The sequence below is a fragment of the Osmerus eperlanus genome, chromosome 22, assembly GCF_963692335.1.
Source record: "Osmerus eperlanus chromosome 22, fOsmEpe2.1, whole genome shotgun sequence".
NCBI classification, from domain to species: Eukaryota; Metazoa; Chordata; class Actinopteri; order Osmeriformes; family Osmeridae; genus Osmerus; species Osmerus eperlanus.
In genome coordinates this window covers 10,548,118-10,616,398 of record NC_085039.1, presented here as the reverse complement: position 1 = coordinate 10,616,398, position 68,281 = coordinate 10,548,118, and the positions used below count along the sequence as shown (strand labels likewise).

The 68,281-nt window shown below is 49.9% G+C and overlaps 6 protein-coding genes and 1 long non-coding RNA gene across 10 annotated transcripts in view; 2 read left to right on the top strand and 5 right to left on the bottom strand.

Moving 5' to 3' along the window:
- Window positions 1–1,787: 1,787 nt before the first annotated feature.
- zp3c (zona pellucida glycoprotein 3c) lies at window positions 1,788–3,931 on the bottom strand (the record flags this gene model as incomplete). The annotated part of the gene is made up of 8 exons (XM_062448910.1): window positions 3,393–3,931; window positions 3,123–3,235; window positions 2,804–2,907; window positions 2,527–2,707; window positions 2,320–2,443; window positions 2,161–2,249; window positions 2,021–2,091; window positions 1,788–1,924 (listed from the first exon to the last, which is right to left on the bottom strand). Coding segments are annotated over exons 1-8 (1,347 nt in total), but the record flags the coding sequence as incomplete, so codon positions are not given.
- Window positions 3,932–8,968: 5,037 nt separating this feature from the next.
- Window positions 8,969–9,310, bottom strand: LOC134008465 (uncharacterized). The gene is made up of 2 exons (XR_009928126.1): window positions 9,118–9,310; window positions 8,969–9,035 (listed from the first exon to the last, which is right to left on the bottom strand). It is a non-coding gene; the product is annotated as an uncharacterized LOC134008465 (long non-coding RNA).
- Window positions 9,311–16,115: 6,805 nt separating this feature from the next.
- Window positions 16,116–20,381, top strand: LOC134008460 (ras-related protein Rab-40C-like). Its single transcript, XM_062447848.1, has 6 exons — window positions 16,116–16,888; window positions 17,168–17,228; window positions 17,337–17,397; window positions 17,683–17,760; window positions 18,089–18,311; window positions 18,631–20,381. Exons 1-6 carry the CDS (start codon window positions 16,735–16,737, stop codon window positions 18,936–18,938), a joined length of 885 nt encoding a protein of 294 aa, XP_062303832.1. The 5' UTR covers window positions 16,116–16,734; the 3' UTR covers window positions 18,939–20,381.
- Window positions 20,382–21,310: 929 nt separating this feature from the next.
- wfikkn1 (WAP, follistatin/kazal, immunoglobulin, kunitz and netrin domain containing 1) lies at window positions 21,311–24,050 on the top strand. Its single transcript, XM_062447841.1, has 2 exons — window positions 21,311–22,049; window positions 22,174–24,050. The coding sequence occupies exons 1-2, from the start codon at window positions 21,777–21,779 to the stop codon at window positions 23,710–23,712; spliced, it is 1,812 nt and encodes a 603-aa protein (XP_062303825.1). The 5' UTR covers window positions 21,311–21,776; the 3' UTR covers window positions 23,713–24,050.
- A 48-nt stretch (window positions 24,051–24,098) lies between these two features.
- On the bottom strand, window positions 24,099–25,918 carry mettl26 (methyltransferase like 26). Its single transcript, XM_062447849.1, has 6 exons — window positions 25,512–25,918; window positions 25,116–25,278; window positions 24,937–24,996; window positions 24,760–24,827; window positions 24,556–24,634; window positions 24,099–24,458 (listed from the first exon to the last, which is right to left on the bottom strand). The coding sequence occupies exons 1-6, from the start codon at window positions 25,703–25,705 to the stop codon at window positions 24,402–24,404; spliced, it is 621 nt and encodes a 206-aa protein (XP_062303833.1). The 5' UTR covers window positions 25,706–25,918; the 3' UTR covers window positions 24,099–24,401.
- Window positions 25,919–26,013: 95 nt separating this feature from the next.
- On the bottom strand, window positions 26,014–48,171 carry LOC134008450 (girdin-like). 2 transcript variants are annotated; one of them, XM_062447832.1, is made up of 28 exons: window positions 47,679–48,171; window positions 47,483–47,574; window positions 45,571–45,676; window positions 43,701–43,770; window positions 43,204–43,262; window positions 42,897–42,980; window positions 41,971–42,111; window positions 41,429–41,598; window positions 40,204–40,285; window positions 39,367–39,525; window positions 37,353–37,499; window positions 37,052–37,196; window positions 36,274–36,876; window positions 35,875–36,080; window positions 35,380–35,574; window positions 34,851–34,978; window positions 34,481–34,622; window positions 34,161–34,334; window positions 33,433–33,594; window positions 33,000–33,277; window positions 32,605–32,748; window positions 31,987–32,173; window positions 31,673–31,818; window positions 30,828–30,920; window positions 30,435–30,667; window positions 29,723–29,806; window positions 28,357–28,422; window positions 26,014–27,893 (listed from the first exon to the last, which is right to left on the bottom strand). In XM_062447832.1, exons 1-28 carry the CDS (start codon window positions 47,739–47,741, stop codon window positions 26,788–26,790), a joined length of 5,265 nt encoding a protein of 1,754 aa, XP_062303816.1. In that variant the 5' UTR covers window positions 47,742–48,171; the 3' UTR covers window positions 26,014–26,787. The 2 variants fall into 2 exon arrangements, with proteins under 2 accessions (XP_062303816.1, XP_062303817.1); XM_062447833.1 differs by lacking the exon at window positions 29,723–29,806.
- A 3,459-nt stretch (window positions 48,172–51,630) lies between these two features.
- Window positions 51,631–68,281, bottom strand: part of pld5 (phospholipase D family member 5) — a 21,081-nt gene continuing 4,430 nt past the window's right edge. Inside the window, exons 1-10 of one of the 3 annotated variants that reach the window (XM_062447844.1) lie at window positions 66,732–67,000; window positions 63,140–63,276; window positions 62,693–62,876; window positions 62,373–62,481; window positions 61,780–61,907; window positions 60,572–60,769; window positions 59,647–59,798; window positions 59,305–59,470; window positions 52,292–52,382; window positions 51,631–52,158 (exon numbers count right to left, since the gene is read on the bottom strand). In XM_062447844.1, the coding sequence (XP_062303828.1) occupies window positions 51,884–52,158; window positions 52,292–52,382; window positions 59,305–59,470; window positions 59,647–59,798; window positions 60,572–60,769; window positions 61,780–61,907; window positions 62,373–62,481; window positions 62,693–62,876; window positions 63,140–63,276; window positions 66,732–66,764 (1,473 nt within the window). In that variant the 5' untranslated portion in view covers window positions 66,765–67,000 and the 3' untranslated portion in view covers window positions 51,631–51,883. Of the gene's footprint in view, window positions 52,159–52,291; window positions 52,383–58,233; window positions 58,771–58,903; window positions 58,995–59,304; window positions 59,471–59,646; window positions 59,799–60,571; window positions 60,770–61,779; window positions 61,908–62,372; window positions 62,482–62,692; window positions 62,877–63,139; window positions 63,277–66,731; window positions 67,001–68,281 lie in introns of those variants that run through there. The other 2 variants (XM_062447843.1, XM_062447842.1) reach the window with 2 other exon arrangements.

Here is a 68,281-nt window from a genome sequence, read left to right as displayed (position 1 = left end):
ATACCAACTGGACCGGACTTAGGACGAGAAGGTGGGTTCTTACTAGGAGGGCTCTGAGGATGGGGAAGAGAGGGGCGCTGGGGCTGGGGAAGGGGAAGAGAGGGGCGCTGGGGCTGGGGATGGGAAGGGCGCTGGGGCTGGGAAGGGCGCTGGGGATGGGGAAGAGAGGGGCGCTGGGGATGGGGATGAGAATGAGAAGGGTGCTGGGGATGGGGATGAGGATGAGAAGGGTGCTGGGGATGGGGATGAGGATGAGAAGGGTGCTGGGGATGGGGATGAGGATGAGAAGGGTGCTGGGGATGGGGATGAGGATGAGAAGGGTGCTGGGGATGGGGATGAGGATGAGAAGGGTGCTGGGGATGGGGATGAGGAGGAGAAGGGTGCTGGGGATGGGGATGAGGAGGAGAAGGGTGCTGGGGATGGGGATGAGGATGAGAAGGGTGCTGGGGATGGGGATGAGAAGGGTGCTGGGGATGGGGATGAGAAGGGTGCTGGGGATGGGGATGAGAAGGGTGCTGGGGATGGGGATGAGAAGGGTGCTGGGGATGGGGATGAGAAGGGTGCTGGGGATGGGGATGAGAAGGGTGCTGGGGATGGGGATGAGAAGGGTGCTGGGGATGGGGATGAGAAGGGTGCTGGGGATGGGGATGAGAAGGGTGCTGGGGATGGGGATGAGAAGGGTGCTGGGGATGGGGATGAGAAGGGTGCTGGGGATGGGGATGAGAAGGGTGCTGGGGATGGGGATGAGAAGGGTGCTGGGGATGGGGATGAGAAGGGTGCTGGGGATGGGGATGAGAAGGGTGCTGGGGATGGGGATGAGAAGGGTGCTGGGGATGGGGATGAGAAGGGTGCTGGGGATGGGGATGAGAAGGGTGCTGGGGATGGGGATGAGAAGGGTGCTGGGGATGGGGATGAGAAGGGTGCTGGGGATGGGGATGAGAAGGGTGCTGGGGATGGGGATGAGAAGGGTGCTGGGGATGGGGATGAGAAGGGTGCTGGGGATGGGGATGAGAAGGGTGCTGGGGATGGGGATGAGAAGGGTGCTGGGGATGAGAAGGGTGCTGGGGATGAGAAGGGTGCTGGGGATGAGAAGGGTGCTGGGGATGAGAAGGGTGCTGGGGATGAGAAGGGTGCTGGGGATGGGGATGAGAAGGGTGCTGGGGATGAGAAGGGTGCTGGGGATGAGAAGGGTGCTGGGGATGAGAAGGGTGCTGGGGATGAGAAGGGTGCTGGGGATGGGGATGAGAAGGGTGCTGGGGATGAGAAGGGTGCTGGGGATGAGAAGGGTGCTGGGGATGAGAAGGGTGCTGGGGATGAGAAGGGTGCTGGGGATGAGAAGGGTGCTGGGGATGAGAAGGGTGCTGGGGATGAGAAGGGTGCTGGGGATGGGGGTGGGAAGGGCTCTGAGGGTGGGACGGGCTCGGAGGGTGCTGATGGTGGGACGGGCTCTGAGGGTGGGAGGGGCTCTGAGGGTGGGACGGGCGCTGGGGGTGGGACGGGCGCTGGGGGTGGGACGGGCTCTGAGGGTGGGACGGGCTCTGAGGGTGGGACGGGCTCTGAGGGTGGGACGGGCTCTGAGGGTGGGACGGGCTCTGAGGGTGGGACGGGCGCTGAGGGTGGGACGGGCTCTGAGGGTGGGACGGGCGCTGAGGGTGGTACGGGCGCTGAGGGTGGGAAGGGTGCTGAGGGTGGGAAGGGTGCTGGGGATGAGGGTGGGAAGGGTGCTGGGGATGAGGAAGAGAAGGGCTTTGAGGGTGCTGGGGATGAGGAAGAGAAGGGCTTTGAGGGTTCTGGGGATGAGGAAGAGAAGGGCTCTGCGGGTGCTGGGGATGAGGAAGAGAAGGGTTTTGAGGGTGCGTGCACGAAGGGAGAGTGCACCGAGGGTCATCCACATTCCAGGAGTGACTGGTTATCATCTGTGAAGCTTTAGAGAGAGTTTACAAGAGTTAGTGCCAACAAAGCCAGCATTTGGTTTGTCAATGAATGTACACAGCACACAGCACAAGTATGCAAAACCCACCTGGTTGTGGTGGGGGACAGACAGAGTCACAGCAAAAGCAGACCGCATTGTCACCATACAACTCAGTCCACCTGCAAGAATGGATAAGATGAAGCACCTGGGGACCTTCAACTTTGACCATAGCAGGTTTCAACACTCACGTTTTGCTTCCGGGATTGTAGTTGCAGGACTTTGCACTTTCAGTTGGGGTAACATCTCCCACTGAGATATCACAATGCATGTAGAGTTCCTATGTAACAATTCAAATTAGTACAACATCATTGAATACATTGATTTATTAAAAAACAGGAGATCCATACCTTCAGGGTAGACGTTTTGGCCATCCCTTCAAAGATGAAGCTACCAATCGTAAACTTTAAAACGGTCTTTGTGGCGTGACTGATGAATTGTGACTGCTCGGAGTACCGGCCATCAACCATACAACTACCCAGGGATAGAAAACCCAAATTTAGACTGACAATTTATAAAATGACCAATATTGTATACGCAGCAAATGAGGGAATTACCCAGTGTTCTCAATCACTGTATATTGTGGCACAGAGGTGAGCAACGGAGAGATGGTTATAAAGCACTTGTTGACGTACACCCTCACAGGTTTTTGAGCCAGCACAGAGTCAAGCGTAGCCTCAAAGAACATGGGCTGTCCAAGCGTGTAGCCGATACCTGGAGTCAACTCGGTCCCATGGACTGAAACAGAATCATGTCATCCTCCAAGAATGTTTTAGTCATAGTTTGTTAAATTGCAATCCATCCCTGTACTTGTGGCCTTGTTTCTCCACTTACCATCATAGGGAGTGAGGGTGACCCAGGTCCTTGAAGTGAGGGGTCTGAATACGGTTCCTCCCCTCACTGTGGGCCAGAAGCCGACCTTGTAAGAGAGATGGAACCTGCAAGGAAAGCAGTATCAGGCAAGGTTTAAGGATGGGCTTCCCCATGGAGATCATTTCCCTTGGGTTGCCCTTAGGAAGTGTTAGGAGTCCAGTCAGAACTGGAGATCTTATGCCAACTCCAGTGCTTGTGGATGACAGTGCAATGATGTATGCATGTTGTTTTAAGCAATAATTGATGTGGAGAAAGGCAAGCGGGTGGGCTCGGGTCTTACCGATTATAACTACACTCGAGGGGAACATCAAAGTTGAAGTCCCTTACAATGGGTCCTGTAGACTCCCGTTTATAAGAGATCCTGTTGGTGAAGGTCACCCGGTCAGCATGACTCTACAAAAAAAAGAACAATTAGGCTGCTGCTGGGGCTCCAGCCCAAAAGGAGGATTTTAACCTGCCATGGATCAGATCTGATGTGAAACCTAATCTTGTGAGCTCAGGTTAGACTGAAGATCAGTGAAAATGAATGCATCAGTTAAAAATCACCCACCGTAATCACAGTACCACAAGCCATCAGGGGGTAGAGCAGGTAGAAGTGACTATCGGTGGCTTGATTGACAGGGCAGGACCCAAACTTCAGGTAACTGTAGGCATCAAGGCTGGAAAATAATTCTCTCTGAACTCTAACATAGATCCTATTAATATGGCACAATATGTCAATAGGGTTGTTGCAGGGAGGCCTTTGGGTAGGTGGACCTCTTGTGGCCAATAGAATGTCCTTTACTGAGTCAGGCAGTGGTTCGGCATCCTTCCCAGGGACAACAAGAGACATCCGGTCCGAAGAGGCTGCGATAGGCACAAATTCTGGAACTTTCCTGGCTTCTGGGTGGCTGCCCGGCTGTTTTTGGGTGCCTTGTTTCCATTGCCTAGGTACTAACCTTGCCGCTTCATCTTGCTCGATTTCTCTCTCCATCTCTGACCAGAGGGCCTCAGGTGACTGCCCAAAAACATTTTCAAATTTAAGGCAGTAGGCAGAGGTTATCATAAACATAAGCAGCAAGAATCCTTTCACCCCCATTTTGAGACCAACCGCTACAATAATCAAGAAGCAAGGCTCTGTGTGCGTTTATACTTTAACACAGTGATGGTAATTGATTTCACCTGCAGATGATACCAATTATGCAAAACCAATAAGTCCATTCCGAGACGTATTATCAATTTTACAATCAAATATATTTATGGGTTGCTTTCGTGTAAGCCAAATCACAAAGCAACGACTCAAAGTCTAGCTGCACACTATTCCAGATAGTTTTTTACTATACATTTTTTTCTGAACCCTTTTTGAGCGAATGCCAGAAGTCGTGATAGACAGTCGGCATTCTAAAGTTAAGTATAGGGGGCTAAAATTGGGGGATAATAACCATAGGGGTAGGCCGACAAAGTTTGACAGTGAGACCACAAAACAAGGCTTTTAACATCCGTGGACCAGAACTAGTAGTGTGCAGTATTGAAACATGTCAAGCCTACTTCCTTTTATAAGTGTACTTCTTATTACGCGGGGGGTATCTGGAGCTGCCTCCGCCACTCTTTTAAATCGACTCTCCGCCAAGAGACCCGCCCTTCTCTGACTCTGATTGGCCGTGAACCTCTTGTGCTGCCTTTGGGTCACATGACCCAAAGGTTCATAACAAACCATCGTTGTGTTTACCCAATTTTACCCAATACAAAAACAAATAAAAATAATTTTATTTTAACCTTTGCAATGTGGGGGGTCTGAGACAGCCCAACGGTTAAAAGAAAATGCTTCACTTTGTTTTTGTATGCTGTAAAGATGTCGCAATACGACGGTGTGTCACAATGACTGATGGGTCAGAATGACCCGAAGATAACACAAGGGTTTTAAGGGACGGGTGGCACCCTATCATCAGGTCGTCCCTTTAGATTTGATCTGAAAACTATGGCTCACCTTCCAGCACTTTAAATATGTGGATGAACACCAGGCAGGGGCGTCTTAATAGCACTTGAGGCCCCTGGGCTATGGACTTTTTTTTCATTTTTGAGGCCCCTCACACGCTAATCGCACAATCGCACGAGTTGCTTGTATTGTTATTTACATTCCGTTGCATGGTTTAGGCTGAAATTCAGTTTTTGTGGTAAAAAGTGCCTTGTGTCAACGAAGGGAACTCAGTACTAGTTTACGTCACAACGTCAGCACACGTTAGCAACGACGCATGGATACAACGTGCATTGCTGTTGCACAGCAAGTATCGTATCGTGCCGTGGTGTACTAGCAGCATTATACATTTAAGCAATTCAAGACTTGCATGTACAGTAAGTAATGTCACAATAAATTATGTATTTAAACTCAAGCTTGTGTGGTGTCGCTGTATTCAATGCCACAGCCTAAACTTTATGTCAAAAGAAACGTTAATTTCTGGCGCATTCAAACAATCCCCTCAGTGAAGTTTGGCTAGCAACAGCAGCTAGGCTAGCTTGCTCGTAGCACAATTCAGCTTCTCCACGCAGGGCTCTAGACTGAGACCAAAAAGTCGCGTTTGAGGGCATATTTTCAGTTAGCAGATGGTACCGTTTGAATCGCGATTCCATCTGAAAAATACTGCCGGTGACAACGTTAGAATAGCTTGTCTCAAAGGGGGTTCAGCTTGTTTCATATTAAATGGACCCATCTGCAACCGACACAATCAAGCACACCCTACAGATTGTACCCTCTAGTTTTTGTTACATTTTGTTACGATAAGGGGGAGGGGGGGGCCTCCCCTGCCTCCACATACAACACCAGATAAATGGTAAATGGACTGCATTTATATAGCGATTTCTACCTTAGCGGCACTCAAAGCGCTTTACAATGTTTGCCTCTCATTCACCCATTCATACTCTCACTCACACATACCGACGGCAGCGAGCTACCATGCAAGGCGCCGGCCTGCCCATCGGTAGCATCTTGGGGTTCAGAGTCTTGCTCAAGGATACTTCGGCACATGGGCTGGGAGGAGTCGGGGGTCGAACCGCCAACCTTGCGATTAACAGACAACCCTCTCTACCCCCTGAGCCACAGCCGCCCCAGATGCCACTGTAGAGCAGAGTAATGACATCGCGAATACGGACGTTAATCATCATTATTATTTTGTATTATTATTAAGAGGCCCCTCATTGGTCGAGGCCCCGGGCTTAAGCCCAGGTAAGCCCGTGCATTAAGGCGCCACTGACACCAGGTAACATCTATGTTTCTGTCAATTAAATAATAATACCATGATTTACTTGAGTTGTGAATTGTATTGTGGTATTCAGCATTGGACAAACTTAAATGTAAGAAATAATATTACCATAGAAACTCAACTCGGCAAGTGTTACGTTTTGTAACGTGTTGTTGGCTGAATAGTCAAGTAGGCTAATGCCAGGTGGTCATAACTTCAAACTGACACACACACAATGACATATGAGTAAAGTATTCATACTGAAGATATTTGAATTAGCTATGGAGTCAACATAGATATGACAAAGATGCCTGTGAAAGCTGTTGTGAAGTCAAGCATCCCGACGTGTTCCACCAAGTCATCCCGTAGCCTACCTCCTCTCACGCTTCTCTCTCCCTCGCCAGCATCTGGCGGAGTGGGTGGCGGTGCAGAGCGTGTACGCCTGACCGGAGAAGCGGGGAGAGATCAAGAAGATGATGGGGGTAAGATGGCTGAGCGGTTAGGGAATCAGGCTTTTAATCAAAAGGTTGCCGGTTCGATTCTTGCCATGCAAAATGACGTTGTGTCCCTGAGCAAGGCACTTCACCCTACTTGCCTCGGGGGAAATGTACTGTAAGTCGCTCTGGATAAGAGCGTCTGCTAAATGTAAAATGTAATGTAAATGATGGAGATGGCGGCCAAGGACATGGAGAGGCTGGGGGGGCAGCGTGGAGATGGTGGACATTGGGAAGCAGAGGCTGCCCTCCGGAGAGGAGATCCCCCTGCCCCCCATCGTGCTGGGCCGCCTGGGCTCAGACCCAGGAAGAGGACCGTGTGCATCTACGGGCACCTGGACGCCTAGCCGGCCAACTTGGACGACGGCTGGGACACGGAGTCCTTCACCCTGGTGGAGAGAGACGGTGAGGGGTTTGTCTTTTGAGAAGTTGGGGGAAAGTTGCGGTTAGCTCATCTTACATGCGCACACACACACACGTGTACGTGAGGGACAACCTCGCAAACATCTTTCACCCAATAATCCCACAGCTGGATGCATGCCCAGTTGAACGCCTGTAACGCAAGCGGAGGACTTTGAAAGCGTCTGTGATCTTGTGTTGTGAGAGAAGAGACACCATTTTGTATGACGCAATGTTTATTCCTTCTCTGCTCCATGATTGAGCAATGTGCCGTGTAGAGGAAAAATCACCTTGTGATTTCAGATGCTCTTTTAACCCTTGTGCTGATGTCTCTGCGATGATGTAGGTTTTGAGGGAGGGTTGAAGTTGGCTCTGAGAGGTTCATGTTTGAAAGGTTTCGTCTCTGTCCAGCTACACGGCAGATCCAGGGAGCAGCGCTATACCAAGATGGCTGACTGGGACTACATCAACATCTTCTCCAAGCTCGCCAGCCCTATCCCACAGTTTGGTACGCTGGCCTAATAGTACTGCAGTTTTATTATGTTCAATCCACATTGAAATGAATGAGTACATCTGTTCTCACGTGTGTGTGGAGACCAGTACATTATTGTTGCCGGGTGTTTGAAGTAAGTCTAGCCGGCTGTTTTCTTGTGGTTCTTTTTGAAGAAGGAAATGGAGACGGCCATGTTGGGTTCCATCCCATCTATCCTTCCTCTCTGCAGGTAACGGAGACATTTTGTCTTATGAGAACGCCATGAAGGCCAGAGAGACTGGAGTGTCTGGTATTATATTGGCGAGGTGAGCAAGCGTATCTTTTTTTATTGATTTTTTTTTTTACTTTGTATTTATTTTACAAACGATATTACACTAAACAAACTTCATATCAGAGCGAAAAAAAAAAAAAAAAACTACTACGCTCTCTTTAAAATCTTTGATCCATTCTTATCTGACCAACTAAGAGCTCGAAAACAAGCATATCTTTTAACTGTTACCTTTAAACGGTCCTTGGTTTATCTGAATGAGGAAGAGAAATTCAATTGAACAACTTCATTTCAGACAAAAAAAAAGTGAAATCCAGCCAATGTCCCGCAGGGGCGCCCTCATCAAACCCCTGGATCTTCACGGAGCTCAAGGAGCGTCGCGACTGGGACATCTCGTCGGCCGAGTGTCTGGACGTGCTGAGATACTTCAGCAACTACGGTCTGGAGCACTGGGGCTCTGACACACAGGGCCTGGAGAAGACTAGGAACTTCCTGCTGGAGTGGCTGTCCTTGATGTGCAGGGGGGGGGGGGGTGTTAGTGTTGGCTGACAGGTGGGATTGTTTTAACCCTTGTGCTGCCTTCGGGTCATATGACCCAAAGGTTCATAACAAACCATCGTTGTGTCTACCCAATACAAAAAAAAAAAAAAACCTTTGCAATGTGGGGGGTCTGAGACAGCCCAACGGTTAAAAGAAAATGCTTCACTGTTTTTGTATGCGGTAAATTTGTCGCAATACGACGGTGGGTCACAATGACTGATGGGTCAGAATGACCCGAAGATAACACAAGGGTTAAGAGAGAGAATGGATGTTTGTTTCTTTGTTATTGGTTCAGCTGACCGAGAAGTGTGTAGATTTCTAATCAATCCAGACATAAGGAGCCCCCAAAAATACAAGATTCAGATATCTTACTTATGAGACATGAAAAACGCCTCTAAGCAACAACTGTCCTATGGGCCTTCTGGGAACTTTTATTTGCACCTTGTGAGGACCACTTTCTGAAACAGCTCTTTATAAATCTGCCCAAGAACTCCTGTCACATCAAGTGTCTTGAAATTGCAGTCTTCCTTCACAGGAAGCAAACAGGTTTGACAGGTAAAAGTGGCCTTACAGATTACCACCTCAACTGCATTATCCTTGCGTTGCTGACACATGAATACGCACCAAAAGAATTAAATCTTGAATGGCTATGTAAGATTTAAGTTACTCGTCATTCTGAAAGTAAGCTAGGTCAAAACACCAAATAAATTTGACAAATTAAGACATGATCAATGTTTTATTTTAAAACAATTCCACTTCACTGGTCATTTCTTCCTGACAGCATCTACAAAAACAAAGATTTTTTTGGAAAATGTCAACACATGCTAATGCTCTTTGTAATAATAATAATTCCCTTACAATCTTACCATACATAGTCATCCTCATCCCAGAACTCAATGGAGCCAACAAGTTCCTCAGATGGAGTCTCTGGAACTAATCCTTTATAGTCACTCTTCCCAAAAGGTGGTACGATTGGAACCATACCAACTGGACCGGACTTAGGACGAGAAGGTGGGTTCTTACTAGGAAGCATCTGAGGATGAGAAGGCGGGCGCTGAGGATGAGACGGGGGGCTCTGAGGATGAGACAGGGGGCTCTGAGGGTGGGAAGGGCTCTGAGGATGAGACGGGGGGCTCTGAGGGGGATGAGACGGGGGGCTCTGAGGGTGCGGAGGGCTCTGAGGGTGCTGGGGGTGCGAAGGGCTCTGAGGGTGGGAGGGGCTCTGAGGGTGCGAAGGGCTCTGAGGGTGGGAGGGGCTCTGAGGGTGCGAAGGGCTCTGAGGGTGCGAAGGGCTCTGAGGGTGCGAAGGGCTCTGAGGGTGCGAAGGGCTCTGAGGGTGCGAAGGGCTCTGAGGGTGCGAAGGGCTCTGAGGGTGGGACGGGCTCTGAGGGTGGGACGGGCTCTGAGGGTGGGACGGGCTCTGAGGGCGCGGAGGGCTCTGAGGGCGCGGAGGGCTCTGAGGGCGCGGAGGGCTCTGAGGGCGCGGAGGGCTCTGAGGGCGCGGAGGGCTCTGAGGGCGCGGAGGGCTCTGAGGGCGCGGAGGGCTCTGAGGGCGCTGGGGGTGGGAAGGGCTCTGAGGGCGGGAAGGGCTCTGAGGGCGGGAAGGGCTCTGAGGGTGCGAAGGGCTCTGAGGGCGCTGGGGGTGGGAAGGGCTCTGAGGGTGCTGGGGGTGGGGAGGGCTCTGAGGGTGCGAAGGGCTCTGAGGGTGCGAAGGGCTCTGAGGGTGCTGGGGGTGGGAAGGGCTCTGAGGGTGCTGGGGGTGGGAAGGGCTCTGAGGGTGCTGGGGGTGGGAAGGGCTCTGAGGGTGCTGGGGGTGGGAAGGGCTCTGAGGGTGCTGGGGGTGGGACGGGCTCTGAGGGTGGGACGGGCTCTGAGGGTGGGACGGGCTCTGAGGGTGGGACGGGCTCTGAGGGTGGGACGGGCTCTGAGGGTGGGAAGGGCTCTGAGGGTGCGGAGGGCTCTGAGGGTGCGGAGGGCTCTGAGGGTGCGGAGGGCTCTGAGGGTGCGGAGGGCTCTGAGGGTGCGGAGGGCTCTGAGGGTGCGGAGGGCTCTGAGGGTGCGGAGGGCTCTGAGGGTGCGGAGGGCTCTGAGGGTGCGGAGGGCTCTGAGGGTGCTGAGGGTGGGACGGGCTCTGAGGGTGGGACGGGCTCTGAGGGTGGGACGGGCTCTGAGGGTGGGACGGGCTCTGAGGGTGCTGGGGGTGGGAAGGGCTCTGAGGGTGCGGAGGGCTCTGAGGGTGCGGAGGGCTCTGAGGGCTCTGAGGGTGCGGAGGGCTCTGAGGGTGCTGGGGGTGGGAAGGGCTCTGAGGGTGCTGGGGGTGGGAAGGGCTCTGAGGGTGCGGAGGGCTCTGAGGGTGCTGGGGGTGGGACGGGCTCTGAGGGTGCGGAGGGCTCTGAGGGTGCTGGGGGTGGGACGGGCTCTGAGGGTGCGGAGGGCTCTGAGGGTGCTGGGGGTGGGAAGGGCTCTGAGGGTGCTGGGGGTGGGAAGGGCTCTGAGGGTGCTGGGGGTGGGAAGGGCTCTGAGGGTGCTGGGGGTGGGAAGGGCTCTGAGGGTGCTGGGGGTGGGAAGGGCTCTGAGGGTGCTGGGGGTGGGAAGGGCTCTGAGGGTGCTGGGGGTGGGAAGGGCTCTGAGGGTGCTGGGGGTGGGAAGGGCTCTGAGGGTGCTGGGGGTGGGAAGGGCTCTGAGGGTGCTGGGGGTGGGAAGGGCTCTGAGGGTGCTGGGGGTGGGAAGGGCTCTGAGGGTGCTGGGGGTGGGAAGGGCTCTGAGGGTGCTGGGGGTGGGAAGGGCTCTGAGGGTGCTGGGGGTGGGAAGGGCTCTGAGGGTGCTGGGGGTGGGAAGGGCTCTGAGGGTGCTGGGGGTGGGAAGGGCTCTGAGGGTGCTGGGGGTGGGAAGGGCTCTGAGGGTGCTGGGGGTGGGAAGGGCTCTGAGGGTGCTGGGGGTGGGAAGGGCTCTGAGGGTGCTGGGGGTGGGAAGGGCTCTGAGGGTGCTGGGGGTGGGAAGGGCTCTGAGGGTGCTGGGGGTGGGAAGGGCTCTGAGGGTGCTGGGGGTGGGAAGGGCTCTGAGGGTGCTGGGGGTGGGAAGGGCTCTGAGGGTGCTGGGGGTGGGAAGGGCTCTGAGGGTGCTGGGGGTGGGAAGGGCTCTGAGGGTGCTGGGGGTGGGAAGGGCTCTGAGGGTGCTGGGGGTGGGAAGGGCTCTGAGGGTGCTGGGGGTGGGAAGGGCTCTGAGGGTGCTGGGGGTGGGAAGGGCTCTGAGGGTGCTGGGGGTGGGAAGGGCTCTGAGGGTGCTGGCGGTGGGAAGGGCTCTGAGGGTGCTGGGGGTGGGAAGGGCTCTGAGGGTGCTGGGGGTGGGAAGGGCTCTGAGGGTGCTGGGGGTGGGAAGGGCTCTGAGGGTGCTGGGGGTGGGAAGGGCTCTGAGGGCGCTGGGGGTGGGAAGGGCTCTGAGGGTGCTGGGGGTGGGAAGGGCTCTGAGGGCGCTGGGGGTGGGAAGGGCTCTGAGGGCGCTGGGGGTGGGAAGGGCTCTGAGGGCGCTGGGGGTGGGAAGGGCTCTGAGGGCGCTGGGGGTGGGAAGGGCTCTGAGGGCGCTGGGGGTGGGAAGGGCTCTGAGGGCGCTGGGGGTGGGAAGGGCTCTGAGGGTGCTGGGGGTGGGAAGGGCTCTGAGGGTGCTGGGGGTGGGAAGGGCTCTGAGGGTGGGAAGGGCTCTGAGGGTGCTGGGGGTGGGAAGGGCTCTGAGGGTGCTGGGGGTGGGAAGGGCTCTGAGGGTGCTGGGGGTGGGAAGGGCTCTGAGGGCGCTGGGGGTGGGAAGGGCTCTGAGGGCGCTGGGGGTGGGAAGGGCTCTGAGGGCGCTGGGGGTGGGAAGGGCTCTGAGGGCGCTGGGGGTGGGAAGGGCTCTGAGGGCGCTGGGGGTGGGAAGGGCTCTGAGGATGCTGGGGGTGGGAAGGGCTCTGAGGGTGGGAAGGGCTCTGGGGGTGGGAAGGGCTCTGAGGGTGCTGGGGGTGGGAAGGGCTCTGAGGGTGCTGGGGGTGGGAAGGGCTCTGAGGGTGCTGGGGGTGGGAAGGGCTCTGAGGGCGCTGGGGGTGGGAAGGGCTCTGGGGGCGGGAAGGGCTCTGGGGGCGCGAAGGGCTCTGAGGGTGGGAAGGGCTCTGGGGGTGGGAAGGGCTCTGGGGGTGGGAAGGGCTCTGGGGGTGCTGGGGGTGGGAAGGGCTCTGAGGGCTCTGAGGGTGCGAAGGGCTCTGAGGGTGCGAGGGGTGCTGGGGGTGGGAAGGGCTCTGAGGATGCTGGGGGTGGGACGGGCTCTGAGGGTGCTGGGGGTGGGAAGGGCTCTGAGGGTGCTGGGGGTGGGACGGGCTGTGAGGGTGGGAAGGGCTCTGAGGGTGCTGGGGGTGGGAAGGGCTGTGAGGGTGGGAAGGGCTCTGAGGGTGCTGGGGGTGGGAAGGGCTCTGCGGGTGGGAAGGGTGCTGCGGGTGGGAAGGGCGCTGCGGGTGGGAAGGGCGCTGCGGGTGGGAAGGGCGCTGCGGGTGGGAAGGGCGCTGCGGGTGGGAAGGGCGCTGCGGGTGGGAAGGGCGCTGCGGGTGGGAAGGGCGCTGCGGGTGGGAAGGGCGCTGAGGGTGTGAAGGGCGCTGCGGGTGGGAAGGGCTCTGAGGGTGCTGGGGGTGGGAAGGGCTCTGAGGGTGCTGGGGGTGGGAAGGGCTCTGAGGGTGCTGGGGGTGGGAAGGGCTCTGAGGGTGCTGGGGGTGGGAAGGGCTCTGAGGGTGCTGGGGGTGGGAAGGGCTCTGAGGGTGCTGGGGGTGGGAAGGGCTCTGAGGGTGGGAAGGGCTCTGAGGGTGCTGGGGGTGGGAAGGGCTCTGAGGGTGCTGGGGGTGGGAAGGGCTCTGAGGGTGCTGGGGGTGGGAAGGGCTCTGAGGGTGCTGGGGGTGGGAAGGGCTCTGAGGGTGCTGGGGGTGGGAAGGGCTCTGAGGGTGCTGGGGGTGGGAAGGGCTCTGAGGGTGCTGGGGGTGGGAAGGGCTCTGAGGGTGCTGGGGGTGGGAAGGGCTCTGAGGATGCTGGGGGTGGGAAGGGCTCTGAGGATGCTGGGGGTGGGAAGGGCTCTGAGGGTGCTGAGGGTGGGAAGGGCTCTGAGGGTGGGAAGGGCTCTGAGGGTGCTGGGGGTGGGAAGGGCTCTGAGGGTGCTGGGGGTGGGAAGGGCTCTGAGGGTGCTGGGGGTGGGAAGGGCTCTGAGGGTGCTGGGGGTGGGAAGGGCTCTGAGGGTGCTGGGGGTGGGAAGGGCTCTGAGGGTGCTGGGGGTGGGAAGGGCTCTGAGGGTGCTGGGGGTGGGAAGGGCTCTGAGGGTGCTGGGGGTGGGAAGGGCTCTGAGGGTGCTGGGGGTGGGAAGGGCTCTGAGGGTGCTGGGGGTGGGAAGGGCTCTGAGGGTGCGAAGGGTGCTGGGGATGAGGAAGAGAAGGGCTCTGAGGGTGCTGGGGATGAGGAAGAGAAGGGCTCTGAGGGTGCTGGGGATGAGGAAGAGAAGGGCTTTGAGGGTGCTGGGGATGAGGAAGAGAAGGGCTTTGAGGATGCGTGCACGAAGGGAGAGTGCACCGAGGGTCATCCACATTCCAGGAGTGACTGGTTATCATCTGTGAAGCTTTAGAGAGAGTTTACAAGAGTTAGTGCCAACAAAGCCAGCATTTGGTTGGTCAATGAATGTACACAGCACAAGTATGCAAAACCCACCTGGTTGTGGTGGGGGACAGACAGAGTCACAGCAAAAGCAGACCGCATTGTCACCATACAACTCAGTCCACCTGCAAGAATGGATACGATGAAGCACCTGGGGACCTTCAACTTTGACCATAGCAGGTTTCACCACTCACGTTTTGCTTCCGGGATTGTAGTTGCAGGACTTTGCACTTTCAGTTGGGGTAACATCCCCCACTGAGATATCACAATGCATGTAGAGTTCCTATGTAACAATTCCAATTAGTAAAATAACAATTGAATACATCATTAAAAAAAAAACAAAAAAAAAAACAGGAGATCCATACCTTCAGGGTAGACGTTTTGGCCATCCCTTCAAAGATGAAGCTACCAATCGTAAACTTTAAAACGGTCTTTGTGGCGTGACTGATGAATTGTGACTGCTCGGAGTACCGGCCATCAACCATACAACTACCCAGGGATAGAAAACCCAAACTTAGACTTGACAATTTATAAAATGACCAATATTGTATACGCAGACAAATGAGGGCCTTACCCAGTGTTCTCAATCACTGTATATTGTGGCACAGAGGTGAGCAACGGAGAGATGGTTATAAAGCACTTGTTGACGTACACCCTCACAGGTTTTTGAGCCAGCACAGAGTCAAGCGTAGCCTCAAAGAACATGGGCTGTCCAAGCGTGTAGCCGATACCTGGAGTCAACTCGGTCCCATGGACTGAAACAGAATCATGTCTCATCCGCCAAGAATATTAAAAACACCCAAGTCAGTTGGTCTTGTTTCCCCACTTACCATCATAGGCAGCGAGGGTGACCCAGGTCCTTGAAGTGAGGGGTCTGAATACGGTTCCTCCCCTCACTGTGGGCCAGAAGCCGACCTTGTAAGAGAGATGGAACCTGCAAGGAAAGCAGTATCAGGCAAGGTTTAAGGATGGGCTTCCCCATGGAGATCATTTCCCTTGGGTTGCCCTTAGGAAGTGTTAGGAGTCCAGTCAGAACTGGAGATCTTATGCCAACTCCAGTGCTTGTGGATGACAGTGCAATGATGTATGCATGTTGTTTTAAGCAATAATTGATGTGGAGAAAGGCAAGCGGGTGGGCTCGGGTCTTACCGATTATAACTACACTCGAGGGGAACATCAAAGTTGAAGTCCCTCACAATGGGTCCTGTAGACTCCCGTTTATAAGAGATCCTGTTGGTGAAGGTCACCCGGTCAGCATGACTCTACAAAAAAAAAAGAACAATTAGGCTGCTGCTGGGGCTCCAGTCCAAAAGGAGGATTTTAACCTGCCATGGATCAGATCTGATGTGAAACCTAATCTTGTGAGCTCAGGTTAGACTGAAGATCAGTGAAAATGAATGCATCAGTTAAAAATCACCCACCGTAATCACAGTACCACAAGCCATCAGGGGGTAGAGCAGGTAGAAGTGACTATCGGTGGCTTGATTGACAGGGCAGGACCCAAACTTCAGGTAACTGTAGGCATCAAGGCTGGAAAATAATTCTCTCTGAACTCTAACATAGATCCTATTAATATGGCACAATATGTCAATAGGGTTGTTGCAGGTAGGCCTTTGGGTAGGTGGACCTCTTGTGGCCAATAGAATGTCCTTTACTGAGTCAGGCAGTGGTTCGGCATCCTTCCCAGGGACAACAAGAGACATCCGGTCCGAAGAGGCTGCGATAGGCACAAATTCTGGAACTTTCCTGGCTTCTGGGCGGCTGCCCGGCTGTTTTTGGGTGCCTTGTTTCCATTGCCTAGGTACTAACCTTGCCGCTTCATCTTGCTCGATTTCTCTCTCCATCTCTGACCAGAGCGCCTCAGGTGACTGCCCAAAAACATTTTTAAATTTAAGGCAGTAGGCAGAGGTTATCATAAACATAAGCAGCAAGAATCCTTTCACCCCCATTTTGAGACCAACCAATAGCTTGCTACGATAAATAAGAAGCAAGGCTCTGTGTGCGTTTATACTGCAACACAGTGATGCTAATTGATTTCACCTGCAGATGATGTTATGCAAAACCAGTAAGTCCACTCCGAGATGTATTATCATGACTTTTACCATTAAAAACTAATATATTTATGGGTTGCGTTCATGTCAGGAAAATCACAAATCAAGGACTCAAAGTCTAGCTGCACACTATTCCAGATAGTTTTTTACTATGTAATTTTTTTCTGAACCCTTTTTTTCGAAGGGAACGTCTGCCGGAAGTCGGACAGTAAACTCAGGAAGTTCCTACGCAACCAAGAGGTTATGCTAGTTAGCTCGCTAACATTATGTTTGTTTTACGACTATATGCGAACATTTTGGGCATGTAGTTTTATAACGTTATTAACTTGCTAAAGAAACAAAGCGCAATATTCTTAAAATCCATCTTATTCAACCATGTTGTGGACACGCTTATTGATGACAGAATGGCTCTCACAACTGTAGCCCTGCGCGTACCAGCCACATACGACATTGTTTTGACAGCTAGGCTAGTAGTAGCAAGAACATGGACAACTAACGTTAACAACTAGCGTTTGCAAATTTTACTGCTATTGGAATTGTGTTAGATGTAAAAACTCAAACCTTTGTAGCTTTTTCTCCAAATGCTGTCTTTCTAGATATATTTCTAAATGTATATCTTATTTGAATAGTATAGCTAGCTAGCTATCATAGCTCATGTCTTTCTAAGCTACAAAGCTAGCTATCTCCAACTAGTAGCTAGCCATTTGGGCCATTCATATTTCAAATCAAGTGATCCCAGGACAGGAATCGGAGCGACAAGCTCAACTCTTAATCCGACCCAATGCGTGGCATCATGGGCGCTCAGGGCAGTCCTGTCAAAAGTTACGACTATCTCCTCAAGTTCTTACTGGTGGGGGACAGTGATGTTGGGAAGGGAGAGATTCTGGAAAGCTTGCAGGATGGGTCGGTGGAATCGCCCTACGCCTACAGCAGTGGTGAGTGCTGGACAGCACTGGAGTACTGTAGGTCGGGTGGGGAATCAGAGTGGTGAATTGCGGTTGGATCTATGAATCTGCATAAATGCAATCATTAGTATTGTCATGGGGATGTGCTTCATGTTTGTCGTGCGTCATTATCTCGGTGCTCCAAAAATGTTTTTTGTTGTAGATCAGTTTGAGTTTTCTTTTTAAATAAAATGGGATTGACCGATTATTTCTGGTTACAAAGTGCTAATTAAAAAAAAATCTTTGTTCTAATTCTTGTATTGCACTCAGGGATTGACTATAAAACCACAACAATCCTACTGGATGGAAGGAGAGTCAAGTTAGAATTGTGGTAAGTAATGAAACACTACACACAGGAGAGATTAGAGTTGCCTGGCATTCTGGGTTGAATCTCAGCGTTGAATCTTAACTTCAATCTCACAAATTCTGTGTTGAACAGGGATACCTCTGGCCAAGGCAGATTCTGCACCATCTTCAGATCCTATTCTCGTGGGGCCCAGGTGAGAGGACTGTTGTTCTGTCCAAGCTGATGTTTAGGGAGTCAGGTGGCTGAGCGGTTAGGGAATCGGGCTAGTAATCTAAAGGTTGCCAGTTCGATTCCCGGCCGTGCAAAATGACGTTGTGTCCTTGGGCAAGGCACTTAACCCTACTTGCCTCGGGGTAATGTCCCTGTACTTACTGTAAGTCGCTCTGGATAAGAGCGTCTGCTAAATGACTGAATGAATGTAAATGTTTGTCTGTCCTGTACATATCGTGGTATTATCTCATGTTTGTTCCTTCCACAGGGAATCCTGTTGGTGTATGACATCACAAACGGCTGGTCATTCGATGGCATCGACCGCTGGATCCGAGAGATTGACGAGGTAAACTCTTTTTATCACGTTGGTTGGGTGACACTACGCAAAAACAAGTATCCTCTTACAGTAGTCCAATTTCTGAATCACATTCAGTCACTGAGAGGTCGGGAGGGGTCACTATTTTCCATTTCCATGGCTAATCCATTTCCTGTGCCTAAAGAGAGACTGACAATGTACTCGTATTACGAAAACCGGACCGTCGATATTGAGCTCTGGGAGTCAGTGAGATGTTAACCAGAGCGTGGTGCCAAAAAAAAACGTGAAAAAAAAACGCGAAACGGCTAAACTCCAACCATCCCCGGTTCTTTCTCTCCCCCCCCCCCCTCCTCTCCAGCATGCCCCTGGCGTTCCCCGCATCCTTGTGGGCAATCGTCTCCATCTGGCGTTCAAGCGGCAGGTGCCCACGGAGCAAGCGCGGGCGTACGCCGAGAAGAACGGCATGACCTTCTTTGAGGTCAGCCCCTTGTGCAACTTCAACGTCATCGAGTCGTTCACGGAGCTGTCGCGCATCGTGCTGATGAGGCACGGCATGGAGAAGTTCTGGAAGCCCAACCGAGGTGAGGAGGACCGGGGGGCGAGGAGGGGGGGACGGGGAGGTTGGTCTGGGACGTGGGTGGATGGAGAGGGGCAAGACGGTGGGTTTGGGATTAGTAGGACATCACCTGGCTATCAGGGGGCCAGGGTGTGTTACTGGGATATGAGGGTCAGGTACTCGTCGCTTTGTTTAACCAAGTACCAGCTTGGTTATACAGTATGTATGTAAGTACTGTGAAGTCTTTAAAGCAAAAAAAAAAAAAGGCAATATTCACAGTCTCTGCCCATCCTGTGGTGTGGCCTCTTAACCCCTTCCCCCCCCCCCCTCCTCCTTACCTGCAGTGTTCAGCCTGCAGGACCTCTGCTGCCGCTCCATCGTGTCCTGCACCCCCGTCCACCTCATCGACAAGCTGCCCCTCCCCGTCGCCATCAAGTCCCACCTCAAGTCCTTCTCCATGGCCAACGGCATGAACGCCGTCATGATGCACGGACGCTCCTACTCTGTGGCCAACCACCCGGCCGGGGGCGGCGGCGGAGGCGCGGGCTCCAACAGCGGCAAGGGCAACAGCCTCAAGAGGTCCAAGTCCTTCCGCCCCCCGCAGAGCCCCCCGAAGAGCTCCTCCGGCAAAATCAACTGTAAGATATCGTAGGGGATGGGGGAAGAAACGAGGGCGCGAGTAACCCACCCTCGCTCGCCTGCTCCTCCTATCCCCTTCCCTCAAGGGTGGGGGGGCCTGTGGGTGAGCGGACTCACATGGGGCACCGTGTAAGGGGGGGGGGGGCTGCTACGGAGAACGTGGTCTGCCTGAGGATGCAGCTGTTTGAGGTGGGGTTAGTCAGCGGCGTTAAAGCCGACTCGGTGTGTGCTCGTTTTCAACCCCATCCACACACGCGCGCGCACCTTTTTGTGGGTGACCCTTGCACCCACAGCCTTTCACTGTGACCCGTCGAATCCTGAAGCTCAAATCAAGTGGTCTGCGCTCATCTGTCAACACTACACGAGGCGGAGGACCCCCGAACAGCCTTTTTAATGGACTCGATCACATGGGTCAAAGTAATACTTTGTTGTAAATACATGATACACTGTTGGCTTGTTTTCCAGTTTGTTTTCACACCAACTTCTTGGGTCTTTTAACATGACTAGGAAGGGGAAGCTCTGTGTAATTGGCATTGTAACAAGCCTCATGCATGTTCTCCTCGTTCTCCTTAATCACAGTTCTCACACACTCGGTTGATATTTGAAAGAGTTTGATTGCGTGCAGGGCCTCTGAAGTATCTAGGTCCACCGCTGGGCCTGGTCACATGCCATTTACCGTTCTACTCCCTCCATCATCCATCACCATCAATCATTCAACTGCTGTTGTCATGGTCATTCCTGCTCTCTGGAACCCAACACCAGAGACGCCAGTCTGCAGGCTCATGCTGCAATAAAATGTACTTGGGTTCATTTTAATTGGTTGTGATGTACAACATGCCTCTAGTCCTCTTCTGCGGTCAATTATATGCTGGAAGATTTGGCAGTTCGTTTTTCTCATGAAATCATGTACAACTCTTAGGACAAGCATTGTTTGATCAGTGCTTTGACTTCTGGTTAAGGTCTTGACCTATCTGGCTTTACTGGTGTGTTTTTTAGGGCATGTGTAAAATTACTTAAAAATGGGAATGGATTAAATTGTAACATACTACCATCGGACTTCAGTAAACTTTTTTAGTTTATTTTCTCATTTCTTTGTTTTACTGATTATTTATTCTCTTTTTCATGAATGTATATTCCAGTGTTCGTTATGTTGTGGTAAAGTGTAAGGTGTTTAAAGGGACAAATATTTAGAATGTTAGGATATTCACAGGAACATTCCTCTAAAGGCCACGCAGAACAACAATTTTACGCATGATGTTTTCCATCTGTATTTTGTTAGAGGAAAAGAACAATTAATGAAGGATCAAAACACTATCTGGTTTTGTTAATATGTTAATACAACATGGCTGACGGAAATAATAAACAACTTTCAATTTCTATTTTGACTGCATAAAAGTAAGCTGCCATTAAAAGCAGGTGATTTCTTCAACAATAAAGCAAAATGTGTTTGACCGTTTTTACTTCTGCGGAATTTTCATTCAGTGCAGTCTTGAATATAAATGATGGGTTGCCCCATATTGTCGCTCTGGGCCTATATGATCTTGTTCTTCCATTCTTCAAGGTCAGAGCGTGAGCGGTGGGAATTTTTGGTTTCCCATTGTCTTGGGTTTCTAAGCAAAGCGGGGAAGCCGGCATCATGCTCAAGTGCAATTAAACCGTGGGGGGTGCTGAATTGATTAGCTGGCCTCGCGGTATTGGCCGGGCTGAGGCTAACCGGTACATCTCTACGACATTTGAATGCCGAGCGGTCAAAAGTCACGCTAAGGTTGATAGGTCACTTTAAGTGAAAAGAAGAGTGGAGCTGCTTCTCAGAGGCCTCGCGGCCGTGCTTGGACAAAGATGAGTCGCACACCATTGAAAATGTGTGTGTTTACGTCTTCCCACCTGACCGCGGCATCTCAGAGCTTTGTGTGAATGAGTGATGGTGCTAAACTGACCGACGTCTAGACACCGACGAACGTAAACAAGATGTTTTCTTCAGGCTATTTGTGTCATGTCCTGCGTTCAGTTTAAATTGGAGTGCAGCTATTAGGACAGAAAGCCAATTCGGTTTATAGAATTGTATTTTCCCCAAATCAACATCCCTAACCAAAAGCAATTTGGGCATGCGGCTCAAAAAGTGGATGCGTTGTGTCAATAATCTAGAAGCAAATTAAATGCCCTTCCTTATAGCCTTCAGTCATTACCATGTTTATGAGCATCACCTCTATAAATTGTGTCTGGGCGCATGAAACATTGGATTTCTCACCGGAATGTTTGGCCCCGTGCGCACGGTTGTTGGGACAGCTTGCCTACATGGCCCCACGATTCCTTTGATGTATTTACAATGTTTGTCCAGTTGCCTAGCGCATGGTGTTCCTTCGTAAAAGTTTCAGACGCTGGATGACCACGGGGGCGGTCAGAGGGGCTGCCCTTTCCACCTCCATTCACACTCACCGATGTTGCGTTTCTCTTTCTTTGTGCACGTCTGCTTTCGCACGTATGCAGAGACACGTTTTTGTTTTGGAGCGAATTAAAGCTTCGACATTGAGTTTTAAGTCATTTTTTAAGAAATATAGAGCCACAATTCTATCCTGTGTTTTTTTTTTTACTTTGTGTTTTGTTACTTTGAAGTAGGCTACTTCTTTAGTCGATGGAGTCGAGTAGGTAGATGTTGCTGGATAATGGTTTATTCATCTGCAATTTGAGAAGAAGAGATTCTTTTCAGCTTGCAACAAATTGCCACTTGTTCCCAGATTGGTTACGCACAAACGGAACAATTGCGGTTTGAAATAATGAGTTTGCTTTCATGAGAAACTGACGGAGATATGGAAATAATAGGTGGCTGGTGTTTTATGGCAAATAAGTAATAATGCATACAACTTGTGTCGGACATTGGGAGGTTGGAGTGAAGATTGATGCGCCTCGGCAAAAAGTACTTAGTTCAGAGGGACTTTTATTAAGAATAATCAGATGGATTATTCTCGTTTTCATGATTTTGGTTTGCGCATTGCCCCAGGACGCTTCGAGTGCAAGTTTAACAGGAGTCCAAATTAAGCATCAAGGAGTTTGTCCGAACACGCTGAATGCCAACCTCTGGGTCGATGCACAAAGCACCTGCGAGAGGGAATGCAACGTCGACGAGGTTAGACGTTGCTATTCGTTAAATTATCTGTGAAAATTCCATTAAAGAAATGTACATATCTTGTCATTTAGGAGATGCTTTAATCCAGTAAAAAAAAAAAAAATCCATCTTCTTTGCTCCTCAGGACTGCGCAGACTTTGAGAAGTGCTGCACCAACGTGTGTGGGCTCAATAGCTGTGTGGCTGCCCGGTTCTCTGATGGCACACCAGCCCAGCCGGACGGCCTGGATCGTGGAGCAGGCAGGGACCAGGTCTCAGTTGCCACCTGCCAGGGCTTCATCTGCAGCCAGCAGGGGGCCACCTGTGACATCTGGGAGGGCCAGCCCATCTGCAAGTGTCAGGACCGCTGCGAGAAGGAGCCCAGCTTTACCTGCGCCTCCGACGGCCTCACCTACTTCAACCGCTGCTATATGGACGCCGAGGCCTGCGTACGAGGGGTAACCATCACGGTGGTCACCTGCCGCTTCTACCTGGCTGGGCCCCAAGCCAGCCCTCTACCCCAGGACACCACAGCCAACCCCACCCCAAGCTCCTCCCGGGAGGACACCATGCCCCCTACGCTCTTCTCCAACCCCAGCCACCAGTCCATCTATGTGGGGGGCACCGTGAGTTTCCACTGCGACGTCATTGGGGCACCGCGGCCCGACGTCACCTGGGAGAAGCAGAGCGATCGCAAGGAGCGCCTGGTGATGCGTCCCGACCAGATGTACGGCAACGTGGTCATCACCAACATCGGTCAGCTGGTTATCTACAACGCCCAGGTGTGGGACACGGGCGTCTACAGTTGCATCGCCCGCAACAGCGGCGGGGCCCTGCGCGCCGACTACCCCCTGTCGGTCGTCCGGCGCGCCGCCGACGACTTCTCCGAGGACCCGGAGTTGGGGATGTCCATGGGGCGTCCGTTCTCGCCCGCCGACTGCCTGGCGGAGGTGGAGCGGCGAGACTGCGGCGGCGAGCGCCAGGTGGACTGGTACTACGACAGCAAGCAGGCCACCTGCGTGGCGTTCGGCAACAACGGCTGTGAGGATGGCCGCAACCGCTTCCAGACGTACGAAGAGTGCCGGGCGTCGTGCCAGCGGGAGGGCGCGGGCACCTGCTCCCTGCCCGCCGTCCAGGGCCCCTGCAAGTCGTGGCAGGGCCGCTGGGCCTGGAACTCCCTCTCCAAACAATGCCAGGCCTTCGCGTACGGCGGCTGCCACGGCAACGCCAACAGCTTCCGCAGCAAGAAGGAGTGCGAGGCCAGCTGCCCCCGCGCCAAGAGCCGGCCCTGCAAGACATGCCGCGTCAAGGGCAAGATGGTGCCCAGCCTCTGCCGAAGCGACTTCGCCATCGTGGGCCGACTGACGGAGCTGATCGAGGACCTGGACTCGGGGATCGCCCGCTTCAGCCTGGACGAGGTCCTGCGCGACGAGAAGATGGGCCTGGCCTTCTTCAACACCAGGCACCTGGAGGTGACGCTGGCTAAGATCGACTGGGGCTGCCCCTGCCCCAACATCACCATGGAGGAGGGCCCCCTGCTGGTGGTGATGGGGGAAGTGCAGGACGGCATGGCTGTGATCCAGCCAGACAGCTACGTCAGACCCATCACAGACCGGAGGCTGAAGAAGATCCGCGAGGTGATAGGGAAGAAGACCTGCCAGATGCTCCACAGGTTTCAGGACTGATGCTGGTCACCTTGACTACAGGGGGGTTATCGTAACTGTTGACGTCATCATTGTAAATGATGTTATTAGACACGCCGGTTGCATCATATGTAACGTTGTGGATCATCTCATACTGACGTAGCCATGTACTGACCTTCCAGTACTGCCAATAGGGTAATATTATGGTGAGTCATGGTGAGTGTCTTTTTGTTGGCGTGTTAAGTGTTTGTATTACATTTCACTAAAAGTCATGTTTATGTATAACCAACTGTGAAGAATCTCAACAAAGCATTTGGTAAATCACTCCCTTTCATTGTAAATATCCCTGTTCTTTAAACCATTAAGTTGTATTACAAAAATAAAACCCTTTTTTTTACTCTTGTATGAAGTAGAAAATATTGTGAATGCTTGTTTGTGTTCATTTTTATTCAAGCACAAGAGTGAGCCATACAGTTTGAAGTTATACAAAGTATAAAATCTGTGCACAAGTGTATTCTGTGAAATGTGAATACTACGGAATGGAGGATATTGGGACCAAACTGAACTAGAGTGGATAGGGATAAAGTCATAGGTCAAGTTAGTTTAAAGAACTGGTCAAATGTTCATTCTTGGTCATCCTGATCAGGAAGTGACATAGTAATGCATGGTGATTAGCTGGAATAGAATCTCAGATTGAGGTGGCATCAACAGAAGGAATAATAGCAGATTCTTCACACCAAGCTTTCCTTCCGGAACAGAAGACACTTGTTGTTGGCAGGCATGTCGACCTAAACAGGTAGAAACCGGTCACAATCTGGCACCTTGGAAGTACAAAACACACACATTCGCACTTTCTTGCGCCGCACTTGTTTAGAAAGGCCTTACCACTTTCTCCAGGAACAGGCCACTCTTCTGTGCCAAGGAACTGAGCAGGGAGACATCTCTGAGACCCCAGTCAGGGCACCTTGAACCAACATAAAGAGACAAATAGAAGGAGGGAGGGAAACATATAAGTAGCTATTCTCAACTGAAGTCAAGATGTCTCTCTCTCTCTTTCACACTTTTGCCGCCTATGGAATCCTGCCTCACCGTTGCCTGAGACTGCAGTCAAAGTCGATGTTGCTCTGAGGGGTGATCCGCCCGTTCACCGCATAGGGCTGCGAACACAGCAGTAGCGTCGTTTCAACCTCAAGCTGGGTATTATCACACGGTGTTGTAACATAAATATAACACTGCACGCCTTCATCAATATTAGGCTATATTCACCCCATATGTCAGCAGGACCCCTTGTGGTTTTAGGATGGCGCCCGTTCCTTTAAACAGCCCCTGTGTGTAACAAGGGTATCAACAGAAGACTAGTAGCACTCGGCAAAAGCGACACAAATAATTATAATCTGAAATGCATGGAAACGATGGTCTCAATTCATAGGACTGGGCCCTCTCACCTCTGTGCAGGCCATAGGAGATATGTGGATCATGTTGATGTTAAGGACTAGATCCAGAGACTCGGGCTGGATCCCAGCCCAGTGTTCACTGGGCTGCGAGGCATCGAGGTGGATGGCGGGCTTCACATTGTCCAGGTTATAGTGTGCTCTGTACGCTTCTATACTGCAGGGGACAAAAGAGACGGTTCTCAATGCGTACGTGCACCAGAAAACAATTGCACTGTTTTCCATCTAATGAAAGGGTATAGCCCTTCATTAAATTGCAATCTTACTGATATTCGTTATTCTGTCATCGCGCCAACTCTGTCGCTAAACCTTGTGCATTTGAGAGAAGCGTCTAATTCCAATCTGAATATATAAAATACGTACGTGGTAGTGCATGCATTCTGAAATTACCTGGCGATGGACTGCCGATCAAATTCTGACGGCTGCCATAGAATATTGCGTAGGGATTGTGCGAAGTGAGTGACATGTTGACCAGTACCCGAGGAAATCTCAAGAGCGTTCAATGGTCTATTCGTGTCCACACACTCCCGCAGCACCGCTAAAATGGGCTCCTTGTTCCTCTCAGCAGCAGCGGCATTGAGCATCTTGTCAAACCCCGGGTACACTCGCCGCGCTGAAAGATATAATCGTTGCAACCACTCCAGCCGAACTGCAGGTATCTTACACAGCACGTACAGTAACAACAGCAATCGTTCGTTGTTTGCTATTGAAACACTGGGGTTATACGTTTCATATTCAGAAGTAGTCCGAATGCGTTGTGTTTTCCAGTTTCTAGTGCTATGCTGGCTATTAATCGAACACTCCACCCATCCGGGACAAAAAAATATACACCACAAGCGTACCCATGGAACTTCCTCGTTTTGTCACATGGTCGCTATGTAACAAAATCGGGTCCAATCAAAATCGCGTTATTATTACAACGTTTTAACATTATAAACTTACCTAATTTATTATTCATTCCTTAAATCTATACTGGACAATCACTTTAAAATTGATCAATTTAAGCGAAATAACACATTCAGATACATGTTTTATTTTACAACATATACACTATGTTTTTAATGAGCAAGTTTTGATAAAGTTTTCCCAGGCCTAAATAACACAATGGCAAAAAACAAAACAAAAAAACAACTGTATTAAAACAGAGCAGGTTACTCACAAGTGCATTTGAGTATTGAGGACGCACTCAAAAAGAGCTTATAAATACAAGTAAAATACATAAAAATACTTTTCCACAACACTGAAAAGGGTTTTGGCAAACAAACTTAAAATACACAAAGTGGGATTGTCAATGTGCTTAAGCCAGGTAATAGCAACAGAGGAATGATCTACTAACAATGTATTACTATTAAGGTAAGGTAAACCCATATCAAGTATATTTCATTTAAACTTGTGATTCAAGCCCATAACAATAGGATGGTGTAGTGTTTGATGTGTACAAAACTGTATCTAAAAGTTGAGGGATCTTAAAGACAGACAGTGTTGTGAATACATACTGCAAAAGGAGTTCTACTTTCATCTACTCCTAAAAGGAACCTAGTCAGTACTGCCATTCCCTCCAAACAAAATAAAACATTTAAATGTAGCTTTTCCTTCACTCAGAGTAGATTCAAATGATGCATAGCAACTGTATTTTTATTTGCATAACTCAAAATCAGGATCGTATTCATGCAATAACAAAATGCTTGTCATCGCTAACCTCCCTCTCGTTTTCACAGTCGTGGCGGCCATTTTGGTTTTGAGCAGTTTGGCTCTGGTCCTCTGGCTGAGCTGTGTCGTCGGTGGACTCCTGCCTCAGGGGCGGGCAGCTGATGTTCCGGACAAGGGAAGGGTTCAGAGAAAGGAACGTCTGGTTCTTCTCGTTCTCGGCGTGAGTGGCGGCCGCAGCCTCTCTGAAGATGGTGTCGGAGAAAACCGCGGTGAAATCGAAGGGGGAGCCAAACAGAGACTCCACACAGGAAGCCTTGAGTTCAGATTCTGCCGCGGCCACAGCTGGGTCTCTGGGAGGCTTGACTGGCGGCACGGGCTCTTTCAAACCCGTGTGCCGTCGCTCGTCCCGATTGGCTGAATCCTCGCCGCAATCCTCGATCTCTTGAATACCGTTGGCCGGCGAGATCGCGAGGTCGACCTTGGCCCCCGCCACCCTGCAGTCGCTGTTGACGCTGGAGCGCCGCGAGGACCCCTCGGCTGTGGAGATGACGCTGCTGGCCCGGGGCAGCGTGGACGGGGGGCGCAGCCCCCTCAGGCGGACGTCTTTCCCCAGCGGGGCGGAGAAGCAGTTGAGGCAGCCCGACGTGGAGGACGACTTACCCTGGACGTAGAGGACCGTGATCGCGGAGCAGGCGGAGGCTCGGGGGGGGGTCTGCTCCGGTTTGCCCGGAGGTCCTTTGACCGGTTTCCCGCCGACCGTCTCGACGGCGGACGAGCGCCGGGCGATTTTCCCGCCCGAGCCCCGGCGGATGACGCTCCTCCGGCACGGCCACACGTCCCCGTTTCCCGCCTCTGTCGGTTTGTGCGCGGAGTGGCTCACGCCAGGCGTGCTCGCGGTGGGGATGGGCATGGGCAAGGAGGAGCCCTTGGACGCCTTGTCCCTGTGCGCGGGGCGGCCGTTTCGGGGGGTGGAGGCGTCGCTGGGGGGCTGGCAGGAGGAGGAGCGGCGGGAGGGAGGGTGCTGGATGGGGCTGCTGCCGTTGGACCAGGGCTCGTTGTCCAGGCTGAGGCTGAACTCGCCGCTGCTCTCGCTCTGGGCACGACTCCCCACGCCATTCAGACCTGGAGAAACCAGGGGGAAATGTTGTTATGTTGGTATCCCCAATTTTGAAATATCCTAATTGTGTCTGATTTCAGACCTGGATGACGAGTGAGGCAAGAAAGAGAAAAAGCTATTCAGTTATTTATTCAGGGATTGAACATCCCAATCATGACTGAGTTTTATTGTCTGTCAACTGCATGTGAGATTATATCCTTGACATGCCATTTTGTAATGCCATATTTAACAGAAAACCTTTGTGCCATTGTAAAACCAGTGTAATGACATGTCACTGCCAACAGGTGGCAACATTGCAAAGCCGTTCATATCGCCGGTGACTACTCTGGAAAAACAGAGATTAATCTGAATCAAGGCCATGTTTATGCTGGACGGATGGATTTACATCCTAATTCCCGTACTCCTGCTTTATTCATCTGTATCGCCATGGCGAATCCCCCATAATAATCACTCAGTCTAATTGCTCACCGTGGTTCTGTAAGTCATCGTTGTCATCGAAGCCAGATGGGACGGCACTGTCGTTAGAATCCTTGTCTGTGGAGCAGAATGGGGTCAGAGGTCAGAGATTGACACCCCGACAGATGGGTGTTAAGGAATGCAGAGGTGTAGCTATTTCATGATTCTGGTTAAAAGCAAGGGGAAAAGCCGCACCAATAGAACAACTGAGATGTTATCATTCCCGCCTCAAAAAAACAATCCCTGCTGCAAAAAAATCTAATAAAATACTCAACAGATAAAAAGGAATAACTGCGGAATGTAACAATACAATGACGAAACGGAATATGAAAAGGTTAGCCAATGGAACGGTATTCAGAACACTGTATGTACCTGACACCCAGAACTCAGAACATTCCGGCACAGCTGATGTGTTGTTGGTGGTGAGATGGCAGGGTGTGGTGGTGACGGAGTGATGAGGATGGATGATGGACAAGATGGAGGAGGTGAGTGAGGAAGAGGTCAACGTCTCCTTCCCGTCCTCCTCACCCTCTGACCCCTCCCCTTCCAGCTGCTCTGAGCTGGCACCCCATTGGTCTACGGCCAGGGCCGAAGTGTCCATCAGGTCATTAAGGGCTTGGAGGAGGGGGGGGGGGGGTGAGGAGGGAGGAGTGAAGTAGTGAGAAATGAGTTGAATTTGAGTATGCAGAGTGGCTTCCTTAAAAACGTCCTCAATCCCCCCCACCCCTGGCCCTTTTCAGGCTATCCCATTGACACAAACACAGTATTAAATAAATAAACAAACACTCTATCCATCTGTAAGGCTTGCCCCTCTGGTTCCCCTGGCTAGCTGCTCCCAGGGAAACAGAAGCACGTGCAGTTCCGAGGCACTCCTGCAATGCAGTATTCCCCTGACCTCTGAGTGGACTGTGCTGTGCTGCAACCTTGAAACCAACTGCTCTCCATATGCCGTTAGTCTATAGTTATGCAGAGGGCAGATACAGTCAAATATTTCCGAAGACACAGACATTTAGACATAGCTTCTGTATAGATGATAATATAATGGGCATTGGATGGTGGATGGTCTGGTTGTGTGATTTTCATGTCAGAAGGGAATGGCCATGACAGTTGACCTTCATACAGTAGCTGCATTTTAGCACTGATAATGATATATGCAAGAATGCCGCCATGAAAGATCGCTAGCGAAAAGTGATTAAAAGAGCTGTGGTCTAAATCACTGCAAACTATGCCGAGCTCGTCTGTGAATAGCAACCATGGCACGACGAAAGGAAGAAATCACTGCGCGCTAATGAGGTTAAAGCACAAAAAAACAAAACAAACGACAGCCCAGATGAGGTTCGGCAGGCGCCGATTGGTCAACTGTGTCGCGTTTTCTTACACATGGAGGAACGGAAGACAGACTTGACTTTGTCCCTGTCCTTCAGTCTGTTCCTCATGAGGGGAAAGATTTTCAGGGCGGACACTTTGCCAACGCGTGAACACGAGGGAGGCAGAGGTGGAGGAATCGGAGCGAGGGACGAGGGAGGGAGAAAGGGAGGAAGGGGTGGAGTAAGGGAGGGAGAGAGAGAGAGAGAGAGTGGAATGAAGAGAACACACGTGAACGCACAACACTGACACAGGAAATGCAAGAAAGCACACTTCTTCTTCGAGAGAGAGCAGGGTAGACATGCCAGGTTTTTGGGTGTTCACAAACATGGTCGGTTTATGCATGCCATGTCATCCAATCCTGTATACATATGTGTACTGCATGTACTGTATGTATGCATGTATGGGCAGAAGAAGACTATTCAGTAAGACAGAAAGGGATAAGCAATGATTTCGTTCGATTATCTGAAAGATCATTTATTTTTATGATGTTTATTTTCCCTCTGGGGGGGAGGGGCATCTATAAAAATAGGAGAGTTCGTGCTGAAACGTCCTCAAATGATGACGTAATGGCTGATGTCAAAAGCCTCCTATCTCCCTGTCCAATGGGAGGCGGCGGTGGGACGGCCCTGTCGAAAACAGCTCCGCCCACAGCTGCCGTAGATTTCTGCCCGGCCAATTGTGGCCCGACCTGGGCCTGGTGTGGTCGGAGAGGTTATACTCACTGCTGCTGCGGCGGCGCGGCGAGAGCGCGTCCGTCACCGAGGTGGAGGCGGAGCCGCCGGAGCCGACGAAGGAGCCGTCGTCCCGGCAGGAGGAGGGGACGGGGCCCCCGGGGGGGCCCTCCCTGGAGGCGGAGCGCGTGGGGGGCGGGGAGCCGGGCGTGCGCTCGGACCCTCGCTCTCGGCTGCGAGGCTTCATCAGCTTCCTCATCTTAAGGGTGATCCAGTTTCCTCGCCTGGAGGGTTTGAAGGGAGAGACCGTTTGAACTTGTCCTTCTCGAGGCCCCATTCTCTCTCAAAGAGTCCGTGTGAATTTGGCTGTCGGACATGGCGGTAACGCGCAGTCGGTGTGATTGTGTGATGTACGACGGTGGTTAGGGAACACGTTTCAGGTACCTGCGTGGAGGTGACGGGTCGTAGAACTTGTACTGGTCCATGATCTTCTCCTCTAGCTTCTCCTTCTGCCTCCTCAGCTCGTTCAGTTTGTCTCTTTGAGGAGGAAACAGAAGCAAATGAGAGATACACACAGTACTTGTCTCACAGTAAAAATAACACCCAGGCTAGCATTAGCCAGAGGTTAGAGGAGGAGGGGCGATCTGGACGTGTTTACATTCAGGAGTAAACACCCACCGGTCTGATTTAGCTCAACTGTCTCAAGTGTCTGAAAGACTGCTCCTTTAACATCTCAAAACAATAAAGTTGTGGTTTTTGGAGAAACAATGAAGCTATAAAAGTTGTCATGTTTTACACGCTGGCTTCATATTTGATCTGCTAACAGCAGATAACTATCTGAGTGAGATTCATCTGGTCCAAGCCAATGTGTTGAGAGAGATGGAGGGAGGGAGAGAGAGAGAACGAGAGAATTTTAGGTCAGTCAATTTTGTTTTGAAACCTGGCACATCACTTATGTCAGACAGCATCAATAATCCACGACTGGGCTAACCCGGGAGCTCCACTGGGTATGCTCAGAGAGTAGCAGAATATTTTGGGTCCCCTAAATAGAATGATGAGGATGCACTGTCTGTGTTGTTGGTGCAGAGGGGGCAACATAACTCCCCAAGCAACACACTCTCCTAAAAAGTGTTATGCTTCCAGATGTCTTAAGAGATAGTTATGAGATAGTTACATGCACACAGCCAAACTTCTAGATATGTCAACATGCATACTGTTGTATATAGAACACTGTGAAGTAGAACTTGAGTGCTGAAGTGTGACACTGATGCCTTGTAAGGGTTCCATACATGTACTGTCTCTGTTCTACGTGGAACAGGTCTTTGCTCTCCATGGTCTGTTCCAGCAGGGTCCGGTTCTGCAGCATCAGGGTCTGGATCTGGTCCAGAAGATGCCGGTTCTCCTCCTCGAGGTTCCCCTTCACCTGTCTCAGAAGCTGCACGCGGAACACGGAAACTCAGCTCGAGAGCGCACGGCTCATTTGACGACAATCGAAAATCCACATAAACAGATTTTACTCGGCCTACAAATGACTACAAAAACAGTGAAGAAGAAACTATTCGGTATCCAAATCTTGGAATTTCCAATCAAAGCCAATCTGTACCTCACACTGGTTGGTGAGCTTGGTGGAGGTGATGTCCAGCTGTTGGTACTGATCCTTAAGCTTGGAGAAGTCCGACTCCAGCCTGGTCTGGTCCAGCTTGGTGCTGTTCAGCAGGGTCTTCAGGTTCTTATGGTCGGCTTGGAGCTCCTCATTGTCCTTCACCAGCTGGCGGTAGGTTTGGTTCAGCCTGAAGTATTATTAGACAGTATCTACGTATGAGAGGTGGGGAAGGTCTACGTGCTTGTGTCAAGAGTGAGCTGCATGTGTGTGTAGGGACAGTGTGTATGGTGTGTATGGTGTGTGTGTGTATATGGTGTGTGTGTGTATATGGTGTGTGTGTGTGTGTGTATATGGGGTGTGTGTGTGTGTGTATATGGTGTGTGTGTGTGTGTATATGGTGTGTGTGTGTGTATATGGTGTGTGTGTGTGTGTATATGGTGTGTGTGTGTATATGGTGTATGTGTGTGTGTATATGGTGTGTGTGTCTATATGGTGTGTGTGTGTGTGTATATGGTGTGTGTGTGTGTGTGTGTATATGGTGTGTGTGTGTGTGTGTATATGGTGTGTGTGTGTGTATATGGTGTGTGTGTGTGTATATGGTGTGTGTGTCCTCCTCACCAGTCCTTCTCGTCCCGGAGCCTGCGGCACTCGGAGGCGGTGGTCCTGTGCTGCTCCTTCTCCAGGGCCATCTTCTCCTGCTCCTCCCTCAGGGCCTTCTCCAAGCCCTCCAGCCTGGCTCTCTGCTGCAGCAGAGTGTTGTACCTGCAGCACACACACACACACACACACACACACACACACACACACACAAGGACACACAAGGACACGAATGTAGGCCCACAGACTTTTTCCAGGACTACTCATTTTTCAGGGCTAGCCATTTTTCAGGACTAGTCTTTTTCCAGTACTAGTCTTTTTCCAGTACTAGTCTTTTTCCAGGACTAGTCATTTTCCAGGACTAGTCTTTTCCCAGGACTAATTCCCCTGACGTGAGGTGTCCCAGGAGGGCGTACCTGTCCTGCAGGGTGCGGTGCTCCAGCTCCAGGCTGCGGTGAGCGTGCTTCAGCCCGCCGTGCTTCCCCATCAGCGCCTCGCACTCCTGCGCCTGCCGCTCGTGCAGCGCCGCCAGGCGCTCGTGGTCGCGCAGCAGCTGCTCGTGGACGCCGCGCGCCTCCTCGCGCTCCCGCGCCGCGCCCTCGCGCTCGCCCTCCGCCGCCGACTGCTGCCTCTGCAGCTGGGCGTTCTGGGCCAGCAGGGAGGCGCTCTGGGAGTTCAGCGTGGACTTCTCCACCTGGGCCGCGGAGGGAGGGGAGGGGAGGGGAGGGAGGGAGGGAGGGAGGGAGGAAGGAAGGGGACAGCAGGGGGTCATGTTTAGTTGTTCAGAGTGCTCTGCGATGCGGCAGGTCCCGGTAGGAGCGTGGCGGGAGTGCGTGAGGAGGGCCCCACCTGCAGGTTGGCGTTGTGCGTCTGCAGCGCCGTGTTGTTCTCCTGCAGCGAGGCGGTCTGCCTCTGCAGGGCCAGGATCTGGGCCTGCAGCCCCTCGGACTGGGCCTCCTGCTGAGTCCGCTGGGCCTGCTGAGCCTGGCGCTCCGCCTGCAGGGTGGCATTCTGGGGGAGGGGGGAGGGAGGGAGATAGAGAGAGAGAGAGAGAGAGAGAGAGAGAGAGAGAGAGCGAGAGAGAAGAATGGTTAAGAGAGAGAGAGAGAGAGAGAAGAATGGTTAAGAGAGAGAGACAGAGAGACAGAGAGAGAGAGAGAGACAGAGAGACAGAGAGAGAGAGAGAGAGAGAGAGAGAGAGAGAGAGAGAGAGAGAGAGAGAGAGAGAGAGAGAGAGAGAGAGAGAGAGAGAGAGAGAGAGAGAGAGAGAGAGAAGGGAAGTGGGGTGGGTGACAAGAGAGGGCCAGGATCAATATATGATTACTCAGTATGTTGACCCACATTGGGATCATGAACTGGTTGTAGTTCACTGTGAACTGGTTTATAGACTGATTCAGGTTCTGGTTCACTCTCACTGTCTTGCGTAACGCAAAAGGCAATCATACCAACACTACAAGAACATGAAAAAGTAGTAGAATGGATGGAAGGACGAGAAAAGTTAACCGGCGTAGCTAAACTGTGTGTTTACACTGCCGACTGGCCTTCTAGCTGATCCATCATAAATCTCGTCCACTCACGTTCCTCTCCACCTCGATGAGGCGGTCCTTCACCCGCAGCAGCTCCCTGGTGGCCTCCTGGCTCTCCCGCTGCCATTCGCTGGCAGCCCTGCCACTCTCCCTCTGGGGGGCGGAGCCAGCGTCCGCCCGCTCCTCCTCGTTTCTCTGCTGCAGTGCCTCGTAGTTCAACCTCACCTTTGGAAGAGAGACAGAGAGGGGTCAAAGGTCAGACAATGTTTCATTGTTCTTTTTTTCTTGGGGGAGGGACAGACATCTTCACTTCTTTAATGTTAAGAGCCTCTTTAAAACATTTCTGGAGGTTGAGACTGAAAAGCCCTCACAGTCTTGAGTTCCTGGCGGAGCTGCTGGTTGAGGGTGGAGGACTCCTGCAGACGAGCCTCAAGGGCGGCCATCTTGTCTTCCTTGATCTGCAGGGACCTCTTCAGGGAAGACTCCAGCTCCGATTCCAGCATCTTGAACCTACTGGGGGGTGGAAGAGCACAATTGTATTGGCAGATTCAAGAATCCTGTAACATTTACTGAAGAATTTGTTTAGCTTAATAGCTCAGAAGTATATATGGAGAATGTTTCAAAATATTATAACATATCAATATTTTTCTGTTATATTATTCAGTGTCCACATCTCACAGCCATAGTTGTAAAGCTATGTACCAGTTGGAGGGAGTCTGTCTGTGCAGCCTGTATCTCTACCTGCTCTCTGGGGTCTCCTCATCGCTGGCTGGAGAGTCCAGGTTGAACACCTTCAGCTCCAGCTGGTGGGCCAGCCTCTCCAGCTCATTCTCTCTCTGCTGGCTCTTCAGCTTCTCACTCACCAACTCCTACAACACACACACACACACACACACACACACACACACACACACACACACACACACACACACACACACATGCCCGTGCGCACACGCACACGCACACGCACACGCACACACACACACACACACACACACACACACACAACCCTAACAATCAGTTGGAGCATCTGAGGTAACTTTTCAGAAGGAAAATGTTTTATTCATGTTTATCCACTTTGTTCTTTCAGCGCAATGAGTCATCAGGAAATGTTACTGTAGCTGACTTTAACGATGCACAAATCTCAGAGAAGAAACAAAAGACAACAATTTTCATCCCAATGTTATATCTCCGACCCTCACATCTCGTCAAGACACCCCTGACGTGACACAGCATAGCCAGGCCTCTCATTCAAGCAAACTACCCTGACCTCTCTGAGCGTGGCCAGGGTCCGGTGGTCGATGGCTGTCTGCTTGGCCAGCTCCCTGTTGTCCCTCTCCAGGGCCTTCACCCTCTCGGATGTCTCCCTCAGGCCCTCCGCCTCCTTCCCCAGGGCGCGGGCGTCCCGCTCCAGGCTGGCCACGCGCACGTTGGCCGCGTCCAGGGTGGCGTCCTGGATCTCGGCCTGGGAGGGGCGGAACGGGACACAGTCAGACTGTTGTTCTGGTGATCTGCTTGAAGCGGGGGACCGGGAGTAAAGCCTTTCGGAACACCCAAGACGTCTCCCAAACACCCAGTGTGGATGAGAGGACCTGAGTTCATCTGTGGATTCGCACCCCGAAGACAAATCCATCTGCAGAAGACTCTGACCCAACCACCCCCACTTCCTCCACCACCACTTCCTCCCCCTCCACTTCCTCCTCCTCCACCACCTTCCACCCCACCACTTCCTCCACCTCCACCCCCCCCCCCCCCCCCCACTGACTTGCTGCTTGAGCCTGCGGTTGTCCTTCTCCAGCCTCCTCTTGTCCCTCTCCAGGCCCGAGGCCTCCTGCTCCAGGGTGCGGCTCTCCACCTCCAGCTGCTCCAGCCTCCGGGAGGAGATCCGGAGCTCCTCCAGCCCCGCCTGCAGGGCCTGGTTCTCCGCCTCCAGCTCCTGCACCTCCGCCTCCACGCGCTGGAGCTTACGACCTGGCCCAGAGGAAGGGAACAAGGAGACAGATGAATGGGGGCTTCATCAATCTCAAAATGAGATCGATCATCAACACATCCACAGATATCACGTTCATCCCTATTTATACATTGATTAGGATATGAGTGTCCACTAAATTAATAAATGTAAACGTGAGTAGTGTTATACTTCGTCCATCCTCTAGAAACCCACCAGTGTTATCCAGGGCTGCCTGCAAGCGCTGGTTCTCCGTGTCCAGCACACCGCACTTGGCCTGCAGACGCTCCGTGTGCTTGGAGGAGTAGGGCGAGCGGTTCGCCAAGCTGCCCCAGAGAGGGCTGCTGTTCTTGGAACAGGGCGAGCAGTGAGGAGAGCCTTTCTCCGGCGCTTCCAGGTCGGGGGTCAGGTCTTTCAGGTCCCCTTCCTCCTCCAGCTGACCTTTCTCCTGATCCCGAGGGTCCATCTTCTCCTCCAGGGTCTCGCTCTCTCTCTCCAGCCGGGCGATCTCTGCCTCGGACTCGTCGTCGTCGTGGGCGCGTTGAAGCGCCAACGTGTTGGAAAGCGACGAGTCGCCCTCGTCCATCGCGGCGAAGTCCCTTGTCTCGTTTCGGGCCAGCAGGGGATGCTCAAAGGAGGATGTGCTCTGCGTGGAGCCGTAGATGTCCGCTGCGGGGTGGTTGCGGTCGTGGTGCGGTCGGAGGCCACAGACGGTCTTCAGGTCCTCGATGGTCCTGAGCAGACTGCGGTTCTCTTTCTCCAGCTTCAGCAGACGACTCCTGGTCTTCTCGCTCACCTCCTCGCTCAGGGACTTCTGACCTGCGCACACACACACACACACACAAACACATCACACTTATGTTCGTCTTTCAAAATGATTGAATTCTAACTGGATTTTTAAGTAGTCGGTAAACGATACAGTTTAACGTCTCGATGTCGTGTGTTGACAGGTTTAGACTGAACCAGACCGGATCAGACCGGATCAGAGCCTTACTCTCTGTGTTGTCAGGGCTCTTGGACAGCTGTTCCAGCTCCCAGCCCAGGTGCTGGGACTCCTCCATGCTCCTCCTCTGGGCCAGACACAGAGCCAGGTTCTCCTCCTGCAGCTCCTCTACACGCCTCCTGTCCACCTCCTTCTCCTGGGGGAGAGGAGAGGGTGAGAGAGGAAGAAACTCCCAAAGCTGAAAACATCTCAAAACTGGAATGGAGGGCTGAGGTGGGACACTGATGGTCTTGATATTTGAACCCCAAAACTCTTTGTTTACTCTTGGTTGTTAGACGGTCAGAAAGCCTACCTGTTCCATGTCGTGGACCCGGGCCTTCAGCAGCAGACTGTGTTTCTCCAGCTGGTGCAGCTTGTCTGAGCGTGTTCGCCAGCCCTCCACCTGCTCCTCCAACACCGCCTTGGTCTCCAGGAGAACCTGGTTGTCCTCCTTCAGCTCCTGGTAGATGCAAACACACACACACACACACATCCGGTTACAACACACACACACACACACATCCGGTTACAACACACACACACACACACATCCGGTTACAACACACACACACACACACATCCGGTTACAACACACACACACACACACATCCGGTTACAACCACTGGCATTTATGAGGCGCTTAAGGAAACACAGCATCCTCCTCCAGCATTCGATGACGTTTGGATAATGACGACCGACTTGATTTGAAAACATTCAAACGCAGACGTCCCACTGAGTCAGCGCTGCCCAGCATGCCTTCCTCCACACCTCCATGAGCATAACCTGCCTCCAGACTGCCTCCCTCCACACCCCCATGAGCATAGCCTGCCTCCAGACTGCCTCCCTCCACACCCCCATGAGCATAGCCTGCCTCCAGACTGCCTCCCTCCACACCCCCATGAGCATAGCCTGCCTCCAGACTGCCTCCCTCCACACCCCCATGAGCATAGCCTGCCTCCAGACTGCCTCCCTCCACACCCCCATGAGCATAGCCTGCCTCCAGACTGCCTCCCTCCACACCCCCATGAGCATACCCTGCCTCCAGACTGCCTCCCTCCACACCCCCATGAGCATACCCTGCCTCCGGACTGCCTCCCTCCACACCCCCATGAGCATAACCTGCCTCCAGACTGCCTCCCTCCACACCCCCATGAGCATAACCTGCCTCCAGACTGCCTCCCTCCACACCCCCATGAGCATACCCTGCCTCCAGACTGCCTCCCTCCACACCCCCATGAGCATAGCCTGCCTCCAGACTGCCTCCCTCCACACCCCCATGAGCATACCCTGCCTCCAGACTGCCTCCCTCCACACCCCCATGAGCATAGCCTGCCTCCAGACTGCCTCCCTCCACACCCCCATGAGCATAGCCTGCCTCCAGACTGCCTCCCTCCACACCCCCATGAGCATACCCTGCCTCCAGACTGCCTTCCTCCACACCTCCATGAGCATACCCTGCCTCCAGACTGCCTCCCTCCACACCTCCATGAGCATAACCTGCCTCCAGACTGCCTTCCTCCACACCTCCATGAGCATACCCTGCCTCCAGACTGCCTCCCTCCACACCCCCATGAGCATACCCTGCCTCCGGACTGCCTCCCTCCACACCTCCATGAGCATAGCCTGCCTCCAGACTGCCTTCCTCCACACCCCCATGAGCATACCCTGCCTCCAGACTGCCTCCCTCCACACCTCCATGAGCATAACCTGCCTCCAGACTGCCTTCCTCCACACCTCCATGAGCATAGCCTGCCTCCAGACTGCCTTCCTCCACACCCCCATGAGCATACCCTGCCTCCAGACTGCCTCCCTCCACACCTCCATGAGCATACCCTGCCTCCAGACTGCCTCCCTCCACACCTCCATGAGCATAGCCTGCCTCCAGACTGCCTTCCTCCACACCCCCATGAGCATAGCCTGCCTCCAGACTGCCTCCCTCCACACCTCCATGAGCATAACCTGCCTCCAGACTGCCTTCCTCCACACCTCCATGAGCATAGCCTGCCTCCAGACTGCCTTCCTCCACACCCCCATGAGCATACCCTGCCTCCAGACTGCCTCCCTCCACACCTCCATGAGCATAACCTGCCTCCAGACTGCCTTCCTCCACACCCCCATGAGCATACCCTGCCTCCAGACTGCCTTCCTCCACACCCCCATGAGCATACCCTGCCTCCAGACTGCCTCCCTCCACACCTCCATGAGCATAACCTGCCTCCAGACTGCCTTCCTCCACACCTCCATGAGCATACCCTGCCTCCAGACTGCCTCCCTCCACACCCCCATGAGCATACCCTGCCTCCGGACTGCCTCCCTCCATGCCGTACCTCCACTTTAGTCTTGTAGAACTCCATGTTGTGCAGTTTCTCCCGGGTGCGGCCCAGCTCGCTCTCCAGCTTGTCCGCCCTGATGGCCCTCTCCCTCAGGGCGTCCAGCTCGTCGCGGTAGGCGCGCGCCGCCCGCGCGTCTGCCAGCAACGACGCATTCTGGAAAAAAACACCCGCAGGGGGCAGGTGAGGGCGTATAGGCATGACAGCCAAATAGTGTTTCTTGGTGTTTCTCAAAAGGAAAAAAAAACGATTGGGAAAAAACGAAACATACCTATGAAATGTGTACCATACAGGCCAGGGTTCGAATTACGGGGGGGTTTGACCCCCCTAATTAAGACTTGGACCCCCCCAAAAGAGGTAAAAACAACAGGTCGGGGGGGGTCGATACATTTATATATCGTTCTTACCTGTAATTGTAAATATTACTTTACACCCTGGAGAAGACCCCCCCCCCCCCCCCCCCCCCGATTGTCATTGTATCATTCGCTCTCTGATACAGGCTAAATGCTGAACTAAACATTGTACTTTCACATGAAAGTCCCACAACACAAGAGTATGGCCACTGTCACTAAGCCCACGTCTAAACTAAACTACAATGTACATTAATCTCTGTGTTAATCTCAATGGTACAGATAAGGGGGTCAATGTGTGTCAGTAAGAGTTAAGGTTACAAGGTCACCTCCAGGGAGGGAGAGGGGCCGTGTTTAGTGAGCCTCCCAGCGGGGGCGTGGCACTGGACGGGCGACGTACTGGGACCAGCCTGGGTCCACCTACTAGTATGGATGCCGTTACTACTGCTAGAAGATGCTAGATAAAGCTAGCCCCCTGGTCTACCTCATGTTGAAGCCTCTTTAGATCAGCCTCGGTGTTCTCCAGCTCCTGTCTGCCGTCCAGCACCTGCTCGCTCTTCTCCTCTCTGGAACGGGGGATGGAGGGATGGAGATGGAAGGAGAGAGAGTTATGTGGTATGCGTGGTTTGAACACGCTAGTTATATAGTTATACACACACACACTGTTTATTCTCACACAGCTAGGCATGCTGCCAATGGACACACATGCAAAAGCACACACACACACACACACACATAATCCCACAACCCTATCCTATTCCTTTAACAAAGTGAGTTGTTTCGTGTTTTCCAGTGGATGACTGATATTGGATGACAAGCACTTGATAGCTAAGCTGGACAGATTTCACCCACCCAGCCACAAACACACACACACACACAAGCACACACACACACACACACACACCATTCCACCCTGTCTTAACCCTCATCTGCTCTGAGAAGCATGTTTCTCCCGCTTCATCATGCTATGCGTGACCGGCCCTCATCTCTCACAGCCGAGAGCTTCCATTATCCGCGTTGTTTTTGCCAGATCTATCATTTGGTTGACAAGAATGTACTTCTTCCTAGAGCTATTGCATTTCCCATACAAAGCACTAGCACTGTGCTGCGCTGTTGCTATTGAAAAGCGCAAAGTCATGCCGTGTTGAGTTGCTTTATGATATTGCACAGCCCCCGGACAGAGTCAGCACATCCATGCTCAGACAACAAGAGAGATGGAGGGATAGATGGATGCAGGGATGGGTGAGTTCAACGGGGGATTGTGGTGCTTGTGGTAGTGGTGGTATGTGAGTGTGTGAGTGTGTGTGTGTGTGTGTGTGTGTGTGTGTGTGTGTGTGTGAGAGTGTGTGGGTGTGTGTTTAGCGTACAGTGGATGGCCGATGTGGGTCAATAATGCTGCAAGTCCATGGATCTTGCCAAGGCTTGTAGTAATCTGGGCCAAACTCCCCCGAGGCATCTTATCCTGTGTGTGTGTATGGGTTTGTATGGGTGTGCTTGTGTGTGTGACAATCCGTATCTCTCTCTCCTCCACCCCGTATTGGCACCAGGTCACGGTTGGCTAACACTTGAACCATGCTCACAGGAAAAAAAACTGTGTGTAAACCAAGTATGTGTAAAGTAAATCTGGACCAAAGATGAGCGTCTGTGTGTATGTAAATGAGTATGCATGTGTGTGTACAAGCGTGCGCACGTGCGTGTCTTCCACTCACAGCTCCTGCCGCAGGCGTCTGATCTTGGCCTTGGCGTCGGCTAGCTCCACAGCCAGGTGCTGATGGGCGCCTGGCTGCTGCTGGTGCACGCTGGGGCCCTCGCTGGGGGACTGGGCGCCTGGAGGGGAGGGCGGGGGGCTCTCCCTGTCCAGCATGAGCTCCACTATGGACTGGGGTGGGAGGGTAGGGGGGTGGGGGGTGGGGTGGGGTGGAGCGAGACACAAACACCTGACGTCTCTTCTACTGCATCCCCAACGTTTCATAGGTCGGGCTAGGACAGTGGAGCTAATTTACTTCTACAGCTCCGTCAAACGTCTGACACGCCAATGCTATCTTTAGAGTTGCGACACACTCTCAAGGTCTTTCAATCGCCGTCTCAACCGCTGACCACAGCGCAGGACACCTTTTGATGTCCTGGCGGGACTAAATTTCACACAGATTCCATGTCAAGGCATCCGAACGATCCCCTGCAGTTCCGGGGGTTGCATCTCTTTACTAACACGCTCCTTTCTCTGCGTGGGCGGCTGTGTCGGGGTCAGTACCTCCAGCTGTGAGTCCCTCTGCTCCACCAGCCGTCTGAGGTGGAGAGCCATGTTCCTGGACACCGTCTCCAGGTCGTCTGGGTGAAGGCCGCTGGACTCCAGCCAGTGGAGGTCCAGAACGCTGTCCTCACAGTGGGTCACCTGGTTGGACAAGATTGGAGGGTGGGGAGGGGAAGGTGTCAAAGTACTAAAGAGTGACTCCATATACAGTGTTTGATAAGCGTTGGGATTACCTAATCAAACGATATCGGTTGCGTATGTAATGTGATGATATAATTGGATTGAACGGCCACGGTCGAAGAAAGACCGAATCTCACAGTCTTTCTAGACAACCTAGACCTTCAAAAACAGCATGTCAAGGTACAACGTTTGGAACACTGTTTGTTTACGCTGTTGTGACCACGACAACAGTGCGGGAGTGTCTCTTTTAACACACTTGATAGATCCAAACTTGGCAGTCTGCACACTGCCCTCTGCCCCTTCAGACCTGAGGATTGCACTGGAGGGTTGAAGTACTACAGATCTCCATGCTCTGTGAGCATGTATTGTTTCATACACACTGTTCGTTTCAGAGCATTCTAATGATTTCTAAGGGGATGTTTGTAATTCAGTTGAATTTATGGTACCATCCCCTTTCAGTCCGTATGACTTTAACTCCATGTGATCTTGTTTACCTCAGGGAAATTGTTTGGTTATTCTTATGTGCAACTGAAGAAATATCTGTTTAGAAATGTATTTATGACCCTGCACAAAGGACATGAAACTGAGGGTGAAACTGAAACATGAAATGTAAATGATTGCTGTGAGCATAGGTCACCCTCCAGCATGTTCCACCACCGAGGAGAAGGATTTCAAAATAGAAAAACTAAGGAACACACACACACACACAGACACACACAGACAGAAAGAGCGACTGTATTAGATACCTCTTGGATGTGAACTGCTATGGCAGCTTTCGTGTCGAAGTCGAGTGTCTGGATCCGTTCAATGTACTCCTCTTTCTTCTCACACTAAAGAAGACGGGGCGCGAGAGAGAAGGAGAGATTCGAGTGGAAATGAGTCTGGATAGCCTGAGGAGCGGACATCCTGTTAGTAGGGTGAAACCAAGGTCTCCCCAATCGTAATATCGGAATTAAAAACACAAACAAACACACACTCACAATGACACACTGCGTCCCCTCCCCGCCCCACCCACATCCCCCCCGAAACACACACACACACACACACACTTACCTGGACAGCACATCCCAACAGCAACAGCAACACCTTCTTCATCTCCTCCAGGCCTTGCTCTGACAAAAAAAAAAAAAGAATTTTATATTGGAAGTGAGAGATAAAAGGGCAGAGAGAGGTTGGAACTGGAAAGGCGGTGTTGTGAATTAGTGTCAGGCCACGCCCGAGCCCTCCCAGCCCTCAATGCCACCCAGGCACATCACCCTGATGGGAAGTGAGATGCAATGATACATGTCCCAAGGGAAAAGGGTGAGTAGGTACTGGGGAAGCACATCCTAGTGCGAAGACTGATTTGAGTCGAGAGAATCTACAAGCACAAACCAATCTTAATCACACACCTCTCATTACCAAGGGCGCTGAAGGGAAACCATCCCCCTTCAAGGCAAACACATCACAGTGGAATCATACGGTAGTTCTGATTCTTCCTCGACACGGACGACCAGCAGTGAAATGAAGAGGCCAGAGAAGAGGAGGGCTTCGTCAGAGAACAGACCTACCAGAGTGAGGTGACTTCCCAAGCAGCAGCACGTTAGGAGGGGGGATCACGATCAATTGCCTCAGATTCTCCTACAGAGGGAAAGAAAGAGCGATGAGAAGAAGGGAGGGGGGGGGGGTGGTGAGGAGGAGGAGGAGGAGCAGAGCAGGCAGATAAAGGGAGTTTCCATCGGGAGACGGGAGCACAAAGACGGCTGTTTGGGGTCCAGCCAGAGCTAGCTCAGGAAGAAAGGTTATGTATGTATAGCTGGCTAGCGCTCCCCTTAGACAAATGTAGCATGGATGCCTGCGGATGGAAAGGGGACATAATGACTCAAGGGCTTTTTCTTTTTTTTTTTCACTGCTGTCGCCTTCTCGTTTTCGTGTGGGGACTGTTGAGGAGGTTACAGTGGGTGTATATTGTGTGTGTGTGTGTGTTGTGTGGCATGGTAATAATGATGTTTAAATGCTCCTCAGGAGAAATGGAGTGACCCCCTGAAGTTGAGGAAACTATTACAAAATCCCCAGTGAGAGAGCTCCAGTCTGGGGAAACTAGCCCAGCTTTAGGGAGGTGAAGTCGACCAGCAGTCACATTTTCCACAGAACGCCACCCATTACCTAGGAGGAATGTTTAGCATACTAGACTGGATGCTGTGCCACCTTCTCTCTTCCTTCTAAAAGTCTACAAGCCTAGGTCAGAAAGATTACCAATCCTATTTTCTTTATAGTGTATTGTTACCGAAAGATTTAGATTTGATTTGGAGTGGGCTGCAGCTTCACTTGCCACCTGAGTCTGTAAGTAATTAGTGATTTTGCTTCAACTCTGTGTTTTCTTTTCCCTTGTTTTGCTGAGTAAGAGCTCGGCGTGATCGGAGTCCCCAGACTCTCGTCCTGCCTCTGGGGAGGGCACATCACTTGGATGAGAGGCAGGGCTCCTCAAAGATATATATATATCAGAGTCTCAGGGACGGTCTGTCTCACTGTTTCAAAACAGAGCCAGCCAATCCGTTTGTGGCGAGATAGGCGAGCGATGCTGAAGTCTATCTCATTGCAAATGGATATACGCCCAGTGCTTTTGCTACAATCAATCCCTGTCAATGATGCAGCGTTAGCTATAAAAACCCCAATCCTGTTTTGTTGTCTCTAATGTCACACATCTTTTTCATTTACCACAGAAGCTAGCTCTATCCTACAGAACATGCTAGTGGACTAGATGATACGGCCTGGTGGTTTCAAATGGGGTCATTTCAAAGCTGTGTGTCCTGGGTCACTGCAGTGCTGCAGTCTATAACCCCCACACACACACAGCCTAACTGTAACTCTGCAACTGGCCACACTGGTGGATGCACAGATGTTTACTGGGTGGATGATGATATTTAGGCCAGGCGTCTTAAGAACAGCCTGACTGACAGGCTGATGTACCGGGCCATGCCATGCCAGGCTAGTCCAGGCTGAGGGGAGGAGGGGGACAGAGGGACAGATGTGCACAGAGCTACTCCCTGTAGAGAGAATTAAACCTTGCTTTGGTAAAAAAAAAAAGCTCTTGCCTGGGTGTGTTTCTGGATGTGCATCTCTGTGTGTGTGTGTGTGTGTGTGTGTGTGTGTGTGTGTGAGAAAGAGAGAGAGAGACAGAAAGAAATGAAGAAAAGGAAGATTGCATGCGTGTTTTTAAGCCTGTGTGTGGGTCAGTGAAAGTGTGCGTCTTCGTGTGTGTGTGTGTGTTCGTGTCCCAGCCAGTGAATGTGTGTGATAACACTGAGTGACCATTCGGACCAGCTGTTGAAATATATTTCAATGTTCCATACAGTATAAGACAGAGGAATGTCTGGTAGACAGAGTTTATGAGCTGAAAGTTTTAGGATGGAAAAACAGGGACAGAAAGATTGAACTCACCAGGTAATACATTTTGATTTGACGGATCAAAACAGCCAGGTTCTGGATTCTCTGAACCGAGTCCATGTTCACTTTGTTTACACACTCAAGAGAAGATTTGGGATTTCTGAAATCAATATACAAATAATTTACTGAATGCAGTCACAGTACACAAAAGCAAAATAAACAGTTGTCAAGGGGTTTGTGATGAGAATTCTTGTATCTGTCTCGGTATCTGTTAGCCTTGGCTTCAAAAACCCCATTAAACCCAACATTAGCTTTTCATCTCATTCCTGTTTTAGACTCATGACTTGCGTCCTTCCTCCTGGACTGAGGAGAATTCACAGCCAAAGGGGGCTGGCATCGGCCTGCTCCACCCAAACAACTACCGTACAGCAGAAACAAGTCTTTCATTCAAACACAAACATTCCATGGTCCCTCCATTAGCTATAGTACTGGACCTCGGATTGAGAACCACACAAGACATATAAAGATGTTCTCCCATTGGCACCTACAGTAAATCCACAATTTATACTGAGGAATTCACACAATGTACTGTATATGGTGAGGAACTGTGAACGATATTAGGATTGAGCTCATGTGGCCTAATCTCAGGTTAGTCACTGCGGCTGTCATGTTTGACATGACCTGTTTGGCACACAGATTCAGGACCAGCCAGCCAGCCAAGTCACCCAGGCCACAGATAGACACAGTGACCTAAAACAGCTTGGCTTCTGTATAGGCAGTTCTGCCAGAAAGTCAGTCAGCCAGTCAGCCAGTCAGCCAGTCAGTCAGTCAGTCAGTCAGTCAGTCAGTCAGTCAGTCAGTCAGTCGGCCAGTCAGTCAGTCAGTCAGTCCCATCTCCATCACAACCATCTGCCCCCCCCCCCCCTCTCTCTCTGCCTGAGAGCACCAGCAACAAGGTTCTATAATCCCAGAGAGTCTCCCAATCCAAGGGATTATCCCTAACCCAGCCTAGCATTGTGTTCTGTCTTCTTCTCCAAACTGTTATTCTGATCCGGGCTGGGCTTCCCTGGCTGGTCTGGCCAGACGCCTTTATCCTCCAGGACATGGCGTCATCATATGTTCCCTCCTCACTTGGGAAACGCATGTGTGTTGTCATACTCTCAGTATATGGTCCACTCATATTTCAAACCACTGTATTACTGTAACCTACAGTGATATGTTATACAACCACTGGGTTTCATATTGACCCCCCCACCACCCCCCCAACCCCACACACCACACTTCTTTGTCTGTCATATCCAAAGACTGACAAAGGGCCTTCGGTTTGGGGTAATTAGAGGTGCTGATAATCCCTGAACCATAAGGCTGCCACCCCAAAAATAATCTACCCCCACATAATCTCCAAAGACTAGTAGATTTGTTATGATGACCAACTATGGTCAACTCACACCTCTACTACCAAACCTATTATGTAGTAACTCATTCCAGGAAAGTTGAATAGCATTTGACAGGAGAACGAGGCAGTTTTTAGACCACAAACCTCCCCCTTCACTCAAAATTGACAATGCAGGCACTGTTGTGAGGGCACATGTTGCCTGGTTAAAGGTCGTCACTTGAGGCTTGATACTGCATTGAAAACAGCTGGAACTAGGGACAAGAACGTCTGACAACATTGAAATGAAACACAGTGTGACCCAATATGACCAGGAGAAAATCACTACATTTATAGATAGCGTTACAAAACGGACAACATGAATTTATACTAGTTATGATACAGAGCTGTCAGGAGCTAACAGCGAGGTCAATGAATGTGAGACAGACAGGTCATTGTGTCAAACTATTACACCTTTGAAACACAAATTAGTCTGGGCACTGCTGACAATCTTGCATTCAGGAGTTTACATCCAGGCAGCAAGCCAACATTGACAGTATCAGTGAACGGCCACCAAGCAAGGCCTAAACTTACATTTCATTCATGATCTCGTTCAAAAAGACCCCGTCCAGCAACTCAGAATAATCCAATTGCGTGGTACCCTCAATAGGCCCAAATGTCTTCACCTAGATAGAGAGAAAACGGAGAGAAATCAGTCAATTGATGCAATTCATAGGCTACTACTGTATCTGAACATGCACATTATTCAAACATATCAATCGGTTCTTACCCAAGTGACAAGCGGGCTCAACATAAATTGCTTAAGGTAGGTGGGGAAAACCTCGCTTTCCATCTCGATCGATAATATTGACAGTTTATAATCCTCAATCAGACATTTGCCCTGTCTTCAGAAGAAAACGAGGCTTGTTTTATAGATAGCCTACAAAGCAAGCTTCATTCGGACCATCCGCTTTCTACAAAGTTGTGAATGAAACACAAAACACGGTCATTGTAAGGAAGCCGGTGCCGCATTTCTTGTGGTCGATAGGGATCCCGTTGCGTTAGTAAAACTATTTGAGAATTTAAGTAGCTCCCTGCTGCAGCCGCAGCGAAACCGCAATGAACTGTAGGCGTCCTTGGTCAGCAAGCGTGTAAACTTACTACAGATCCATCAAATGATTGAAAAAAATCCCAGCAATCTAGCCACGACAAGGCATTGTTTAAAAAGAATTCCATCGGTATTTTCCCGCAACATTTACGCACATCGTTGTCTGTGGTCGATCCGCTATGCTGCAAAGGCATCACCAGTTCTGGCACCCCTCCCTCTCTCCTCCTCTCTTTCGATGGTTCTCCCTCATCCCCCTCCTGCACGCACGCTTTTGAAACTTTAGGTTACAATTTCACAACTTGACTTTTTATTTTGTGAAATATATAATTTTTTATTGCGCTGGTGATAGACTTACGCTACAGTTAAACTACAGGCTATCGCCCACATAAGGCTATACAGCCTGTGTAGAGTCTTTCCAAAGCAAGAAATAAAATCACCAGGCTAATTATATGGACACAATGTGGCAACTAAGCTATTACCCCAAACTGACCTAAACTCTTCGTGTTCACATGTCTTAATAGCTTTCCCACACATCAAAAACTCCACAGAGCATTGAATCCACCGCACTTGCAAAATGTGCTAATGGAGCCGTCTAAAATATCTCTGACCTTAATCTGTTGCCATAACAACGGTACCCACCACCACCCCACCCTACCCCTACTCATCACTGATGCAGCAGCCAGAGCCCTTTTCACTCTTTCACAATGGAGGAGCGTCCATAACCTACACCCGTGGGACTACACATTTCACAAGTTTTAGAAAGGATCGAATTGTCCTTCTATTCGATTAGCTATCGATAAGATAGGAAGCTGTGCAACATTTACGTTATCACACGCAGTGATTACTAGAGCTACTTCTTCTAGGACGTAGGCCTATACATTACAAGTGGGACTGATTAAAAAAAGAGACGACTAATTAGGTCTATATTGTTCCTGTTAGGCTCTTAATAGTTAACATGTTTTAACAATGACAAACTGGTAGAACGTTCTCTATCGACCGGCGCTGGTGCACGGCCCTTGTTTTAGGTTATGTGGTGGATCCAGATTGATTATAGACAAACGTTTGTTGTGATCTCTTCTATCAACATTTTAAACAAAGACATATGATTAACTGAACTGCATCAGATTGGTCATTGAACAAATCAAACATTTGGGTTTATTTGTAAATTAATCATTGGAACTCTGAACTCAAAAGCTAAATTCCAAGTATCAATGAAGAGTTTGAGAAACATCCTAGTGACGAATGTGCGGTTATGCCGCCACCATGCGTTTAAGATAAGAAACAACAATTTTCCAGACCGACGCTTCTTGGGTTGTGTCGCCTATGGCTAGTTGTTCTCTGAGGTAGAGGTCCGGTCATCCTGAACCATAAACCGTACACGCTCAGGCCTGTTATAAAGACATGCATTATATAATGTTTAATCTACACATACTTTTAAATCCAGCATATTACATCACCTTCAGAAGTCCATGAGCCTAAACCCAGTGGTTTAATGAACGTTAAATTACTTTAAATACCAATAAATAACATTGCATGTTCTATTTATTTGGATTTCTTTTCTGTTCTGACCATGACTGTAAAAGTTCCGTTTATAGCCTATAGATGGCATCAACCCCTTTGTAATGTAGTATGTCTACTATGTTTGTGCTTCTGTCTTTTAAAGTAGAAACCAGGTGAAAGCATCAATAAGGCAATACATTGTGTGTTAATTGTTAGTAACAACAGGCAATGTATAAAAACGTGACCAAAATACATTGAAGCTCTTTTCAAAACAACACTGGCCCTTATAAATGCACCATCAAACAGCAAACAAGCACTTTGGTGTAATATCAAATTAGTGCAGAATTTAACTTGAGACTATTGCTGAAGTAAATAATGTTTCATGTCTGTCCTTGCTATCAGACAGAGCTTGTTCACAATGTTATACATTTTAGTCTTCATGCAGCTCATGCTGGTGTAGTTAGGTCCATAAATATTTGGACATTGACACCATTTATCATTTTGGCTCTGTATACCACCACAATGGATTTGAAATGAAACAATCAAGATGTGCTTTAAGTGCAGACTTTCAGCTTTAATTTCAGGGTATTTACATCCAAATCAGGTGAACGGTGTAGGAATTACAACACATTTTATATGTGCCCCCCCCCCCTTTTTAAGGGACCAAAAATAATTGGACAAACTAACATAATCATAAATCTAATTGTCACTTTTAATACTTGGTTGCAAATCCTTTGCAGTCAATGACAGCCTGAAGTCTGAAACCCATAGACATCACCAGACGCTGGGTTTCGTCCCTGGTGATGCTCTGCCAGGCCTCTACTGCAACTGTCTTCAGTTCCTGCTTGTTCTTGGGGCATTTTCCCTTCAGTTTTGTCTTTAGCAAGTGAAATGCATGCTCAATTGGATTTAGGTCAGGTGATTGACTTGGCCATTGCAGAACATTCCACTTCTTTGCCTTAAAAAACTCTTTGGTTGCTTTCGCAGTATGCTTCGGGTCATTGTCCATCTGCACTGTGAAGCGCCGTCCTATGAGTTCTGAAGCATTTGGCTGAATCTGAGCAGATAATATTGCCAGAAACACTTCAGAATTCATCCTACTGCTTTTGTCAGCAGTCACATCATCGATAAATACAAGGGAACCAGTTCCATTGGCAGCCATACATGCCCACGCCATAACACTACCTCCACCATGCTTCACTGATGAGATGGTATGCTTTGGATCATGAGCAGTTCCTTCCCTTCTCCATACTCTTCTCTTCCCATCATTCTGGTACAAGTTGATCTTCGTCTCATCTGTCCATAGGATGTTGTTCCAGAACTGTACAGGCTCTTTTATATGTTTTTTGGCAAACTCTAATCTGGTCTTCCTGTTTTTGAGACTCACCAATGGTTTACACCTTGTGGTGAACCCTCTGTATTTACTCTGGTGAAGTCTTCTCTTAATTTTTGACTTTGACACAGATACGCCTACCTCCTGGAGAGTGTTCTTGATCTGGCCAACTGTTGTGAAGGGGTTTTTCTTCACCAGGGAAAGAATTCTTCTGTCATCCACCACAGTTGTTTTCCGTGGTCTTCCGGGTCTTTTGGTGTTGCTGAGCTCACCAGTGTGTTCTTTCTTTTTAAGAATGTACCAAACAGTTGATTTGGCCACACCTAATGTTTTTGCTATCTCTCTGATAGGTTTGTTTTGATTTTTCAGCCTAACAATGGCTTGCTTCACTGATGGTGACAGCTCTTTGGACTTCATATTGAGAGTTGACAGCAACAGATTCCAAACACAAATACCATACTTGAAATGAACTCTAGACCTTTTATCTGCTCCTTGTCAATGAAATAACGAACTCCCATGAGGGAATAACATACACCTGGCCATGGAACAGCTGAGCAGCCAATTGTCCAATTACTTTTGGTCCCTTAAAAAGGGGGGGGCCACATATAAAATGTATTGTAATTCCTACACCGTTCACCTGATTTGGATGTAAATACCCTGAAATTAAAGCTGAAAGTCTGCACTTAAAGCACATCTTGATTGTTTAATTTCAAATCCATTGTGGTGGTATACAGAGCCAAAATGATGAAAATTGTGTCAATGTCCAAATATTTATGGACCTAACTGTATATAAATACTGTTTGCAAGTTACACTTCTCAGTCTTATTAAATAGAACTGAATAGATTTCTCAACTTCAATAATGCATGTCTTGCATTCTCTATAGATAGCATTTGGTTGATGAGTTAGAGATTTTCTCTTTTGAAATATTACAATATTAAAGGATAGTTTCCACCTTCCTAAATATCAGCATTTTCATGGAGAATCTAGAGGTGGCTGTTGAAGTCCATTTGGTTGCAAAATAAAGGAACAAGTTCATCATTTGTGCTTTTATATTTATAAAGGGTTATTCCATCTTCTTTCTCCATCTTTGTCCTCTTTTGGATTCCTCAGTTCTGGTTGTTTGAGGTTTCTATATTTATTTCCCTGTGGAAATAGACCCTCTTTGGTCTGCAGACTCCTGGCAAAGCGTGATGTCCAGTCTCTCTCAAACACAGCCTTAACCTGCTCCACGATACCGGGCCCTCTGTCCTCCAGGCTCTGTGAGGGCCTAATCACCAGCCCCGCTCCCGCATTATAGACAAACTCTCTCCCCACCCAGTCGTGATTCCCTGGAGAAACACAGGTCACATTCCTCAGATGGATCACAGTCAGATGAATCAATGAACGGCAAATGATCAATGCAAGTTGACAAACCGCCCTGAAGGAAATCAATGAGTTGACCGATCAATGTGAACTTCTTACCGATGTACACTGCGTTGTCGGTCACCATGTACTTGTTGTGGTTGAGCACTTGTTGAAAACCGTCCATCCACTCCCGCTTGCTAAAGAACTTCTGCAAAATGTAACGGTACAGGTTAAAGGTGAAAGGTTAAAAGTGAAATTCTGAAGATGTTTGTGACAAAATGGAACCCTCTGTAACTAACATGGAACCCAGGGGGTCTGACGCATGCGTTGCCTCTCGAAAAGTTGAACATTTTTCAACTCCTGATCTTAAAATGTGAACATAAGCAGAACAAATTAAGACTGTTATTTTGTTCAGTTACTGCATATAAGATGCAAGGTATGGATAAATGAGGGTTTATTGAACATTGAAATGTGATTGTCAAAATAGAGAATGTGACAATACTGAACTGAAGAAATGTAAAATAATATTTTGTTCATATTGAAGAAAGTTAACTGTGTCGTAACTGAGGTTAATTGGTTGTTTAAAATAAAGACACGTATGCAAGAGCGGTGAGAGTACAGACACGACTCCTTGTTATCGTCATGTGCCAGCGGCTGCGACGTCTACTGTGGCAACGAGCCACAGAACACACCAGGAGAGTTGAGAAGACGGCTGTCTTAACCCTGAGATCGAGGCAGTGATAGAGGGGGACGGAAAAGGATATCATGGCAGATCGTACGAGGAAACGCTTGATGTGGTCCATCAGGAAGGACCTGGTCACATTACCTGCCGAGGAACTGTTCCGCATCATCATCAAGATTATTGAATCACTGCCAGGGACCGACTCATCTGAACTAGATTTGGAGGACAGTGACGGTTGTTTCGAGTACATCAATGCTTTTATATCGAGTGAGCTGCTGCTTGAAGCTGAAGACCAAGGACCAAAACTGTTGGTGTTACAAGACACTGCAAGTTCAGCAAAACAGACTTGCGATGTGGTAAACATATCTGATGTTGATGCATACACTCACACCACAGCTGTGTCACACCGACATGCTATTGAGGTACAGGCAAAACCCGCTCAAAACACTGACCGGGCTGAACCTGTAACACGAGGAGGCGACACCACACCACCTGTAGGCCAAACTGAACCACCCAAACGGGTAGTCCATGACTTTGCATTCCCCACTCTCATACGTTCAACCATGTGAGTTTAAGGTACATGGGGGCCAGATTGGGGATCATTCGTCAGATATCACATATAACAACGAGTGCAGGCAGATAGACAGGCGGGAAAACTTTAGCGAGGCCGATATTGTCAGAGGGGTGCTGCGAATCATCAAGCCAGGGGTTTTTTAAGACACATTAATGAACAAAGACGACATGACTGTAGTTGAGCTAAAAAGGTTCTTACAATCTCACTTGGGGGACCGAAGTAGCACAGAGCTGTTCCAGGAACTGATGTGCACGAAACAAAGTGAGCATGAAACACCTCAGCAGAAAATACTTTTTGCAGCGAAACGAGCTAACTCCGACAAGATGTATAATGCAGCTACAGTACAGGACTTGTTTCTACATACTGTTTACCAGGGCCTAAGCCACCGGTGTAAAGATATTCGGAGTGAGCTAAAACCTTTGCTAGCTGATAGTAGTGTAACCGATGATGCTATTCTCAGACACGTTATGAGAGTCATGAGTGATGAAAATGAGAGACTGCGACGACTACTGCCACCAACCAGAGCAAAACCGCCTGTAGCTAGTAGTGCCCATGTTAGTGATGAACCAAACAGGGATGTGAGTGTTGTGCAAGGGGCTGTTTCAACAAGGTGCCAAGACGATCCAATCAAACAACTTACTGCCAGGATTGACGCTCTCACCAGTATGGTAGACGCCATGCAACAATCCAGGCCAGTACGAACTGAGAGTGGTTGCCAATGGTCCACCAGCCAAACAACAACCCACCGAGTGAGGTGCTGCCCATGGTGTGTGGAGGAGGGGCGACAGAGCTGTACACACTGTTTCACCTGCGGTGAAGACGGACACCGGGCAGTTGGGTGTCTACAACGACCACAACGGCAGGGAAACGGGAACCGGTCACTGCAAAGGGGCGACCAGTGACCGTAGTGCGAACACCCCAAACAGACGTTACTTGGCCGCAGCCGGTTAGGCCGAGGGAGGGAGAAGTGCTAGAACCAAAACACAAACACCAGAGACTAAAGGACAGATCGATGACTATGGAGGAGAGATCCAGGGATCAAGGGACAAGTATTCAGGACCCCGGTAAGACTAAAAATGACGCAATAATAAAGTTGATTGGAAGCAAGGCATTGACTCAGTGCAACATGAATGGCGTTGTCACGGTGTAAGGAGGGGTAGGACCCAAATGCAAGGGAGTACGCAGCCACACAGACTGGAGGAAGATTATGGAAACGGACACTTGAAAGTCGGCCAGAGGAATTCCTTCCGAGATGGCACAGTCAAACTCGGTGGCCTCAGTTTAGTAAAATGCCATTTTGGTATGTGTGACAGTAGATGAGAAGCAGATGGCAGAAAAAGACACTGTGTTTACTGAGATCATTGGTATATCTCCTTTTCTCTCTGGAGTTCTTAGATCATTTCTTTGACCATAAGGAAATGAAAATGAACGCAAAGGCAATGTAACCAACAGATTAGACACATGTTAAGATGCTAGTGTCATTTATTGAGTAAAGAATGTTTTCATGATTTCTTTTGATACATTTGTTCAGTTCAAACAACAATAACTTCAGGATGGTATATGAAGTGTTTTTTAACGAAACATTCAGAATTTCATTACAATGGCGACAGTTTTTTTTCCAAAACAGAAGTTTACCCAAACATTTTGGTGATACATTGCTACCAGCTTGTTTGGAGTGTAAAGTATGAAATTTAGCTGGTTGACAAATAGTTAACCCTTCAAACAGCACCTTTATTGCAGCGACATGCTGAACTATAAGAGAGGCCTACAGTCATTGTTCATTGTTCCTTGGTTATCATGTTTCCTTGTTCCTTGAACAGTAGTTTTTAGCATCAAAGATTTATAATGTGTTTGTACTTGTGGGGAAAATGGCTTTGCAGTATCCCATAACATTCCTTCTGTCACACCCACACAAACACAACATATCACTTTTCACAGCTAAAAGTAAAAAAAGATATCTGATATGTTTTGCCATGACTAGATACTCTGATTGATGACTTTGCTGAACTACTATCAGTTATCTACATTTTTGAAAACATTTTTATCCCAACAGGAGATTTTAACATCCACATAGATAATAACATGGAAAATAATACTGAATAACTCTTTGCACTTCTTGACACTTTTGGTCTCTTGCAGCATGTGAAAGAGTCTACCCACACTCAAGGCCACACTTTAGATCTGGTTACTTCTAAAGGTCTCAACATTTCTTCTGTTGTGGTTAAGGACCTAAGGACCCTTTCTGATCATTTTTGTGTCTTCTTTGACTTGCTAATCACTCTGGATGTTCAAATAAGCTCTGTCTCTGTTAAGAAAGGGTACATAAACTAGAGTACTAGTGTTCAGTTTATGAAGGCCATAGCTATGTCACCAACACCTCAACCCTCGGGCTCTAAAAAATAAAGACCGAAAAGTGTATACTAGTAACTGTTGTGTTTTACCTGTCCTCCTCTGATCCTCGATTTGGCTCCTGATTAAGCTCCTCAAGGAGACCTTTAGCTCTGTGTCCTCTGCATCCTTTCTCTCTCTCACACTCGCCTCTTTGGCCTCGCTGCCAAGCTGTAGAGCACGAGTCTCCATGACATCTCCACGCTCACCCAGGCCCTGTGTCCCACACAGAGAGCAGAGCAGCAGCAGAAGCAACACAGACTGAGCACTCTTCATCATCATGGACACCTGAGATGGGTTTCCACTCAGGAGTTCACATCCCAGCCTTATATACAGTCCTGTCAGAGAATTCAGGAAACAAAATTTAGGCCAATTTGTTAGCAAACCGGTTGTTTGATAAGGCCCACATAGGGGCCTTATCAAACAACCCCTATGTGGCACCCAAGTCTGAAACTCACTTCTTCCTCACATCCATGCACTGGACTACATCCAGAACAGCTCTTAAAACTCTCCTTTTTAAACTCGAATACACACTCTAACAGCATCAGTTACAATTTAGTTTACAATTTTGATTGTGAACTCATTGCAGAACTATGTTCTTACTTACTGTACATTTTTATTGTTGACTATTCCATGCAATAACACAGCAACAACACATTTTGCTGCAACACAGACAAAGCATTCTCTATCATCATGGACACCTGAGGTGGGTTTCTGTTCAGGAGTTCTCATCTCATTTACAGTGCAGTCAGAGATTCAGGATTATTCAGTCTTAGAAAAGTACGAGGAAACAAAACTAGGCCTTGGGTTTGCAAACCGGTTGGTTGATAGATTGAGGTTACAAAGCAGTCTTCTGCAAACCGGTTGGTTGATAGATTGAGGTTACAAAGCAGTCTTCTGTCAGTCAGGTTCTGTGTAGAGGCTGATAAATACTAAGGATCTCACCCAGATCCCTTTCTCACCCCATGGTCCTTGCCATCCAAAGGAGACAGTCAGACAGATCCATGTGATATCTATATTAAAACATATTTAATTATTTAAAACGTAGATAACATATCATATTTATTTGGATTTCATGAATCATGAAATTCATCCAGTATAGTTGCCTATATGTTCACAAAAGCTACAACTAAAACACTATGTTTTTACATCGTTACATCGTAGTTACAACTGGCCCTTTGAGGGCAACCATAATGCTGATGTGGCCCTCGGTGAAAATGAGTTTGACACCCCTGTGTTAGGGTCTTAATAGTTAACATGTTTGAACAATGACGAACTTGTAGAATTTTCTATCGACCGGCGCTGGTGCACGGCCCTTGTTTTGAGTTATATGGTGGATCCAGATTGATTATAGACAAACGTTTGTTGTGATCCCTTCTATCAATATTTTAAACAAAGACATATGATTAACTGAACTGCATCAGATTGGTCATTGAACAAATCAATAATTTGTAAATTAATCATTGGAACTCTGAACTCGAAAGCTAAATTCCAAGTATCACTGAACAGTTTAAGCGAAACATCCCGGTGACGAATGTGCAGTTATTCCGCCACCATGCGTTTAAGATAAGAAACAACAATTTTCCAGACGGACGCTTCTTGGGTTGTGTCGCCTATGGCTAGTTTGTTCTCTGAGGTAGAGGTCCGGTCATCCTGAACCATAAACCTGAGTACACGCTCAGGCCTGTTATAAAGACATGCATTATATGATATTTAATCAACGCATACTTTTAAATCCAGCATATTACATCACCTTCAGAAGTCCATGAGCCTAAACACAGTGGTTTAATGAACGTTAAATTACTTTAAATACCAATACATAACATTGCATGGTCTATTTATTTGGATTTCTTTTCTGTTCTGACCATGACTGTAAAAGTTCCGTTTATAGCCTATAGATGGCATCCCTTTGTAATGTAGTATGTCTACTATGTTTGTGCTTCTGTCTTTTAAAGTAGAAACGAGGTGAAAGCATCAATAAGGCAATACATTTTATGTTAATTATTAGTAACAACAGGCAATGTATAAAAACGTGACCAAAATACATTGAAGCTCTTTTCAAAACAACACAAACGTGACCAAAATACATTGAAGCTCTTTTCAAAACAACACAAACATGACCAAAATACATTGAAGCTCTTTTCAAAACAACACTGGCCCTTAAAATGCACCATCAAACAGCAAACAAGCACTTTGGTGTAATATCAAATTAGTGCAGAATTTAACTTGAGACTATTGCTGAAGTAAATAATGTTTCATGTCTGTCCTTGCTATCGGACATAGAGCTTGTTCACAATGTTATACATTTTAGTTTTCATGCAGCTCATGCTGGTATATATATATATATATATATATATATATATATATATATATATATATATATATATATATATATATATATATATATATATATACTATTTGCAAGTTACATTTGTCAGTCTTATTAAATAGAACTGAATAGATTTCTCAACACTTCAATAATGTATGTATTCTTGCATTCTCTATAGATAGCATTTGGTTGATGAGTTAGAGATTTTCTCTTTTGAAATATTACAATATTAAAGGATAGTTTCCACCTTCCTAAATATCAGCATTTTCATGGAGAATCTAGAGGTGGCTGTTGAAGTCCATTTGGTTGCAAAATAAAGGAACAAGTTCATCATTTGTGCTTTTATATTTATAAAGGGTTATTCCATCTTCTTTCTCCATCTTTGTCCTCTTTTGGATTCCTCAGTTCTGGTTGTTTGAGGTTTCTATATTTATTTCCCTGTGGAAATAGACCCTCTTTGGTCTGCAGACTTCTGGCAAAGCGTGATGTCCAGTCTCTCTCAAACACAGCCTTAACCTGCTCCACGATACCGGGCCCTCTGTCCTCCAGGCTCTGTGAGGGCCTAATCACCAGCCCCGCTCCCGCATTATAGACAAACTCTCTCCCCACCCAGTCGTGATTCCCTGGAGAAACACAGGTCACATTCCTCAGATGGATCACAGTCAGATGAATCAATGAACGGCAAACGATCAATGCAAGTTGACAAACCGCCCTGAAGGAAATCAATGAGTTGACCGATCAATGTGAACTTCTTACCGATGTACACTGCGCTGTCGGTCACCATGTACTTGTTGTGGTTGAGCACTTGTTGAAAACCGTCCATCCACTCCCGCTTGCTAAAGAACTTCTGCGAAATGTAACGGTACAGGTTAAATGTGAAAGGTTAAAGGTGAAATTCGGAAGATGTTTGAAAACAAAATGGAACCCTCTGTAACTAACATGGAACCCATCATTATTCTAACCCCCTCAGTCACACAGTACCACTATGTGATGGGACGGAACTATGGGATGGATAAATATCAGTGGTAAAGCTTGAGACTGCACGTCAAGGTTCTAATCCTCCCCTGAACAATGCTTAGGATAAACGTACGTGCTAACAGAAGACATCATTACCACTGTAATTACAGGCCTGAGGGAGGGAACGTTTGATCACTCACCGCCTCTAGAGAACAATTGGACAGCTCCATACACAGTGACTTGAGGGAAGTCACAAAGTTGAACGTGAGCGGGTGGGTCTCCTTCCAGAAGCTGATCAACATGCGAACTCTGACCCCCCTCAAGACCACGGCCTCACGGATCATCTCGTCGATAGCAGACCAGTATCTGAGGAGAGGGAAGATGGGGAAACAAGGAGGTTCAGCACGAAAAATAACGATCTCGAACCAATAACTGCTTTTTAAGTCATAGGCAGCTTCAGGTTTCGATACATTTTGAGCGTCTAGAAACTCAGTGTGTGTTTGTGAAATGCTTCTGCTGAAGGGTGGAGAGCAGAGTATCACCTTGTGATTACAGTCCCCCGGTAGGTTCTGTTAAGCAGTGGAAGGTAATCTGTTATGGATATGTAGATAAAGCTTTTGGCATCCCGGATGACTTCATTAATGGCGTCTACATCTTTGGTTCTGTCTTTTGGACAAAAGGGTTCAGGCGAAGCCTGGGAGAAAGAAAAACATAATTACACCGAGATCCAGATCCAGAATGACTAAGCGTTTAATGTGCTTTTGATTGATTTCTAAAGTTAATTAGACTGTTGACTCTTCTCCAACTTCTCAGAGTTTCATAGCTCTGATTAAAAACATCCATTTGACAAAATCCCTTAATTGAACAATGCACTGTTGACCAAATCTTCCGAATCAAGTTTGAGTTCGCAATTAACTTCCAAAACATTCCCCCCCATACATATTTAATGAAGTCTGAGACTTTGGAGAGTGGAGGAAGAGGCCAAGATGAGAAGAGCCGTTTCCAGAAACATGCATCACTGTCAGTCACGAGCCAAACCAGCAAGAAACAAGAGTTTGCCAACAGCGAATCACAGTAGGGCAGACAACGTCATTAATTCCTATAGGATGATAAATGTTTCCAACATCTCTGATAAACATCTGGTCGCTAGGCAGATAGATTCATTACTGTCAAGTTAGACTGTGACAATCCGACTCGAGAAATACTTCAGCGTAACCTTCACATGATTAATAACCTTACACCTTAAAAGTGTGTCTTGTTAATTGATGAGGCAATATATTTTTTTGTGTCTCATAATTGTGTAGGGGACTTCTCCATCCAGACTGAATATTGTTGCAGTTAATCGTTGCATGAAGTTGCAAGTGGCTTGCAGCAGATGGTAGGGGGTCAGAGTCTCGGAAAAACAAATGGGAACGTGTGACGTACATGTGACAAACACGCTTTAAGCGTGCTCCAGCCGTCACTCACAGACACGTAAGCGGTGGCGTCCGTCTCGTTGAGGGTGAGGGCGAGGGGGCTGTCTTTGCCGTAGAGGGCTGTGACTCTCTTGGACCAGATGGACGGGATGTAGTCTCGGTACTGGAGCTGCCAGTAGAAGGAGAAGACCCGGTGGAGGTCCAGAGCCAGGCAGCTGCAGTTGTAGACGATCACTCCCAGCTCCTTCCTCTGTGGGAGGAGAAGAAGAAGAAGAGCGCAGGAGGAAGTACAGAGGAACGTGGGGGGGGGGGTCAGATGGCTGAGCGGTTAGGGAATCGGGCTAGTAATCAGAAGGTTGGAAGGACGTTGTGTCCTAGGACAAGGCACTTCACCTTACTTGCCTCGGGGGGAATGTCCCTGTACTTCCTGTAAGTCGCTCTGGATAAGAGCGTCTGCTAAATGACTGAACGGAACAGCCGTGTGTGAGGAAGGAGGAGGTCTGAGGGGACGGGCTGCTGATTGACTGCTTTGTTGATGGGGAGACTAGTCAGACCAGAAATAAGGACTTTGAGGGTGTTTGGGAAGGGGAATAAAAACGTTGGTGAGGTTGATTGCAGGCGAAATGCACTGTAAGCATAAAATAATAATGTATCATAAAAAAAGAAGCGTCTCTGAGGAGTTTTTCGAAAACAGGATCAATTTGATTCAATGTTTCTTGGTTCTGTTTGCTCGGCAGGTGACCAAGAACCAGTCATGTCCAGAACTATTCACATAACAAAAAGTGTTTCCATTCCAATGTGTGTGTGTGTGTGCGTCTACTGTTGGCTCCCATTGTGTGGTGATTACACTCAACAGTACATTCACCACCAGGGCTACACTGAGGCAGCCAGGTAATCACTTCCAACAACAGTATGCTAATAGCCTGTGGTACCTTGGACCCCAGGCTCTCCGATCCAGTTTGAGTTCCATCCAAATGTCAATTGAAATGCTGCTGGTCTATATTTGGTGTGTTGCACACTTTGCCTCCTATCTGTACTGGTCAGAGTAAACATTGACTAGAAAGGTAAGAAATATTAAGAATCTAAAAGATTAAGACTTTCGAAGAGTAAGCATTTATAAAAGCAAGACTTTAGATCAGCAACGCTTCCCAACAGAATCATTTGAATCCCCATTCATCACAGAATCGCCAATCCCTCAGTCATTCCAAACAAGGTTTTAAACGTTGTTTTCGGAGAAACCTCTCCTTGTTTCCGGGGTACCTTGGACAGCGCCCTCCAGTCCATGCCTGCGCTCCCGATGTAGACGTGCTTCCTGTCCACGACCCAGAACGACGAGTGCAGTCCCCCTCTGGTCAGAGCTGTCATGTTCACATAGCGAACCTCCGCCTCTGCCGGGGCAGGACACAGTCAGACAGGCCTTGGGCGGGACAGGCAGAAAAGCAGGCGGACAGGAAGACAAGCAGCCTTGCAGGCGGGCTGTAACGTTTGACAGGAAGCTGAAGCAGGCCGAAAAGCGTTTTGCAAATTCGGGATGTTTTGACCTTGTGGGGAGGTTTGGCGAGGAAATGAGATGGATGAGATGGGGTCGGGCGGAGGCGATGGATGATATTGGCTGCATGAGGTTTGTCTGTTTGCCTCGAAATTGAAAGGTAAAGAAGGGTATACGATACATAGTATCAGGCTTTACAGTATTCTATGAAGGATGGCGTACGCTCTACTTAGAAATCATGTTTTATTCATTTTTCTCTTGACTCTAAATGGGATCATTTGTATGAATTTGCAGTTCACGAAGAACAGTGGAAGTGAAGTGCTTTTCTGCGCATTGCTGAAAAGGTACATTGAGAATCCCTCACCATGCTTGGCCATTGCCCTCAGCTCAGTATTGTCTGTCAGGCTACTGGCGACCTTCAGCTGAACTCCACGTGATCTCAGATTGACCAGCCTCTGGAACAACAACTGGCCCTGAAGAGGAAAGCAAGGGAGATATATTGACAACGTTGCACTTTTTTGCGCAGTAAAAATCCTTCTCACCCAAGGACTGTTATGACAGATCATCTACTGTGTGAAATATTGTCAGCAGCACTCCATGAATGGTGAATTGGACTTTCTTTGCAAAGTTTGGCACTGTAGAAAATGACTATTTAAGGATATAAACGAGTGTCTTATTCTGTACCTCAGAGGCAGTGTTGGGCCATGTCTCCTGGTCCCAGGAGTTGAGGTCCCAGACAGGGGAAACCACCTCCACAGAGCGCTTGGTCCGGTCCAACAGGCTGTGGAGCCCTGACGTCAAGGGCACATGGGTCATACCATTTATCGAAAGGGTAAGGTCTTCTGGAATATTCTCCACAAGGGTGATACTGGTGAAAGATTGCAGTTTTAGAATCAGGATTCTCCATGTCACAGATGAGTGAATTGATCAAATTAGTTTGGAGAGAAACGCGTTTGTCTTGAAACGCCCCATTTACGGACTACACACTGAACACTCATCGTTTTGTAACCCGAGCCCATTCGGGCCTTCTAACAGGATCTTGTGTACGTTCTCGGGGTGTTACCCTGCACTTTCCGTCCGACCTCGCCCGACCCCCTGGCGACGACATCATCGCTCGAGGGACCTCCTCACCTGCAGTCTCGGCCACAGTTCTCCTCCGTGATGCCGTCCTCCTCGTCGCCCCACAGGTCCACCGCCGAGAAGATTAACGCCAGCAGCACGGCCAAGCAGCACAGCAGGGCGAAGACGGCGACGCACTTCTGCTGCGACTGGAAGACGGAGGGAAACAGCAGCAGTTTGAACGGACAGTGATCAGTAGTCTCACACAACAGAACTGGTTTTTGGAACGCAACCTCCGCTGAGGTTATCGAACGCAACTCTGAACGCTCCGCTGCGAAAGGCTACGGACGAAACGCCGACGTGAAGGGTTGGTGAACGTGACTGATTAGATGACGGTCGATACATTATTTTGTTGCTGGCCTGGAACAGCAGGGCCGTTGACCATTCGAGTGTGACATCCAGCGGATGCTATTGATTAGGACTCAGGGATGTCCTGATTGATCCATCATCAAGATCCTCGTCGGACCAGCTCCTCTCTGATCTGGCAGCTAATCCTGGATCTTTCCCCATGGACCAGTGCTCACAGATAGCCGAGAAGGATTCACGAATCCTACCTCGTGGCAAGTAGTGCAGGGCAGGTGAGGTGGAACGTTCTGCAACTGAAGGCAAACTGATTCACAGTGCACCTCCATTAGACAGAGCAGAGAGTGGCTCCTCGGTGTGTATGTGTGTGTGCTGTGGTTTGCGCATCACTGCTTTGTTCAAACGCTCCGATGCTGAGAGGGTTCAGCAAACCAGCTTCTGTTTGGGGGAATTCGTTTTTCAGTACAAGTAAGTGTGTGTGTTTTGGTAGGTTTAGGTAATTGGAACCACTAGGTTTGAATGGAGGAAGACGCCTGTTAAACGTCAATGTGTTCAATGGTTCAAATGCAAAGCGTTGCTGTCAACGGTAAACTTTGAGAATCTCGATTTTCTTGTTTTGTGAAAGTGCCGACCGGCAGTTCTATTTTTGCTTACGTTAACAGTTCTCTGCCATCTCATTCTCTTCACTGTTTGGCCCTTTGGCACACGACTTGACAACTATGTCAGCTTGCGCTGTGTGTCTCTGTATCGCATTATTTATTTTCTTTTCCGCCGGATTTTGTGCATCCATCATAAACAGTTCTCGCTGGCTTGTCTTCGGGGCGTTAAGGAGCGAGAGCCCTATTACGAACTGGAGCAGAGGAAAATCTGACAGTTACAGTCGGGAAAGAAAAAACCAAGAGCCTCAGCACGGCGTCCTCACAGCATGTCCGCAGGGGTCAGGGGTCAGGGGTCAGGATCTGTGTTGCTCTGCTCTGGCCTGTCAGAGCGTCCCCAATTTACAGCATGGGAAACGTTGACAGGTGGATGACGCATGGGAGGTTGGAGGGCCAGGGTGGTGGGTGGTGGGGCCCAAGGTGGTGGATGGTGGTGGGTGTTGGAGGATGGTGGATGGTGGTGGTGGATGGTGGTGGTAGTGGGTGGTGGTGGATGGTGGTGGGTGATGGTGGGTGGTGGTGGATGGTGGTGGATGGTGGTGGATGGTGGTGGGTGGTGGTGGATGGTGATGGGTGGTGGTGGATGGTGGTGGTGGATGGTGGTGGTGGATGGTGATGGGTGGTGGTGGATGGTGGTGGGTGGTGGTGGGTGGTGGTGGATGGTGATGGGTGGTGGTGGATGGTGGTGGGTGGTGATGGGTGGTGGTGGATGGTGATGGATGGTGGTGGATGGTGGTGGGTGGTGATGTGGATGGTGGTGGGTGGTGGTGGGTGGTGGTGGATGGTGATGGGTGGTGGTGGATGGTGGTGGGTGGTGGTGGGTGGTGGGTGGTGGTGGATGGTGGTGGTGGATGGTGGTGGATGGTGATGGGTGGTGGTGGATGGTGGTGGGTGGTGGTGGGTGGTGGGTGGTGGTGGATGGTGATGGGTGGTGGTGGATGGTGGTGGATGGTGATGGGTGGTGGTGGATGGTGATGGATGGTGGTGGATGGTGGTGGGTGGTGATGGGTGGTGGTGGATGGTGGTGGGTGGTGGTGGGTGGTGGTGGATGGTGATGGGTGGTGGTGGATGGTGGTGGGTGGTGGTGGGTGGTGGGTGGTGGTGGATGGTGATGGGTGGTGGTGGATGGTGGTGGGTGGTGGGTGGTGGTGGGTGGTGATGGGTGGTGGTGGGTGGTGGGTGGTGGTGGATGGTGATGGGTGGTGGTGGATGGTGATGGATGGTGGTGGGTGGTGGTGGGTGGTGGGTGGTGGTGGATGGTGATGGGTGGTGGTGGATGGTGATGGATGGTGGTGGGTGGTGGTGGTGGGCATGAGAGGTTTGTACGAGAAGCCCAAAGAAAGGAAACTACCTGGAAACTACCCCCCCCACCTGCACAATGTCTCTGGAGACCAACCATTAAAACTTCGAAACGGCACAACAAAACTAATGAGAAGTTCCCTCGGGACATTCCTTTCGGAGAGGACGCTCTGCATGGAGGGAAGGTATGTCCCCCTCAGAGAACCATCGTCAAATCAATTCCAGCCCCCATCGCCCTCTCCTCCGCTCAACACTGTCCGTCTCCAGCCATTCCGGCTCAAATGAGACGAACCGGCGTCCAGATGCTCTTTCCTCTCCCCCGCTGGAGCCCACAGACTCCTCCCCCCCCTGCTGGAGCCCACAGACTCCTCCCCCCCCTGCTGGAGCCCACAGACTCCTCCCCCCGCTGGAGCCCACAGACTCCTCCCCCCCCCGCTGGAGCCCACAGACTCCTCTCCCCCCCTGCTGGAGCCCACAGACTCCTCCCCCCCCTGCTGGAGCCCACAGACTCCTCCCCCCCCTGCTGGAGCCCACATGCTCCTCCCCCCCCCTGCTGGAGCCCACAGACTCCTCCCCCCCCCGCTGGAGCCCACAGACTCCTCCCCCCCCTGCTGGAGCCCACAGACTCCTCCCCCCCCTGCTGGAGCCCACAGACTCCTCCCCCCCCTGCTGGAGCCCACAGACTCCTCTCTCCCCCGCTGGAGCCCACAGACTCCTCTCTCCCCCGCTGGAGCCCACAGACTCCTCTCTCCCCCGCTGGAGCCCACAGACTCCTCCCCCCCCTGCTGGAGCCCACAGACTCCTCCCCCCCTGCTGGAGCCCACAGACTCCTCCCCCCCCTGCTGGAGCCCACAGACTCCTCTCCCCCCCGCTGGAGCCCACAGACACGCTCCAGCCTTCGCTTCGTTTAGCCGAGTCAAGGACCCCCCGGCAGCGTTTGACTGTGTCGGTGCCTGCCCCGGGGGATAACGTCCACAGAAAACACACAGCTTCTCAGTCACACGCGGCCGGACGAAGGAGAGGATTTGTGCGGGGTAGTCGGGCGTAGAGCTTGGAATTGGAAACCATTTTTTACACGTCACTCAAATTTACCATTCTACTCTTTGGTCCCACCTGGCCCATTCAGAGATTTAATGAAGTATGTGGTGTTAGTGGAATACAATTTATAGGAAATGCGAAAATCTTAGTCAGATGGTAGTTTTGCAGCCCAGATGTGATAAAACGGTCACATTAGACACTCTGTCCCATTATCAAAGCAAGAAGCAAAGTCTTGGATATAAGAGATGAACAAAATAGAGACTTAGAGTGCCAAAGAGGAAGATCGAGAGGAATGGTGTACAACTCACCTTCATAGGCTCATTTGTCACTGGCCCCGCCATGTCAGTCGTAGTCCGTTCAAACTTCAGGATGGTGGGAAAAACTACAGTTCAATCACACCTGTCTACATGGTACGTTGCCCCTGTGACCACACCGGCCGGTCTTCACTCTGTGCCACTCCCCTCATTCCCAAGCCACGCTGGTCCGTACGATGCGTGTGTGTGGTGTGTGTGGTGTGTGCCGCAGCCCCAGGTCTGCCGCACGCCCTGACATGGCCCCTCCAGTGCCCCTCTCTGTACGTGAGGGCGTGTGTGTGTGTGTGAGAGAGAGAGAGAGAGAGAGTGAGATCTTGATGCTCGCTCTCCTCCGTTCCCTCTCAGATAAAGGGAGAGGGAAACAGGGAGAAAGTCAGTGCCCTACCCCTTCTGACCAAACATCCAATACAATTCTCACTCAGACTCATGAGTCCTCCCTCCCCTCCCCTCCCTCCTCGTCCTTTCCGAATCCTCCTCTCCTCTCCTCATCCCCCTTCCCCCATCCCCCTTTCCTCCTCACCCCTCCCTTCCCATCCCTTCTCTCCTTTTCATCCTCCCTCCCCTCCTCCTCCTCTTCCTCCTCCTCCTCCTCCTCCCCATCCACCCTCCCTCCCCAGTATTTTACCTGACCGCTGAAGCAAAATTCAACTGGCAGAGAGAAAATGGACTTGGCTAAGTGTGCTCAGGAGAAATCCTTAAACAGTGTCTCCTGGCGAGGGAGGAACAGGAGCAGCTGCAGACTGAAACTGCAGAACGCTTCACATATTCAAATACATCTCCATTAATCTATCATCTAGATCAAGATTCATTTTGAATCATTAGTCATTTTGAAGGATATGCTGTGAGCATTTCAGAGTAAAGATCAGCATCTGGAGACCAGGAAGCCACACACCTTAAAACAAACCAAGACTATGTATACATTATAAATAACACTCAAGGTACAGGCACAAATACTGTGTGTACTGTACACACACACACACACACACACACACACACACACACACCCCAACACACATGCAGACATGTGCACTTTACTCAATGCCTTGCATCAAGACCAAGAATAGCTCTCATTCGATACAGAAAGCCTGTTCAAATCTGTGGAAGAAAAACATAACTGCACAGTGTGCTTGCATTTCGTTTTCTGTGTTTTTAAATTTAAAACTGAATAATTAACTGCTTAAATCATTTCACACTCAAAGCATGCACAAAATTCAAGCACTTCATCTCTACCACTCAGGTGCGTGTTTGTGGGTTTATTACAGGAATACTTGGCATGGTCTAGCACTACTGAGGAGCACATGCAGCCAACCGCAGAATGGGGACCCGTGGGGAGAACAAAGGAGGGAGGAAGAGAGGGAAGATGAGGAGAGGGAAGAGGAGGTGAGGGCAGAGAGGGAAGAGGAGGTGAGGGCAGAGAGGGAAGAGGAGGTGAGGGCAGAGAGGGAAGAGGAGGTGAGGGCAGAGAGGGAAGAGGGGGTGAGGGCAAAGAGGGAAGAGGACGTGAGGGCAGAGAGGGGTGTTCAAGTTCAGCTGAAATGAAACTT

Bases quoted from the DNA above. Each gene is read 5' to 3' on its own strand.
- LOC134008460 (XM_062447848.1), top strand. From the start codon at position 16,735: ATGCGTGGCATCATGGGCGCTCAGGGCAGTCCTGTCAAAAGTTACGAC. The intron at 16,889-17,167 runs GTGAGTGCTGGA...TATTGCACTCAG, and splicing joins GCCCTACGCCTACAGCAGTG to GGATTGACTATAAAACCACA. The intron at 17,761-18,088 runs GTAAACTCTTTT...CCTCCTCTCCAG, and splicing joins GGATCCGAGAGATTGACGAG to CATGCCCCTGGCGTTCCCCG.
- wfikkn1 (XM_062447841.1), top strand. From the start codon at position 21,777: ATGCATACAACTTGTGTCGGACATTGGGAGGTTGGAGTGAAGATTGAT. The intron at 22,050-22,173 runs GTTAGACGTTGC...TTTGCTCCTCAG, and splicing joins GGGAATGCAACGTCGACGAG to GACTGCGCAGACTTTGAGAA.
- mettl26 (XM_062447849.1), bottom strand. From the start codon at position 25,705: ATGCTCAATGCCGCTGCTGCTGAGAGGAACAAGGAGCCCATTTTAGCG. The intron at 24,828-24,936 runs GTGAATATAGCC...CTGTGTTCGCAG, and splicing joins GGGTCCTGCTGACATATGGG to CCCTATGCGGTGAACGGGCG. The intron at 24,459-24,555 runs GTAAGGCCTTTC...CTACCTGTTTAG, and splicing joins GCCTGTTCCTGGAGAAAGTG to GTCGACATGCCTGCCAACAA.
- LOC134008450 (XM_062447832.1), bottom strand. From the start codon at position 47,741: ATGGAAAGCGAGGTTTTCCCCACCTACCTTAAGCAATTTATGTTGAGC. The intron at 43,263-43,700 runs GTAGGTCTGTTC...TTTTTTTGTCAG, and splicing joins TGGGAAGTCACCTCACTCTG to AGCAAGGCCTGGAGGAGATG. The intron at 37,500-39,366 runs GTACGGCATGGA...TGCATCTACCAG, and splicing joins TCTACAAGACTAAAGTGGAG to GAGCTGAAGGAGGACAACCA.